The sequence below is a fragment of the Physella acuta genome, unplaced genomic scaffold, assembly GCF_028476545.2.
Source record: "Physella acuta isolate Inbredline_101_S28 unplaced genomic scaffold, ASM2847654v3 ptg000483l, whole genome shotgun sequence".
Taxonomy (NCBI): Eukaryota; Metazoa; Mollusca; class Gastropoda; family Physidae; genus Physella; species Physella acuta.
This window is the reverse complement of record NW_026732002.1, coordinates 30,171-91,118: the sequence shown is the minus strand read 5'-3', so window position 1 is coordinate 91,118 and position 60,948 is coordinate 30,171. Positions and strand designations below refer to the sequence as shown.

General features: G+C 41.1%; 1 protein-coding gene and 2 long non-coding RNA genes across 3 annotated transcripts; 2 read left to right on the top strand and 1 right to left on the bottom strand.

Annotated features, from left to right (window-relative positions):
* The first annotated feature begins 1,450 nt into the window (after positions 1–1,450).
* LOC131944139 (uncharacterized) lies at positions 1,451–2,429 on the top strand. Its single transcript, XR_009386994.1, has 2 exons — positions 1,451–1,611; positions 1,910–2,429. It is a non-coding gene; the product is annotated as an uncharacterized LOC131944139 (long non-coding RNA).
* Positions 2,430–30,483: 28,054 nt separating this feature from the next.
* LOC131944138 (uncharacterized) lies at positions 30,484–32,337 on the top strand. Its single transcript, XR_009386993.1, has 2 exons — positions 30,484–30,722; positions 31,429–32,337. It is a non-coding gene; the product is annotated as an uncharacterized LOC131944138 (long non-coding RNA).
* A 2,867-nt stretch (positions 32,338–35,204) lies between these two features.
* LOC131944154 (small ribosomal subunit protein eS10) lies at positions 35,205–41,063 on the bottom strand. Its single transcript, XM_059304675.1, has 7 exons — positions 41,040–41,063; positions 40,348–40,393; positions 37,970–38,117; positions 37,580–37,754; positions 35,585–35,647; positions 35,445–35,497; positions 35,205–35,331 (listed from the first exon to the last, which is right to left on the bottom strand). The coding sequence occupies exons 3-7, from the start codon at positions 38,108–38,110 to the stop codon at positions 35,275–35,277; spliced, it is 489 nt and encodes a 162-aa protein (XP_059160658.1). The 5' UTR covers positions 38,111–38,117; positions 40,348–40,393; positions 41,040–41,063; the 3' UTR covers positions 35,205–35,274.
* Between the last annotated feature and the right edge of the window lie 19,885 nt (positions 41,064–60,948).

Genomic DNA, 60,948 nt, shown 5'->3' with positions numbered 1-60,948 from the left:
CAAGGTTAGTTCCCTAGCGAAGAAAGACAAGGTTAGTTCCCCTAGTGAATAGAGACAAGGTTAGTTCCCCTAGTGAATAGAGACAAGGTTAGTTCCCTAGTGAAGAGAGACAAGGTTAGTTCCCCTAGTGAAGAGAGACAAGGTTAGTTCCCCTAGTCAAGAGAGACAAGGTTAGTTCACCTAGTGAATAGAGACAAGGTTAGTTCCCCTAGTGAAGAGAGACAAGGTTAGTTCCCCTAGTGAAGAGAGACAAGATAAGTTCCCTAGTGAAGAGAGACAAGGTTAGTTCTCCTAGTGAAGAGAGACAAGGTTAGTTCCCCTAGTGAAGAGAGACAAGGTTAGTTCCCCTAGTGAAGAGAGACAAGGTTAGTTCCCCTAGTGAAGAGAGACAAGGTTAGTTCCCCTAGTGAAGAGAGACAAGGTTAGTTCCCCTAGTGAAGAGAGACAAGGTTAGTTCCCCTAGTGAAGAGAGACAAGGTTAGTTCCCTAGTGAAGAGAGACAAGGTTAGTTCCCCTAGTGAAGAGAGACAAGGTTAGTTCCCTAGTGAAGAGAAACATGGTAAGTTCCCCTAGAGAGACAAGGTTAGTTCCCCTAGTGAAGAGAGACAAGGTTAGTTCCCTAGTGAAGAGAGACAAGGTTAGTTCCCTAGTGAATAGAGACAAGGTTAGTTCCCCTAGTGAAGAGAGACAAGGTTAGTTCACCTAGTGAATAGAGACAAGGTTAGTTCCCCTAGTGAAGAGAGACAAGGTTAGTTCCCCTAGTGAAGAGAGACAAGATTAGTTCCCTAGTGAAGAGAGACAAGGTTAGTTCTCCTAGTGAAGAGAGGCAAGGTTAGTTCCCCTAGTGAAGAGAGACAAGGTTAGTTCCCCTAGTGAAGAGAGACAAGGTTAGTTCCCCTAGTGAAGAGAGACAAGGTTAGTTCCCCTAGTGAAGAGAGACAAGGTTAGTTCCCCTAGTGAAGAGAGACAAGGTTAGTTCCCCTAGTGAAGAGAGACAAGGTTAGTTCCCTAGTGAAGAGAGACAAGGTTAGTTCCCCTAGTGAAGAGAGACAAAGTTAGTTCCCTAGTGAAGAGAGACAAGGTTAGTTCCCCTAGTGAAGAGAGACAAGGTTAGTTCCCCTAGTGAAGAGAGACAAGGTTAGTTCCCCTAGTGAAGAGAGACAAGGTTAGTTCCCCTAGTGAAGAGAGACAAGGTTAGTTCCCCTACGAAGTCGCCTGGGCATAGTGCTGACTACACTATCCCTTCATATGCCGAGATCACTGGAACAGATGAACTCTACTTCACCTGCCCCATTTGTCTTGGGAACGAATGCGAAAAGATGATGATAGTGATACTGATAGACTGTAAATGTTTTTCACAAATAATCAGCAAAACAACAACCAAGCGGATTTTCCCAGAAACATTACGAGCTTTTTCGGGAAAACCAGGATTCGATAAATAATATTATTCGTTTAAAAGTAGCCTAAGCTTATTTTTATTCACGTGGACTGCCCACGTAATAAATGATGTAGGCATAGACTATATAAGCACAACGTAGTGTCGGTTTTTAAACTATTTCTTGTTAGAACTTTAATAAACTATCGTTTGCAGGTTGCAGCCTTCAAGTTGAGGTAAGTAAATAGCAGTCATACCTTAGTGACATAAGTTATTGTCTGCACGGTATAACCGTAGCCTATTATATAGAACTGACCGTACTGAACTCAATATACCGGTCCGACAGGCCTAATAACTCTTAAAACGCCTGATAGAAATAATTTAAAAACTCTAAAGTTTAATAACACAATAACAATAATGAAGTTGACAAGGCGAGTCACTTTTATACTAAAGAGATTTTCAATGCACCTTAATATCAGCACCTTCTAAATAATATTAAATAACGACAAAGTGTTGGTAACCTATTATTTACAGATAACCAAGATGGCCACATTAAAAGAACGGTGGATGGAGTTTGTAAGAAAACAATCTGAGAAGACTGCCAGAGATCCAAACTCCAAGGCAAAGGTCATGGCGGGTGTGGTCATCTTACTATTGATCTGGACACAGATACCTAAAGCCCAAGGCTCTGCCATCGCATGTGGACCTTGTGTAACCTGGGCGGCCCAATGGTGTACAGGACTTATTGCAGCAGGGGGAGCCTGTGCCCCAGTAGCATTTATTCCCCCAGCTCTCTGTGCCTGTCTCTTGGCTTCTGGAGGACTGATATGTGCTGGAGCAGCAACAACTTGCGCAGTTGTCTGCCTTATTCCTACACCATAAACAATACACATTTTGAAATCATTATAAAAGTACCATTTTTTATGGCTCTGCACCAAATGTTGCACTGACCATTATCTTGAATTTTTACTTCTTTTCATAAGCTAGTAACATATGTTTAAAGAGAGCCACGCTGTTGTTGTGAGGCTAGTAGAAATAAAAATGTTAAACATGATTGTTTTCTTTAACGTTATTGGCATACACCAATGTATATCTTACCGTTATTGGCATACACCAATGTATATCTTGCCGTTATTGGCATACACCAATGTATATCTTACCGTTATTGGCATACACCAATGTATATCTTACCGTTATTGGCATACACCAATGTATATCTTACCGTTATTGGCATACACCAATGTATATCTTACCGTTATTGGCATACACCAATGTATATCTTGCCGTTATTGGCATACACCAATGTATATCTTGCCGTTATTGGCATACACCAATGTATATCTTACCTTTATTGGCATACACAAATGTATATCTTGCCGTTATTGGCATACACCAATGTATATCTTACCGTTATTGGCATACACCAATGTATATCTTGCCGTTATTGGCATACACCAATGTATATCTTGCCGTTATTGGCATACACCAATGTATATCTTACCGTTATTGGCATACACCAATGTATATCTTACCGTTTAAATAATATTTTCAAGAATAGTTAGGTGCAAATTAAATAATGTAGGTGCAAGAGATATTGAATGTAAGTATGACATGTATAAAAGATTGTGAGGTTTGACGTAGAATGTGTTGCTGTGGGGTGCTAGTAAGTTACTTTTGATCTTTTGATGTTCCCCACAGTAAATATGGCGTACTCACCAAGATCAAAATATGCTCCCACTGTGTGTGATGACCTACAAGATCAAAATGTGCCCCACAGTAATTGTGTGATGACCTACAAGATCAAAATAAGCCCCACAGTAATTGTGTGATGACCTACAAGATCAAAATATGCCCCACAGTAATTGTGTAATGACCTACAAGATCAAAATATGCCCCCACAGCAATTAAGTGATGACCTACAAGATCAAAATATGCCCCCACAGTAATTATGTGATGACCTACAAGATCAAAATATGCCCCCACAGTAATTGTGTGATGACCTACAAGATCAAAATATGCCCCCACAGAGTGTGATGACCTACAAGATCAAAATATGCCCCCACAGTAATTGTGTGGTGACCTACAATCTCAAAATATGCCCCCACAGTAATTATGTGATGACCTACAAGATCAAAATATACCCCATAGTGTATGATGACCTACTAGATCAAAATATGCCGCCACAGTAATTATGTGATGACCTACAAGATCAAAATATGCCCCCACAGTAATTGTGTGGTGACCTACAATCTCAAAATATGCCCCCACAGTAATTATGTGATGACCTACAAGATCAAAATATACCCCATAGTGTATGATGACCTACTAGATCAAAATATGCCGCCACAGTAATTATGTGATGACCTACAAGATCAAAATATGCCCCCACAGTAATTGTGTGATGACCTACAAGATCAAAATATGCCCCCACAGTAATTATGTGATGACCTACAAGATCAAAATATACCCCATAGTGTATGATGACCTACAAGATCAAAATATGCCCCCACAGTAATTATGTGATGACCTACAAGATCAAAATATGCCCCCACAGTAATTGAGTGATGACCTACAAGATCAACATATGCCCCCACAGTAATTATGTGATGACCTACAAGATCGAAATATACCCCATAGTGTATGATGACCTATAAGATCAAAATATGCCCCCACAGTAATTATGTGATGACCTACAAGATCAAAATATGCCCCCACAGTAATTATGTGATGACCTACAAGATCAAAATATGCCCCACAGTAATTGTGTGATGACCTACAAGATCAAAATATGCCCCCATAGTGTGTGATGACCTACAAGATCAAAATATGCCCCACGGTAATTGTGTAATGACCTACAAGATCAAAATATGCCCCACAGTAATTGTGTAATGACCTACAAGATCAAAATATACCCCATAGTGTATAATGACCTACCAGATCAAAATATGCCCCACAGTAATTGTGTGATGACCTACAAGATCAAAATATGCCCCCACAGTAATTGTGTGATGACCTTCATGATCAAAATATGCCCCCACAATAAATGTGTGATGACCCACAAGAACAAAAAATGCCCCCACAGTAATTGTGTGATGATCTACAAGATCAAAATATGCCCTCACAGTAATTATGTGATGACCTACAAGATCAAAATATGCCCCCACAGTGTGTGATGACCTACGAGATCAAAATATGCCCCCACAATAAATGTGTGATGACCTACTATATCAAAATATGCCCCCACAGTGTGTGGTGCTACAAGATCAAAATATGCCCCCACAGTAATTATGTGATGACCTACAAGATCAAAATATGCCCCCACAGTGTGTGGTGCCTACAAGATCAAAATATGCCCCCACAGTAATTATGTGATGACCTACAAGATCAAAATATGCCCCCACAATAAATGTGTGATGACCCACAAGAACAAAAAATGCCCCCACAGTAATTGTGTGATGATCTACAAGATCAAAATATGCCCCCAAAGTAATTATGTGATGACCTACAAGATCAAAATATGCCCCCACAGTGTGTGATGACCTACAAGATCAAAATATGCCCCCACAGTAATTGTGTGATGACCTACAAGATCAAAATATGCCCCCACAGTGTGTGGTGCCTACAAGATCAAAATATGCCCCCACAGTAATTATGTGATGACCTACAAGATCAAAATATGCCCCCACAGTAATTGTGTGATGACCTACAAGATCAAAATATGCCCCCACAGTAATTGTGTGATGACCTACAAGATCAAAATATGCCCCCACAATAAATGTGTGATGGCCCACAAGAACAAAAAATGCCCCCACAGTAATTGTGTGATGATCTACAAGATCAAAATATGCCCCCACAGTAATTATGTGATGACCTACAAGATCAAAATATGCCCCCACAGTGTGTGATGACCTACAAGATCAAAATATGCCCCCACAGTAATTGTGTGATGACCTACAAGATCAAAATATGCCCCCACAGTGTGTGGTGCCTACAAGATCAAAATATGCCCCCACAGTAATTATGTGATGACCTACAAGATCAAAATATGCCCCCACAATAATTGTGTGATGACCTACAAGATCAAAATATGCCCCACAGTAATTGTGTGATGACCTACAAGATCAAAATATGCCCCCATAGTGTGTGATGACCTACAAGATCAAAATATGCCTTACAGTAATTGTGTGATGACCTACAAGATCAAAATATGCCCCACAGTAATTGTGTAATGACCTACAAGATCAAAATATGCCCCACAGTAATTGTGTAATGACCTACAAGATCAAAATATGCCCCCACAGTAATTAAGTGATGACCGACAAGATCAAAATATGCCCCCACAGTAATTATGTGATGACCTACAAGATCAAAATATACCCCATAGTGTATGATGACCTACAAGATCAAAATATGCCCCCACAGTAATTGTGTGATGACCTACAAGATCAAAATATGCCCCCACAGTGTGTGATGACCTACAAGATCAAAATATGCCCCCCCACAGTAATTGTGTGGTGACCTACAAGATCAAAATATGCCCCCACAGTAATTATGTGATGACCTACAAGATCAAAATATACCCCATAGTGTATGATGACCTACAAGATCAAAATATGCCCCCACAGTAATTGTGTGATGACCTACAAGATCAAAATATGCCACCACAGTAATTATGTGATGACCTACAAGATCAAAATATACCCCATAGTGTATGATGACCTACAAGATCAAAATATGCCCCCACAGTAATTATGTGATGACCTACAAGATCAAAATATGCCCCCACAGTAATTGTGTGATGACCTACAAGATCAAAATATGCCCCCACAGTGTGTGGTGCCTACAAGATCAAAATATGCCCCCACAGTAACTGAGTGATGACCTACAAGACAAAAAAATGACTCCCGCAACAAATGTGATGTGAGCTAACCCAAAGGAAGAGATACGACTCTTTGAACTATTCACGCATTTACAATTTATTTGTAGCACTGTTTGAACAATGCAAAGGCTACGAGTATGACAACATAAAACTAAACGCTCGGCTGATTAAGAAAGAAATAAAGTGTTATAATCAAATGATTTAAATGTCTTGCTCTTTGTGCCCAATATAAGAACCGCTGAAACCAGAGTATTGCTAGTGGTCTATATTTAGACACGACCTCCATCTATGTCAGTAGAGTTGTTTACTATGCAATCTGCAATACGTATGGAAAAACCGAAAGTCTGTTGAAAATATTTAATGGGATATTTTAAGAAATATTTTTGGTTAAAACCAGCAGTAAAGGTGCTACTGGTGCGGAATGGAAATTTGCATGAGCCCACTTCGTGCTCATTTATGCATAGGTGAATAATGATCTCGCTGACTGTTTTCGGACTAGGCTATCAACGAAACTCTAGGTTTAATTATAGTGTGCGTGTGTTTGAGTGAGTGTGTGTACGGCAAATAATAGTGTGAGAATCCTATCACACTGTAATAGATTGACGATAGAAGCATGTGATTGTATATAAAACGTTTATTGGCCTTAACTACATGATGGAACGAGAGAGGGCGGAAGTGACGAGAGACAAACATATAAGGGACATCACTCAAGATAACAGTATAAATATAATACTAATACAAGAAGAGTGAGTTCCCTTGACTTCACACGTCTCACTATATTACATCCCTTTACCCTTAGTAAACACAACACATCTCTCAATAGAACAATTGACAGTATCCTAAAATCACCAAATATATTGTAACATGAACATTATGGTAGATTACATCCTTACAAACAATGCACAATATGCCACAACATAATTAAAATACAAAACAATGATGTCAAAGTCCTTTTGACCTTTAAGATCATAGGTCTAACTTATTTGGGACTTTGATTGTCCTGCTTGACCTTCTCAGTGGCTTTTGATTTGGTGACTCAAGATTCTGACCATATGGATTCTCTATCTCAGGAGGTCTAGGATCTAAATCATTAATTCCATAATTTACATTTTCTGACTCTAGACAACTTGGTTCACTCATATCAACAGAACTTGGTTGTGGAACAAACTGAGTTGGTGTGAACTGATCAGATTTGGTGGGATTGATAGATTCACACTTATTATCTGCACAAGTTATTTTTAACTGGTCTGCATGTCTACGGACAATAAGCCCATCATTTGTTTTTACTTTATAAGACACAGGTCCTGTACATTGAACAATTTGACCTGGTATCAATTTTTCCCTTCTCCCATAATTTCTCAGATACACATTATCATTAACTGCAAATTCTCTTTCAATGGATGATTTGTCATGATTTACTTTTTGTGTATGTTGATGTTGGGAAACAGACCTTTGAACAGTTGGATGTAGTAGGTCAAGATGAGTTTTAATTTTCCTACCACATAGCAATTCGCATGGTGCAACACCTGTTGTTATATGAGGAGTTGTGCGGTATTTGGCTAAGAACCTGTTTACTCTTTCTCTGAGAGAACATTTGTTACCGGTACTCATTTTTACCATAGCGGTTTTGAATATTCCTACTGCTCTTTCAGCCAAACCATTCCCAGCAGGATGATAGGGTGATGTGGTTATATGCTCAATACCATTTGCTACACAAAACAGTTTAAACTCATGAGCAGTGAAACTAGGCCCATTATCTGAAACAATTTGATCAGGTAATCCATGGGTTGAAAATATTTCCTTAAGTTCTATAATGGTATCATTTGCAGTGATTGTGTTCATGATTTTAACTTCTAACCACTTAGAATGTGAATCAATAACAATTAAGAACATTTTGTTCATGAAGGGTCCTGCGAAATCTATATGTATACGTTTCCATGGTTCGATTGGCCAATCCCAGTTTTGCAAAGGTGCTGTAGCTGGTTGCTTTGAATGTTGTGCACAGCTTGAACAAAGCTTTACATATTTTTCAATATCAGCATCCATATGTGGCCACCAGAACCACGAGCGTGCAAGACTCTTCATTTTGGAAGAACTCTGTTTTTCTTATTTTATATGGCTTTAAGTCCTCATTCACTGACTCTTCAGGCCAACCATTCTTACAGTACTCATATACTTTTATTAAGCACTCATCTTTTTGTGTTTCTCTTTTAATATCATTCACATTTATATTGGAGTTATCCATGATAGTGAAAAGAACAAATACTTCTTCTGGTACATAACTAAGGCTTTGGTTTTTTTAAAGTAATCGACTAAGACTATCTGCACTATTCTCAGATCCAGGTTTGTATTTCAATTCATAATTGTATGCAGTTAGTGTGATAGCCCATCTTTGAATTCTTGGTGAGGCATGCTCAGGTAGGGGTTTGTTTTCTCCAAACAAGCCCAGCAATGGCTTATGATCTGTAAAGATGGTGAACTCTTTACCAAACAGAAACTTGTGAAATTTCTTAACACCAAAAATGATGCCTAAGCCTTCCCTATCTAACTGAGAATAATTTTTCTCAGCCTGGTTCAAAGATCTACTGGCAAAAGCAATGGGTCTGTCACCCTTTTCATCCATGTGGGACAAGACTGCTCCTACACCATCTGGTGAAGCATCACATGTCAAAATAAGTCTTTTCCCTGGGTCATAGTGAGTTAGTAAGGTGTCAGAAGACAAAGCTTCTTTTGCTGTATTAAAAGCAGCATCTTGTTGTTTACCCCAGTGCCAAGTTGCATTTTTCTGCAGCAGCCTGTACAGTGGTGATAATTTACCAGACAGATTCCCTATGAACTTTGCATAGTAATTTATCAAGCCCAAAAAAGCTCTTAGTTGTTGGGTATTTTCAGGTTTGGGTGCTTCTTTAATGGCTTTTGTTTTCTCAGGTTGAGGTCTGAGACCTTGCTTGCTTAATATATAACCAAGAAAACTAATTTCTGTCAGCATGAATTGACATTTATCTTTGTTTATCTTTAAACCTTTTTCACCAACTATTTTCAAGACTTTATCAAGTGTTTTAAGATGTTCAGTGTCATTCTTACCAGTTATGTACACATTGTCAAAGTAAACACAAACATTTGGAATATCCTTAAAAATACTGTCCATGACAGCTTGGAAAATTCCAGGGCTGGATGATATGCCAAAACATAGTCTTTCATATTGGTAGAGTCCTTTATGGGTGTTTATTGTCGTATAGACTTTTGAATCTGGATGCAGTTCTAGTTGAGTGTAAGCATGACTAAAGTCTAATTCAGTGAATTTGTCTCCTCCTGCCAAATTCAAAGAAATTTCCTCAATGTTAGGAATAGGGTACCTATTTAGCTCTATTTGCTTATTCAGTGTGGCTTTATAGTCTCCACAAATTCTTACAGAACCATCCTTCTTTAACACTGGCACAATGGGCGTTGCCCAATTGGAATAGTCTACCTTCTTTATGATGCCATTAGATTCCAATCTACTTAGCTCATTTTCAATTTTATCCTTCATTGCATAAGGTGGAACTCTAGCTTTGCAGTATCTTGGATTTGTGTCTTTAATGCTTATCTTCACTGTCCTATCATTTAGTAATCCTGAATTACCAAAAACACTTTCATTTTCAGATATAACTTTATCTATTGAAGTAAAACTAGATTCTCTTGCTTTGATCACTGAAAATATACTTTCCCAATTTAACTTAAGATCAACTAACCAGTTCCTACCTAGTAATGGTGGTCCATTTCCTTCAACCACAAGAAGAGGAAGTTTAACACTTTGACCATTATAACTTACATGAACCATACACTCTCCTATCACCGGAACATTGTCACCAGTGTATGTTGTTAGACACTTGTGACATGGCTGTAGAGGCACTGATCCTCCTGTGACAGCGTCAAAATCTTTCTTTGTTATGACTGTTAGAGATGCTCCAGTGTCAAGTTGGAAGCTGATGCTCTTGCCGTTGATATTAACTAGTACATTGATGGGAGCATGACTTATTGATTTCACAGAGAACAGGTTGAAATCCGGCTGCGAATCAGTTTGAGCATTTTCACGGGTAGAGTGGTTCATTGGTTGGGTTAGGTAGTCTTGGTGAGAGTTAACATAGTGCTGCCTTTGGTTGCGGTACTGTCTTGACTGGCTAGATTTAGCAACAGACGAAGACTTTGCAAAGCAGGCCTTAGCAATGTGACCTTGCTTACTGCACTTATAACAAGTTGCAGACTTGAACTTGCATCGATGAGATGCATGGGGACCTTTGCATCGATGACATTTTTGATAATTATTACTAGATTTAGATCTAGGATTTGAACGTGCAGGCTGTTTAGCATAAGTTGGAATGCTCTGATGGGGTTGGTGTTTGTTGACTAACCTGCTGTTTACTGCATGGATCTCTGAAGGTGTTAGAGATCTCGCCGCATCGGATGACTGCTGGAATGAAGTTGCTAGTTGTATTGCTTTTTCTAATGTTAGATCTGACTCGAGCAGCAACTTTCTTTGAACATCAGGGCTGTTTACACCTGTCACAAATTTTCACATAGTCTGTCAGACAGCGTGTCTCCGAATTCACAAAATTCACTTAAATGACGTAAAGCAGCAACATATTCTGATATTTACTCGTTTGGTTGACGAGTCCTACCGTCAAATCTAGCTCTACATAGAAACTTTGATGGTACAGGCGCATGGTGGTCTGTTAGCAGTTTCCTCAGCTCGTTAAAGCTCTTGGTAGTTAGACTAGCTGGTGCGCATAAGTCCTTTAATAGCCTAAATTGTTGAGGCCCTATGACTGTTAACAAAACAGCTCTCTTTTTGGCTTCTATCATCACGTCGTTAGCTTCAAGGTAAAAGCTTAACCTATCTAGATAATCATGAATGGTTTCATCATTCGAATCAAATTCTTTTATTTGGCCATACAGCGCCATTATTCTAGAAATACTTAGCCAATATGCTCTAGCAAGCTCCTTTTTAAGTAAGCATATGCTCTTTCTAGTGGATTATTTATCCTCGTCGCCAGATGTAATAGATTGACGATAGAAGCATGTGATTGTATATAAAACGTTTATTGGCCTTAACTACATGATGGAACGAGAGAGGGCGGAAGTGACGAGAGACAAACATATAAGGGACATCACTCAAGATAACAGTATAAATATAATACTAATACAAGAAGAGTGAGTTCCCTTGACTTCACAAGTCTCACTATATTACACACACTTTCTCCTAACACCTGGTTACGCCTCTGGTGAGTAGGGCCTAGGCCTAGAGTTTCTTCATGGAAACCAAAAGTGAAACTAAAACTAATTGTGACAAGTTTACGTGGCATTGTATGCTTATTTGCCCCCCCCCCCCCAAATAAACAATGGCCGAATAAATCTATCACAACGGCAAACACAGAAAAAATATTACAGGGGGGGGGGTGTTCCCAGTTAGCATTTCTATCAATACATACCAAGAAATAATCCTTGTAGCTATGGCTAGTACAAGGCGTAGTTCGTACTGTTCCAAGTTTCACTTCATACGTAAATCCAATCAACCCGCATTTAGAATCTATATTGTGGCGATCAGAAATTATGGTTTAACATTCATGAGAAAAATTAGATTTGGAAGAAAGCAAAACTTTTTTTACGCTCTCTTCGGGTGAAATAATATTTTTGTAAGCGCTTACTTGGTCACAAAGTGACAATATCTGCGTGTCGTTCTTGACATGTGTTACCCACTAGATTTAATCCCTATTATATTTTTAAAATATCTACTTAATTTGGGTCATACAACCAAAGAAGGGTTAAAAACAAAATAAACACAAATTTATCAAATGTGGGGGATATAAAAATTTCTCAAGATTTACAATCTGCGCATTATTTTGTATCGTGTTGAATCTATCAGTTCATAGCACAGTCAACGCTTCCTATATTTGGTTACAAGAGACATAACATAATAAATTATTTCAGCTCAAGTAGGCTCCCTTACTTAACAAAGGTGTGGTTACACGTTCGTAAATCAACCAGCTTGGTAGGGTGGTTACAATAGGCTACATGTATGTTGTAGAGTGGTTACAGCAGGCTACATGTATGTTGTAGAGTGGTTACATCAGGCTACATGTATGTTGGTAGAGTGGTTACAGCAGGCTACATGTATGTTGGTAGAGTGGTTACAGCAGGCTACATGTATGTTGGTAGGGTGGTTACATCAGGCTATATGTATGTTGGTAGGGTGGTTACATCAGGCTACATGTATGTTGGTAGGATGGTTACATCAGGCAGGCTACATGTATGTTGGTAGGGTGGTTACATCAGGCTACATGTATGTTGGTAGGGTGGTTACAACAGGCTACATGTATGTTGGTAGGGTGGTTACAACAGGCTACGTGTATGTTGGTAGGGTGGTTACATCAGGCTACATGTATGTTGGTAGGGTGGTTACAACAGGCTACGTGTATGTTGGTAGGGTGGTTACATCAGGCTACGTGTATGTTGGTAGAGTGGTTACATCAGGCTACATGTATGTTGGTAGGGGGGTTACAACAGGCTACGTGTATGTTGGTAGAGTGGTTACATCAGGCTACATGTATGTTGGTAGGGTGGTTACATCAGGCTACGTGTATGTTGGTAGAGTGGTTACATCAGGCTACATGTATGTTGGTAGGGTGGTTACATCAGGCTACATGTATGTTGGTAGAGTGGTTACATCAGGCTACGTGTATGTTGGTAGAGTGGTTACATCAGGCTACATGTATGTTGGTAGGGTGGTTACAACAGGCTACGTGTATGTTGGTAGAGTGGTTACATCAGGCTACATGTATGTTGGTAGAGTGGTTACATCAGGCAGGCTACATGTATGTTGGTAGAGTGGTTACATCAGGCTACATGTATGTTGGTAGGGTGGTTACAGCAGGCAGGCTATATGTATGTTGGTAGGGTGGTTACAGCAGGCAGGCTATATGTATGTTGGTAGGGTGGTTACAGCAGGCAGGCTATATGTATGTTGGTAGAGTGGTTACATCAGGCTACGTGTATGTTGGTAGGGTGGTTACATCAGGCTACATGTATGTTGGTAGGGTGGTTACAGCAGGCTACATGTATGTTGGTAGGGTGGTTACATCAGGCTACATGTATGTTGGTAGGGTGGTTACAGCAGGCTACATGTATGTTGGTAGGGTGGTTACATCGGGCTACATGTATGTTGGTAGAGTGGTTACATCAGGCTACATGTATGTTGGTAGGGTGGTTACATCAGGCTACATGTATGTTGGTAGAGTGGTTACAGCAGGCTATATGTATGTTGGTAGGGTGGTTACATCAGGCTACATGTATGTTGGTAGGGTGGTTACATCAGGCAGGCTACGTGTATGTTGGTAGAGTGGTTACATCAGGCAGGCTACATGTATGTTGGTAGAGTGGTTACATCAGGCTACATGTATGTTGGTAGAGTGGTTACATCAGGCTACATGTATGTTGGTAGGGTGGTTACATCAGGCTACGTGTATGTTGGTAGAGTGGTTACATCAGGCTACATGTATGTTGGTAGAGTGGTTACAACAGGCTACATGTATGTTGGTAGAGTGGTTACATCAGGCTACATGTATGTTGGTAGAGTGGTTACATCAGGCTACATGTATGTTGGTAGGGTGGTTACATCAGGCAGGCTACATGTATGTTGGTAGGGTGGTTACATCAGGCTACGTGTATGTTGGTAGAGTGGTTACATCAGGCTACATGTATGTTGGTAGGGTGGTTACATCAGGCTACATGTATGTTGGTAGGGTGGTTACAGCAGGCAGGCTATATGTATGTTGGTAGGGTGGTTACATCAGGCTACATGTATGTTGGTAGAGTGGTTACATCAGGCTACATGTATGTTGGTAGGGTGGTTACATCAGGCTACATGTATGTTGGTAGGGTGGTTACAGCAGGCAGGCTACATGTATGTTGGTAGGGTGGTTACATCAGGCTACATGTATGTTGGTAGGGTGGTTACATCAGGCTATATGTATGTTGGTAGAGTGGTTACATCAGGCAGGCTACGTGTATGTTGGTAGGGTGGTTACATCAGGCAGGCTATATGTATGTTGGTAGAGTGATTACATCAGGCTACATGTATGTTGGTAGAGTGGTTACATCAGGCAGGCTATATGTAAGTTGGTAGAGTGATTACATCAGGCTACATGTATGTTGGTAGGGTGGTTACATCAGGCTACATGTATGTTGGTAGAGTGGTTACATCAGGCTATATGTATGTTGGTAGGGTGGTTACATCAGGCTACATGTATGTTGGTAGAGTGGTTACATCAGGCTACATGTATGTTGGTAGAGTGGTTACATCAGGCTACATGTATGTTGGTAGGGTGGTTACATCAGGCTACATGTATGTTGGTAGAGTGGTTACATCAGGCTACATGTATGTTGGTAGGGTGGTTACATCAGGCAGGCTACATGTATGTTGGTAGAGTGGTTACATCAGGCTACATGTATGTTGGTAGGGTGGTTACATCAGGCAGGCTACATGTATGTTGGTAGAGTGGTTACATCAGGCTACATGTATGTTGGTAGGGTGGTTACATCAGGCAGGCTACATGTATGTTGGTAGGGTGGTTACATCAGGCTACATGTATGTTGGTAAAGTGGTTACATCAGGCTATATGTATGTTGGTAGAGTGGTTACATCAGGCTACATGTATGTTGGTAGAGTGGTTACATCAGGCTACATGTATGTTGGTAGGGTGGTTACATCAGGCTACGTGTATGTTGGTAGGGTGGTTACATCAGGCAGGCTACATGTATGTTGGTAGGGTGGTTACATCAGGCTACGTGTATGTTGGTAGAGTGGTTACATCAGGCTACATGTATGTTGGTAGAGTGGTTACATCAGACTATATGTATGTTGGTAGGGTGGTTACATCAGGCTACATGTATGTTGGTAGAGTGGTTACAACAGGCTACATGTATGTTGGTAGAGTGGTTACATCAGGCTACATGTATGCTGGTAGAGTGGTTACAGCAGGCAGGCTATATGTATGTTGGTAGGGTGGTTACATCAGGCTACATGTATGTTGGTAGAGTGGTTACATCAGGCTACATGTATGTTGGTAGAGTGGTTACAGCAGGCAGGCTATATGTATGTTGGTAGGGTGGTTACAACAGGCTACATGTATGTTGGTAGAGTGGTTACATCAGGCTACATGTATGTTGGTAGGGTGGTTACAGCAGGCAGGCTACATGTATGTTGGTAGGGTGGTTACATCAGGCTACATGTATGTTGGTAGGGTGGTTACAGCAGGCAGGCTACATGTATGTTGGTAGGGTGGTTACATCAGGCTACATGTATGTTGGTAGAGTGGTTACATCAGGCTACATGTATGTTGGTAGGGTGGTTACATCAGGCAGGCTACATGTATGTTGGTAGAGAGGTTACATCAGGCAGGCTACATGTATGTTGGTAGAGTGGTTACAGCAGGCTACATGTATGTTGGTAGGGTGGTTACATCAGGCTACATGTATGTTGGTAGGGTGGTTACATCAGGCAGGCTACATGTATGTTGGTAGGGTGGTTACATCAGGCTACATGTATGTTGGTAGAGTGGTTACATCAGGCTACATGTATGTTGGTAGGGTGGTTACATCAGGCAGGCTACATGTATGTTGGTAGAGAGGTTACATCAGGCAGGCTACATGTATGTTGGTAGGGTGGTTACAGCAGGCTACATGTATGTTGGTAGGGTGGTTACATCAGGCTACATGTATGTTGGTAGAGTGGTTACATCAGGCTACATGTATGTTGGTAGGGTGGTTACATCAGGCTACATGTATGTTGGTAGGGTGGTTACAGTAGGCTACATGTATGTTGGTAGGGTGGTTACATCAGGCTACATGTATGTTGGTAGAGTGGTTACATCAGGCTACATGTATGTTGGTAGAGTGGTTACATCAGGCAGGCTACATGTATGTTGGTAGGGTGGTTACATCAGGCTACATGTATGTTGGTAGGGTGGTTACATCAGGCTACATGTATGTTGGTAGAGTGGTTACATCAGGCTACATGTATGTTGGTAGAGTGGTTACATCAGGCAGGCTACATGTATGTTGGTAGGGTGGTTACATCAGGCTACATGTATGTTGGTAGGGTGGTTACATCAGGCTACATGTATGTTGGTAGGGTGGTTACAGCAGGCTACATGTATGTTGGTAGGGTGGTTACATCAGGCTACATGTATGTTGGTAGGGTGGTTACATCAGGCTACATGTATGTTGGTAGAGTGGTTACAACAGGCTACATGTATGTTGGTAGGGTGGTTACATCAGGCTACATGTATGTTGGTAGGGTGGTTACATCAGGCTACATGTATGTTGGTAGGGTGGTTACAACAGGCTACGTGTATGTTGGTAGAGTGGTTACAGTAGGCAGGCTATATGTATGTTGGTAGAGTGGTTACATCAGGCTACACGTATGTTGGTAGAGTGGTTACATCAGGCAGGCTACATGTATGTTGGTAGGGTGGTTACAGCAGGCTACATGTATGTTGGTAGAGTGGTTACATCAGGCTACATGTATGTTGGTAGAGTGGTTACATCAGGCTACATGTATGTTGGTAGGGTGGTTACATCAGGCTACATGTATGTTGGTAGAGTGGTTACAGTAGGCTGTATGTATGTTGGTAGAGTGGTTACATCAGGCTACATGTATGTTGGTAGAGTGGTTACATCAGGCTACATGTATGTTGGTAGGGTGGTTACATCAGGCAGGCTACGTGTATGTTGGTAGAGTGGTTACATCAGGCTACATGTATGTTGGTAGGGTGGTTACATCAGGCTACATGTATGTTGGTAGGGTGGTTACATCAGGCTACATGTATGTTGGTAGGGTGGTTACATCAGGCTACATGTATGTTGGTAGGGTGGTTACATCAGGCAGGCTACGTGTATGTTGGTAGAGTGGTTACATCAGGCTACATGTATGTTGGTAGGGTGGTTACAACAGGCTACATGTATGTTGGTAGAGTGGTTACATCAGGCAGGCTACATGTATGTTGGTAGGGTGGTTACATCAGGCTACATGTATGTTGGTAGGGTGGTTACATCAGGCTACATGTATGTTGGTAGGGTGGTTACATCAGGCTACATGTATGTTGGTAGAGTGGTTACATCAGGCAGGCTACATGTATGTTGGTAGAGTGGTTACATCAGGCTACATGTATGTTGGTAGGGTGGTTACATCAGGCAGGCTACATGTATGTTGGTAGAGTGGTTACATCAGGCTACATGTATGTTGGTAGAGTGGTTACAGCAGGCTACGTGTATGTTGGTAGAGTGGTTACATCAGGCTACATGTATGTTGGTAGAGTGGTTACATCAGGCTACATGTATGTTGGTAGGGTGGTTACATCAGGCAGGCTACGTGTATGTTGGTAGGGTGGTTACATCAACATCAGGCTACATGTATGTTGGTAGGGTGGTTACATCAGGCTACATGTATGTTGGTAGAGTGGTTACATCAGGCTACATGTATGTTGGTAGAGTGGTTACATCAGGCTACATGTATGTTGGTAGGGTGGTTACATCAGGCTACATGTATGTTGGTAGAGTGGTTACATCAGGCTACATGTATGTTGGTAGGGTGGTTACATCAGGCAGGCTACGTGTATGTTGGTAGAGTGGTTACATCAGGCTACATGTATGTTGGTAGGGTGGTTACATCAACATCAGGCTACATGTATGTTGGTAGGGTGGTTACATCAGGCTACATGTATGTTGGTAGAGTGGTTACATCAGGCTACATGTATGTTGGTAGGGTGGTTACATCAGGCAGGCTACGTGTATGTTGGTAGAGTGGTTACATCAGGCTACATGTATGTTGGTAGGGTGGTTACATCAGGCAGGCTACGTGTATGTTGGTAGAGTGGTTACATCAGGCTACATGTATGTTGGTAGGGTGGTTACATCAGGCAGGCTACGTGTATGTTGGTAGAGTGGTTACATCAGGCTACATGTATGTTGGTAGGGTGGTTACATCAGGCTACATGTATGTTGGTAGGGTGGTTACAACAGGCTACGTGTATGTTGGTAGAGTGGTTACAGTAGGCAGGCTATATGTATGTTGGTAGAGTGGTTACATCAGGCTACACGTATGTTGGTAGAGTGGTTACATCAGGCAGGCTACATGTATGTTGGTAGGGTGGTTACAGCAGGCTACATGTATGTTGGTAGAGTGGTTACATCAGGCTACATGTATGTTGGTAGAGTGGTTACATCAGGCTACATGTATGTTGGTAGGGTGGTTACATCAGGCTACATGTATGTTGGTAGAGTGGTTACAGTAGGCTGTATGTATGTTGGTAGAGTGGTTACATCAGGCTACATGTATGTTGGTAGAGTGGTTACATCAGGCTACATGTATGTTGGTAGGGTGGTTACATCAGGCAGGCTACGTGTATGTTGGTAGAGTGGTTACATCAGGCTACATGTATGTTGGTAGGGTGGTTACATCAGGCTACATGTATGTTGGTAGAGTGGTTACAGCAGGCAGGCTATATGTATGTTGGTAGGGTGGTTACAACAGGCTACATGTATGTTGGTAGAGTGGTTACATCAGGCTACATGTATGTTGGTAGGGTGGTTACAGCAGGCAGGCTACATGTATGTTGGTAGGGTGGTTACATCAGGCTACATGTATGTTGGTAGGGTGGTTACAGCAGGCAGGCTACATGTATGTTGGTAGGGTGGTTACATCAGGCTACATGTATGTTGGTAGAGTGGTTACATCAGGCTACATGTATGTTGGTAGGGTGGTTACATCAGGCAGGCTACATGTATGTTGGTAGAGAGGTTACATCAGGCAGGCTACATGTATGTTGGTAGAGTGGTTACAGCAGGCTACATGTATGTTGGTAGGGTGGTTACATCAGGCTACATGTATGTTGGTAGGGTGGTTACATCAGGCAGGCTACATGTATGTTGGTAGGGTGGTTACATCAGGCTACGTGTATGTTGGTAGGGTGGTTACATCAGGCTACATGTATGTTGGTAGAGTGGTTACATCAGGCTACATGTATGTTGGTAGGGTGGTTACATCAGGCTACATGTATGTTGGTAGGGTGGTTACAGTAGGCTACATGTATGTTGGTAGGGTGGTTACATCAGGCTACATGTATGTTGGTAGAGTGGTTACATCAGGCTACATGTATGTTGGTAGAGTGGTTACATCAGGCAGGCTACATGTATGTTGGTAGGGTGGTTACATCAGGCTACATGTATGTTGGTAGGGTGGTTACATCAGGCTACATGTATGTTGGTAGAGTGGTTACATCAGGCTACATGTATGTTGGTAGAGTGGTTACATCAGGCAGGCTACATGTATGTTGGTAGGGTGGTTACATCAGGCTACATGTATGTTGGTAGGGTGGTTACATCAGGCTACATGTATGTTGGTAGGGTGGTTACAGCAGGCTACATGTATGTTGGTAGGGTGGTTACATCAGGCTACATGTATGTTGGTAGGGTGGTTACATCAGGCTACATGTATGTTGGTAGAGTGGTTACAACAGGCTACATGTATGTTGGTAGGGTGGTTACATCAGGCTACATGTATGTTGGTAGGGTGGTTACATCAGGCTACATGTATGTTGGTAGGGTGGTTACAACAGGCTACGTGTATGTTGGTAGAGTGGTTACAGTAGGCAGGCTATATGTATGTTGGTAGAGTGGTTACATCAGGCTACACGTATGTTGGTAGAGTGGTTACATCAGGCAGGCTACATGTATGTTGGTAGGGTGGTTACAGCAGGCTACATGTATGTTGGTAGAGTGGTTACATCAGGCTACATGTATGTTGGTAGAGTGGTTACATCAGGCTACATGTATGTTGGTAGGGTGGTTACATCAGGCTACATGTATGTTGGTAGAGTGGTTACAGTAGGCTGTATGTATGTTGGTAGAGTGGTTACATCAGGTTACATGTATGTTGGTAGAGTGGTTACATCAGGCTACATGTATGTTGGTAGGGTGGTTACATCAGGCAGGCTACGTGTATGTTGGTAGAGTGGTTACATCAGGCTACATGTATGTTGGTAGGGTGGTTACATCAGGCTACATGTATGTTGGTAGGGTGGTTACATCAGGCTACATGTATGTTGGTAGAGTGGTTACATCAGGCAGGCTACATGTATGTTAGTAGAGTGGTTACATCAGGCTACATGTATGTTGGTAGGGTGGTTACATCAGGCAGGCTACATGTATGTTGGTAGAGTGGTTACATCAGGCTACATGTATGTTGGTAGAGTGGTTACAGCAGGCTACGTGTATGTTGGTAGAGTGGTTACATCAGGCTACATGTATGTTGGTAGAGTGGTTACATCAGGCTACATGTATGTTGGTAGGGTGGTTACATCAGGCAGGCTACGTGTATGTTGGTAGGGTGGTTACATCAACATCAGGCTACATGTATGTTGGTAGGGTGGTTACATCAGGCTACATGTATGTTGGTAGAGTGGTTACATCAGGCTACATGTATGTTGGTAGAGTGGTTACATCAGGCTACATGTATGTTGGTAGGGTGGTTACATCAGGCTACATGTATGTTGGTAGAGTGGTTACATCAGGCTACATGTATGTTGGTAGGGTGGTTACATCAGGCAGGCTACGTGTATGTTGGTAGAGTGGTTACATCAGGCTACATGTATGTTGGTAGGGTGGTTACATCAACATCAGGCTACATGTATGTTGGTAGGGTGGTTACATCAGGCTACATGTATGTTGGTAGAGTGGTTACATCAGGCTACATGTATGTTGGTAGGGTGGTTACATCAGGCAGGCTACGTGTATGTTGGTAGAGTGGTTACATCAGGCTACATGTATGTTGGTAGGGTGGTTACATCAGGCAGGCTACGTGTATGTTGGTAGAGTGGTTACATCAGGCTACATGTATGTTGGTAGGGTGGTTACATCAGGCAGGCTACGTGTATGTTGGTAGAGTGGTTACATCAGGCTACATGTATGTTGGTAGGGTGGTTACATCAGGCTACATGTATGTTGGTAGGGTGGTTACAACAGGCTACGTGTATGTTGGTAGAGTGGTTACAGTAGGCAGGCTATATGTATGTTGGTAGAGTGGTTACATCAGGCTACACGTATGTTGGTAGAGTGGTTACATCAGGCAGGCTACATGTATGTTGGTAGGGTGGTTACAGCAGGCTACATGTATGTTGGTAGAGTGGTTACATCAGGCTACATGTATGTTGGTAGAGTGGTTACATCAGGCTACATGTATGTTGGTAGGGTGGTTACATCAGGCTACATGTATGTTGGTAGAGTGGTTACAGTAGGCTGTATGTATGTTGGTAGAGTGGTTACATCAGGCTACATGTATGTTGGTAGAGTGGTTACATCAGGCTACATGTATGTTGGTAGGGTGGTTACATCAGGCAGGCTACGTGTATGTTGGTAGAGTGGTTACATCAGGCTACATGTATGTTGGTAGGGTGGTTACATCAGGCTACATGTATGTTGGTAGGGTGGTTACATCAGGCTACATGTATGTTGGTAGAGTGGTTACATCAGGCAGGCTACATGTATGTTGGTAGAGTGGTTACATCAGGCTACATGTATGTTGGTAGGGTGGTTACATCAGGCAGGCTACATGTATGTTGGTAGAGTGGTTACATCAGGCTACATGTATGTTGGTAGAGTGGTTACAGCAGGCTACGTGTATGTTGGTAGAGTGGTTACATCAGGCTACATGTATGTTGGTAGAGTGGTTACATCAGGCTACATGTATGTTGGTAGGGTGGTTACATCAGGCAGGCTACGTGTATGTTGGTAGGGTGGTTACATCAACATCAGGCTACATGTATGTTGGTAGGGTGGTTACATCAGGCTACATGTATGTTGGTAGAGTGGTTACATCAGGCTACATGTATGTTGGTAGAGTGGTTACATCAGGCTACATGTATGTTGGTAGGGTGGTTACATCAGGCTACATGTATGTTGGTAGAGTGGTTACATCAGGCTACATGTATGTTGGTAGGGTGGTTACATCAGGCAGGCTACGTGTATGTTGGTAGAGTGGTTACATCAGGCTACATGTATGTTGGTAGGGTGGTTACATCAACATCAGGCTACATGTATGTTGGTAGGGTGGTTACATCAGGCTACATGTATGTTGGTAGAGTGGTTACATCAGGCTACATGTATGTTGGTAGGGTGGTTACATCAGGCAGGCTACGTGTATGTTGGTAGAGTGGTTACATCAGGCTACATGTATGTTGGTAGGGTGGTTACATCAGGCAGGCTACGTGTATGTTGGTAGAGTGGTTACATCAGGCTACATGTATGTTGGTAGGGTGGTTACATCAGGCAGGCTACGTGTATGTTGGTAGAGTGGTTACATCAGGCTACATGTATGTTGGTAGAGTGGTTACATCAGGCTACATGTATGTTGGTAGGGTGGTTACATCAGGCTACATGTATGTTGGTAGGGTGGTTACATCAGGCTACATGTATGTTGGTAGGGTGGTTACATCAGGCTACATGTATGTTGGTAGGGTGGTTACATCAGGCTACGTGTATGTTGGTAGGGTGGTTACATCAGGCAGGCTACATGTATGTTGGTAGAGTGGTTACATCAGGCTACATGTATGTTGGTAGGGTGGTTACATCAGGCTACATGTATGTTGGTAGGGTGGTTACATCAGGCTACGTGTATGTTGGTAGAGTGGTTACATCAGGCTACATGTATGTTGGTAGAGTGGTTACATCAGGCTACATGTATGTTGGTAGAGTGGTTACATCAGGCTACATGTATGTTGGTAGGGTGGTTACATCAGGCAGGCTACGTGTATGTTGGTAGAGTGGTTACATCAGGCTACATGTATGTTGGTAGGGTGGTTACATCAACATCAGGCTACATGTATGTTGGTAGGGTGGTTACATCAGGCTACATGTATGTTGGTAGAGTGGTTACATCAGGCTACATGTATGTTGGTAGGGTGGTTACATCAGGCAGGCTACGTGTATGTTGGTAGAGTGGTTACATCAGGCTACATGTATGTTGGTAGGGTGGTTACATCAGGCAGGCTACGTGTATGTTGGTAGAGTGGTTACATCAGGCTACATGTATGTTGGTAGGGTGGTTACAGAAGGCTGGCTACGTGTATGTTGGTAGAGTGGTTACATCAGGCAGGCTACATGTATGTTGGTAGAGTGTTTACATCAGGCTACATGTATGTTGGTAGGGTGGTTACATCAGGCTACATGTATGTTGGTAGGGTGGTTACATCAGGCTACATGTATGTTGGTAGGGTGGTTACATCAGGCTACATGTATGTTGGTAGGGTGGTTACATCAGGCTACATGTATGTTGGTAGGGTGGTTACAGCAGGCTACATGTATGTTGGTAGAGTGGTTACAACAGGCTACATGTATGTTGGTAGAGTGGTTACATCAGACTACATGTATGTTGGTAGGGTGGTTACAGTAGGCTACATGTATGTTGGTAGAGTGGTTACAGTAGGCTACATGTATGTTGGTAGAGTGGTTACATCAGGCTACATGTATGTTGGTAGGGTGGTTACATCAGGCTACATGTATGTTGGTAGGGTGGTTACAGCAGGCAGGCTATATGTATGTTGGTAGGGTGGTTACATCAGGCTACATGTATGTTGGTAGAGTGGTTACATCAGGCTACATGTATGTTGGTAGAGTGGTTACATCAGACTATATGTATGTTGGTAGGGTGGTTACATCAGGCTACATGTATGTTGGTAGAGTGGTTACATCAGGCTACATGTATGTTGGTAGAGTGGTTACATCAGACTATATGTATGTTGGTAGGGTGGTTACATCAGGCTACATGTATGTTGGTAGGGTGGTTACAGCAGGCAGGCTATATGTATGTTGGTAGAGTGGTTACATCAGGCTACATGTATGTTGGTAGAGTGGTTACAGCAGGCTACGTGTATGTTGGTAGAGTGGTTACATCAGGCTACATGTATGTTGGTAGGGTGGTTACAACAGGCTACGTGTATGTTGGTAGAGTGGTTACATCAGGCTACATGTATGTTGGTAGGGTGGTTACATCAGGCAGGCTACGTGTATGTTGGTAGAGTGGTTACATCAGGCTACATGTATGTTGGTAGGGTGGTTACATCAGGCAGGCTACGTGTATGTTGGTAGAGTGGTTACATCAGGCTACATGTATGTTGGTAGGGTGGTTACATCAGGCTACATGTATGTTGGTAGGGTGGTTACATCAGGCAGGCTACATGTATGTTGGTAGAGTGGTTACATCAGGCTACATGTATGTTGGTAGGGTGGTTACATCAGGCTACATGTATGTTGGTAGGGTGGTTACATCAGACTATATGTATGTTGGTAGGGTGGTTACATCAGGCAGGCTACATGTATGTTGGTAGGGTGGTTACATCAGGCTACATGTATGTTGGTAGAGTGGTTACATCAGGCTACATGTATGTTGGTAGAGTGGTTACATCAGGCTACATGTATGTTGGTAGAGTGGTTACATCAGGCTACATGTATGTTGGTAGGGTGGTTACATCAGACTATATGTATGTTGGTAGGGTGGTTACATCAGGCAGGCTATGTGTATGTTGGTAGAGTGGTTACATCAGGCTACATGTATGTTGGTAGGGTGGTTACATCAGGCTACATGTATGTTGGTAGAGTGGTTACATCAGGCTACATGTATGTTGGTAGAGTGGTTACATCAGGCTACATGTATGTTGGTAGAGTGGTTACATCAGGCTACGTGTATGTTGGTAGAGTGGTTACATCAGGCTACATGTATGTTGGTAGGGTGGTTACATCAGGCTACATGTATGTTGGTAGGGTGGTTACATCAGGCTACATGTATGTTGGTAGAGTGGTTACATCAGGCTATATGTATGTTGGTAGGGTGGTTACAGCAGGCAGGCTACATGTATGTTGGTAGAGTGGTTACATCAGGCTACATGTATGTTGGTAGAGTGGTTACATCAGGCTACATGTATGTTGGTAGAGTGGTTACATCAGGCAGGCTACATGTATGTTGGTAGAGTGGTTACATCAGGCTACATGTATGTTGGTAGAGTGGTTACATCAGGCTACATGTATGTTGGTAGAGTGGTTACATCAGGCTACGTGTATGTTGGTAGAGTGGTTACATCAGGCTACATGTATGTTGGTAGAGTGGTTACATCAGGCTACATGTATGTTGGTAGAGTGGTTACAGCAGGCTACCTGTATGTTGGTAGAGTGGTTACATCAGGCTACATGTATGTTGGTAGAGTGGTTACAGCAGGCAGGCTATATGTATGTTGGTAGAGTGGTTACAACAGGCTACATGTATGTTGGTAGAGTGGTTACATCAGGCTACATGTATGTTGGTAGGGTGGTTACATCAGGCTACATGTATGTTGGTAGAGTGGTTACATCAGGCTACATGTATGTTGGTAGAGTGGTTACATCAGGCTACATGTATGTTGGTAGGGTGGTTACATCAGGCTACATGTATGTTGGTAGAGTGGTTACATCAGGCTACATGTATGTTGGTAGGGTGGTTACATCAGGCAGGCTACGTGTATGTTGGTAGAGTGGTTACATCAGGCTACATGTATGTTGGTAGGGTGGTTACATCAACATCAGGCTACATGTATGTTGGTAGGGTGGTTACATCAGGCTACATGTATGTTGGTAGAGTGGTTACATCAGGCTACATGTATGTTGGTAGGGTGGTTACATCAGGCAGGCTACGTGTATGTTGGTAGAGTGGTTACATCAGGCTACATGTATGTTGGTAGGGTGGTTACATCAGGCAGGCTACGTGTATGTTGGTAGAGTGGTTACATCAGGCTACATGTATGTTGGTAGGGTGGTTACATCAGGCAGGCTACGTGTATGTTGGTAGAGTGGTTACATCAGGCTACATGTATGTTGGTAGAGTGGTTACATCAGGCTACATGTATGTTGGTAGGGTGGTTACATCAGGCTACATGTATGTTGGTAGGGTGGTTACATCAGGCTACATGTATGTTGGTAGGGTGGTTACATCAGGCTACATGTATGTTGGTAGGGTGGTTACATCAGGCTACGTGTATGTTGGTAGGGTGGTTACATCAGGCAGGCTACATGTATGTTGGTAGAGTGGTTACATCAGGCTACATGTATGTTGGTAGGGTGGTTACATCAGGCTACATGTATGTTGGTAGGGTGGTTACATCAGGCTACGTGTATGTTGGTAGAGTGGTTACATCAGGCTACATGTATGTTGGTAGAGTGGTTACATCAGGCTACATGTATGTTGGTAGAGTGGTTACATCAGGCTACATGTATGTTGGTAGGGTGGTTACATCAGGCAGGCTACGTGTATGTTGGTAGAGTGGTTACATCAGGCTACATGTATGTTGGTAGGGTGGTTACATCAACATCAGGCTACATGTATGTTGGTAGGGTGGTTACATCAGGCTACATGTATGTTGGTAGAGTGGTTACATCAGGCTACATGTATGTTGGTAGGGTGGTTACATCAGGCAGGCTACGTGTATGTTGGTAGAGTGGTTACATCAGGCTACATGTATGTTGGTAGGGTGGTTACATCAGGCAGGCTACGTGTATGTTGGTAGAGTGGTTACATCAGGCTACATGTATGTTGGTAGGGTGGTTACAGAAGGCTGGCTACGTGTATGTTGGTAGAGTGGTTACATCAGGCAGGCTACATGTATGTTGGTAGAGTGTTTACATCAGGCTACATGTATGTTGGTAGGGTGGTTACATCAGGCTACATGTATGTTGGTAGGGTGGTTACATCAGGCTACATGTATGTTGGTAGGGTGGTTACATCAGGCTACATGTATGTTGGTAGGGTGGTTACATCAGGCTACATGTATGTTGGTAGGGTGGTTACAGCAGGCTACATGTATGTTGGTAGAGTGGTTACAACAGGCTACATGTATGTTGGTAGAGTGGTTACATCAGACTACATGTATGTTGGTAGGGTGGTTACAGTAGGCTACATGTATGTTGGTAGAGTGGTTACAGTAGGCTACATGTATGTTGGTAGAGTGGTTACATCAGGCTACATGTATGTTGGTAGGGTGGTTACATCAGGCTACATGTATGTTGGTAGGGTGGTTACAGCAGGCAGGCTATATGTATGTTGGTAGGGTGGTTACATCAGGCTACATGTATGTTGGTAGAGTGGTTACATCAGGCTACATGTATGTTGGTAGAGTGGTTACATCAGACTATATGTATGTTGGTAGGGTGGTTACATCAGGCTACATGTATGTTGGTAGAGTGGTTACATCAGGCTACATGTATGTTGGTAGAGTGGTTACATCAGACTATATGTATGTTGGTAGGGTGGTTACATCAGGCTACATGTATGTTGGTAGGGTGGTTACAGCAGGCAGGCTATATGTATGTTGGTAGAGTGGTTACATCAGGCTACATGTATGTTGGTAGAGTGGTTACAGCAGGCTACGTGTATGTTGGTAGAGTGGTTACATCAGGCTACATGTATGTTGGTAGGGTGGTTACAACAGGCTACGTGTATGTTGGTAGAGTGGTTACATCAGGCTACATGTATGTTGGTAGGGTGGTTACATCAGGCAGGCTACGTGTATGTTGGTAGAGTGGTTACATCAGGCTACATGTATGTTGGTAGGGTGGTTACATCAGGCAGGCTACGTGTATGTTGGTAGAGTGGTTACATCAGGCTACATGTATGTTGGTAGGGTGGTTACATCAGGCTACATGTATGTTGGTAGGGTGGTTACATCAGGCAGGCTACATGTATGTTGGTAGAGTGGTTACATCAGGCTACATGTATGTTGGTAGGGTGGTTACATCAGGCTACATGTATGTTGGTAGGGTGGTTACATCAGACTATATGTATGTTGGTAGGGTGGTTACATCAGGCAGGCTACATGTATGTTGGTAGGGTGGTTACATCAGGCTACATGTATGTTGGTAGAGTGGTTACATCAGGCTACATGTATGTTGGTAGAGTGGTTACATCAGGCTACATGTATGTTGGTAGAGTGGTTACATCAGGCTACATGTATGTTGGTAGGGTGGTTACATCAGACTATATGTATGTTGGTAGGGTGGTTACATCAGGCAGGCTATGTGTATGTTGGTAGAGTGGTTACATCAGGCTACATGTATGTTGGTAGGGTGGTTACATCAGGCTACATGTATGTTGGTAGAGTGGTTACATCAGGCTACATGTATGTTGGTAGAGTGGTTACATCAGGCTACATGTATGTTGGTAGAGTGGTTACATCAGGCTACGTGTATGTTGGTAGAGTGGTTACATCAGGCTACATGTATGTTGGTAGGGTGGTTACATCAGGCTACATGTATGTTGGTAGGGTGGTTACATCAGGCTACATGTATGTTGGTAGAGTGGTTACATCAGGCTATATGTATGTTGGTAGGGTGGTTACAGCAGGCAGGCTACATGTATGTTGGTAGAGTGGTTACATCAGGCTACATGTATGTTGGTAGAGTGGTTACATCAGGCTACATGTATGTTGGTAGAGTGGTTACATCAGGCAGGCTACATGTATGTTGGTAGAGTGGTTACATCAGGCTACATGTATGTTGGTAGAGTGGTTACATCAGGCTACATGTATGTTGGTAGGGTGGTTACATCAGGCTACGTGTATGTTGGTAGAGTGGTTACATCAGGCTACATGTATGTTGGTAGAGTGGTTACATCAGGCTACATGTATGTTGGTAGAGTGGTTACAGCAGGCTACCTGTATGTTGGTAGAGTGGTTACATCAGGCTACATGTATGTTGGTAGAGTGGTTACAGCAGGCAGGCTATATGTATGTTGGTAGAGTGGTTACAACAGGCTACATGTATGTTGGTAGAGTGGTTACATCAGGCTACATGTATGTTGGTAGGGTGGTTACATCAGGCTACATGTATGTTGGTAGAGTGGTTACATCAGGCTACATGTATGTTGGTAGAGTGGTTACATCAGGCAGGCTACATGTATGTTGGTAGAGTGGTTACATCAGGCTACATGTATGTTGGTAGAGTGGTTACATCAGGCTACATGTATGTTGGTAGAGTGGTTACATCAGGCTACGTGTATGTTGGTAGAGTGGTTACATCAGGCTACATGTATGTTGGTAGAGTGGTTACATCAGGCTACATGTATGTTGGTAGAGTGGTTACAGCAGGCTACCTGTATGTTGGTAGAGTGGTTACATCAGGCTACATGTATGTTGGTAGAGTGGTTACAGCAGGCAGGCTATATGTATGTTGGTAGAGTGGTTACAACAGGCTACATGTATGTTGGTAGAGTGGTTACATCAGGCTACATGTATGTTGGTAGGGTGGTTACATCAGGCTACATGTATGTTGGTAGAGTGGTTACATCAGGCTACATGTATGTTGGTAGAGTGGTTACATCAGGCTACATGTATGTTGGTAGGGTGGTTACAGCAGGCTACTTGTATGTTGGTAGGGTGGTTACAACAGGCTACATGTATGTTGGTAGGGTGGTTACATCAGGCTACATGTATGTTGGTAGGGTGGTTACATCAGGCTACATGTATGTTGGTAGAGTGGTTACATCAGGCAGGCTACATGTATGTTGGTAGAGTGGTTACAACAGGCTACATGTATGTTGGTAGAGTGGTTACATCAGGCTACATGTATGTTGGTAGGGTGGTTACAGCAGGCTACTTGTATGTCATCACATTATTTTATCACAACTATCATCACGTTATTTTATCACTTATCATCACATTATTTTGTCACACCTATCATCACTTTATTTTGTCTTACTATCATTACCTTATTTTGAGATGAACTTATACGATTACTATGGAAACGGGTTACGAGTTAAATATAAAATTAACCAACTAATCCCATGTTGCTTAACCCGTAAATCGATGAGAGGTCAAAGAAAATGTACAGTCTTTGGTATTGTAATAAATACATGCAAAGAGGCCACTAGTACTTGTATAAGAAGTATTCCCAGTGCTATGGCATGGAAGTGAGTCGACATTACCTATGCTTCTTTAGATCTACCCTTGACCTACTTTCTATTCACCGCAGACTGATAAACTACAAGTGCAACATAATTTTCTGGTAAAAGTAAAGATTATTCTAAGACAAAAGATGAGACCACCTCATCTAGCGGGCTTTCCCCTAAATATGACCAGCTTTACGGGAAAACCCGAGCCGGCAATAAATGACGAAAACGTGGCCAGCCCACGCCACTGTGGGTGTATAAATACACAACGCAGCATCCAAAAGCAGCCAAATACATTTTCGCCGTGTCCAGCACCTGTATAGCTTTCGCGTGATAATAGGCTACAGACCAGCACTCATCATACAGGCAGGCACCTGACGTGTGGCAGACTACAGGCAGGCACCTTACGACGTGTGGCAGACTACAGGCAGGCACCTGACGACGTGTGGTAGACTACAGGCCAGCAGAAGTTGGTGAGTACTACAGGTCCAGTTTTGATAAGTACATCTATAGATCTAATTTGAATATAAAAGTTCATTTTTTCATATTCTAAAATTGGAAGATGACGCCCATTAGTTTTGTGTACTTTCCGTAGTTTAAACATGTTTCATGTGACGTAATTGTTTATTGCGTTCTTGGCACAACCATAAACACTTTTCTGGTGGCATAAAAATGTTTCTACATTCGAATATGCCTCAATTTTCATTTCCCCTCTTTAAATAAAATTTAGTTTATACATTAAAAACATCTAACATATTTTCAACTAAAGTCCGTTTCTTTAAGTTCTCCATATATCGCTGAACATACTGATCACATATCCTCAAAAATGGTGCGGACAGAGAGAAGTGCGCACATGAGTTTTTATATAGGCCCTATTAGGATGTCCAGCTCCAAGTTTTAAAACTAAGTTCAACATTTACATTCCTCACTTGGATTTTAAAAAATTGACCACAACTATTGTAATCAGACTTTTTTCTCTGATGCACTCTAGCAAAATTCAAATCTGTTGAAATAAACTAGCACTTGCATTATAGATGGCTGCTTGCGAGAGGGCCTGTAGTGTGATACACATCTCAACTGTCACATTATAACAGCTGATCCGTAAATAAATGAACAACTATTTAGAACATTGTTTCAGGGTGTTACTGTTAAATCAGTTTAACAACTGTTTATTTACAGATCACCAAGATGGCCACATTAAAAGAACGGTGGATGGAGTTTGTAAGAAAACAATCTGAGAAGACTGCCAGAGATCCAAACTCCAAGGCAAAGGTCATGGCGGGTGTGGTCATCTTACTATTGATCTGGACACAGATACCTAAAGCCCAAGGCTCTGCCATCGCCTGTGGACCTTGTGTAACCTGGGCGGCCCAATGGTGTGCAGGCTTTATAACAGCAGGGGGAGCGTGTGCCACAGTAGCATTTGTTCCCCCAGCTCTCTGTGCCTGTCTCTTGGCAGCGGGAGGGTGGATCTGTGTTGGAGCAGCAACAACGTGTGCCGTTGTCTGCCTTGCTCCTACACCATAAACAATACACAATTTGACATCATTATAAAAGTACCATTTTTAGCGCAATTTCCATACGGACAATGGCGATTATTAACTCGTCATTTCTGGATGTACGGATGAATGAATGGATGTGTTGTCTGCAGCTTTAAGTGGTATCTCCTCCTCATCGAAGCAATATCGAGGACTAGTTCCAAAGCAAAAATGTTAAGCCAGTTCCAAGGATGATTGTGGGCCAAAAAAATTCCTGGAATTCCTTCCTGGATTTCCCGGAAAAGCCAAAAAACCTCGAACAAATGCAGTTTTTCGCCCATATCTCGGCAACCAGACCACTTAGCGACTTGAAACATTTACCATAATTTCTGCCATAATTTAGAACAATATTGCCGAAGAAAGTTTTCAAAAATATCCTTTCGTTCGGTCACATAAAATTAATTAAGAAATTTTAAACTGAGCATCGTGTAGGCCTAGGATGATATTTTTATTTGTGCTTAGTTTCTTAGAACTTTTAACTAGTATCATATGTTTAAATAGAGCCACGCTGTTGTTGTGACGCTAGTAGAAATAAAAATGTTAAACATGATTGTTTTCTTTAGCGTTATTGGCATACACCAATGTATATCTTACCGTTATTGGCATACACCAATGTATATCTTACCGTTATTGGCATACACCAATGTATATCTTACCGTTATTGGCATACACCAATGTATATCTTACCGTTATTGGCATACACCAATGTATATCGTACCGTTATTGGCATACACCAATGTATATCTTACCGTTATAAATAATATTTTCAAGAATAGTTAGGTGCAAATTAAATAATGTAGGTGCAAGAGATATTGAATGTAAGTATGACATGTATAAAAGATTGTGAGGTTTGACGTAGAATGTGTTGCTGTGGGGTGCTAGTAAGTTAGTTTTGATCTTTTGATGTACCCCACAATAAATGTGTCGTACTCACCAAGATCAAAATATGCACCCACATTGTGTGGTAACCTACAAGATCAAAATGTGCTCCCACAGTAAATGAGTGATGACCTACAAGATCAAAATATGCCCCCACAGTAACTGAGTGATGACCTACAAGACAAAAAATGACTCCCACAACAAATGAGATGTGAGCTAACCCTAAGGAAGAGATACGACTCTTTGACCTATTCACGCATTTACAATTAATTTGTAGCACTGTTTGAACAAAGCAAAGGCTACGAGTATGACAACTTAAAAACTTAACGCTAGGTAGATTAAGAAAGAAATAAAGTGTTATAGTTATAATCAAACGATTTAAATGTCTTGCTCTTTGTGCCCAATAGAAGAACCGCTGTAACCAGAGTATAGCTAGTGGTCTATATTTAGACACGACCTCCATCTATGTCAGTAGAGTTGTTTACTATGCAATCTGCAATACGTATGGAAACACGAAAGTCTGTTGAAAATATTTAATGGGGGGATCTTTTAAGAAATATTCTAGGTTCAGACCAGCAGAAAAGGTGCTACTGGACAGGGGAGGGGGAAGGTGAGAGAACTCGAAAGTTGCATGAGCCCACTTCGTGATGTTAGTATTGTTTCAAAGATCATGGCGGGTGTGGTCATCTTACTATTGATCTGGACACAGATACCTAAATCCCAAGGCTCGTTTATAGCATGCGGACCTTGTGTAGCCTGGGCGGCCAAGTTTTGTACAGGACTTATTGCAGCAGGGGGAGCCTGTGCCGCAGTAGCAGCTTTTCCACCAGCCCTCTGTGCCTGTCTCTTGGCTTCTGGAGGGGCAGTCTGTGCTGGAGCAGCAATAACATGTGCAGTTGTCTGCTGTGTCCCCACACCATAAACATCCCACTTCAGCTTAATACTGAGTTGAAGTAGTCAACCTAGTAACTTAACATCTCACTATGACTTCAGTTAAAGGGCAGCCATGTTTTAACTACCTATGCAATATTTTAATCAAAAAGCCATTACCAGCATGTTAAATTTCTGAGCAGAGTTGTATATATAAAATGTCAATAAAACAAGTGCCCAGGAAAAGTACTGATTTGTTAACACATGTAAAATTAAAATATATAGTTAATTATAATTACTAACATTAAATTGACATTTATTTTAGGCAATTGAGCTATATTTATATTGAACTTTCTCTAGCCAAATTGACAGAAAATCACTTTTCAAGTTTGCCTTCTCCAATCTACCTAAAATTATCATAATCAAAATAATTGGTTAAAATGATGTAACTATTTTGTTTCCAACATTGGACTTATGTAATCTGTTCATGATCTAATTGCTTATGTTTTCAATAAATAATAAAACTATTATTAATATGGTAGTGCATAATAGTGAGTTAATTACTTATTAAAGAATAATAATGTAATGTACTAATTTAGGTCTGCTCTAGTTGAGTAGACTAATATAGGCCACTAGTACAGAAAAAATTGGAGCCAAAAAAAAAAAAAAAAGATGAATTCAGCAGGCTGTAACCACATCATTCACTGTTTATGATTATATAGCTGAGAAACGGGTCTGCAATAAAACAAAATTGCCGGTATCCCCCCCCCTTCAAGACACTGAGGCCATAATAGTCTAGACTTCAGTGAGCCTATTTAATAAGCCATAGCATGAATTGTGATTTGACTTATACCCCACCCCCCCTCCTTACCCAGCAGTACCATTTACGTACTTGGGGTCGCGGTGAGTTCATACAAGTGACCGTAGTTACAAGGAGGGGCGGGGTAGTCTAGCTTTAATGGTCAGCATTTGCAAAGATTTCAAAAACAGTTTAACGGAAGGTGGTTTAAAATTAAAGGGGCATCCATTTATGACGTCCACAAGTTACACTTAACATCAAAGTGATTACATTCTAAAACAAGTATTAAACTCGTATCCTGCCTGTAGAAAGTTAAATTAAGGCAACTGTGCTGGTATACCACTCACGCACCTCCCCCTAATTTTGTGTTATGACTGCCTGCAACTAAACTTTAACAATGAAAAATAGCGGTTAAAATCGGGAGCCTAACAATTATGAGGGCTATCATTCTCTCATTAAATGATCATTTTAAATACTCTTTAACAGATTCATGCGGTCAGTGGCGCCACAAAATATCCCCCCCCCCCCAATGACATAACTGAGCATGTTTTTTTTTCTGAACCAGCGAAAAACACATAGTAGACCCGCACAAGGGAATAAAAATGGAGTCAATTCCCTTAAAAATATCATTTTTTAAAGTTTGCAAATATGGACTTAGAAGTTTTGTTTCTAAAACTAGCGATTTTCCAGACTTTGTAAAGTCTGAAATTCACTAAATTCAAGACTTTTTCCAGACTGCGTATGAACCCTGACTAAGAAATTTGCAGGCCACTTACTGAGAAAGATACTGAAATAAAAACAAACTAATAGCCAAGAACACCCATAAATTCTATCATTATACTTGCCAGATTTAAACCAAAAGCACAGTAAAAGAAAAAAAGAAGGAAGTAGAGTGACATTGATTTATTCAATGAAATGGCCATACAAGATATTAACACACTACTGCCCACCAGATGCACCACCAAAACCACCACGTCCTCTTCCAAATCCTCCTCTCTGAAAAGATAATAAAGGAGAGAATTTAAACTCCATAGCCAAACAGCCACTTATATCTGCGTTTTAGGAAACAAAATCAGCCAACAGCTAAAAAAGCGAAAGATAATACTTACAAACTCAAACTTTTCAGATCCAGCGCCAACTTCTGACTTCTTATCTGTTCCAGCTAGAAAAAAAATAATTCCAACACTGAACATGAACAGCCCTAACCAAAAAAAAAAAAATCGATAAATACACTAAAACAAAGTCTGACCTGGTCCAGCTTTACGGTATTCCTGACGATCAGTAGCACCGCCACCACGTGGGCCTTCGGATGCTGAAATAAGAAAAAAGGTTAAAGGAAACATTAAACACAGTAGATTTAGGGTTAATCAAGATGATACCCATAAATCCATTCGAGGGGGATTCAATGAAGATGAACACCATAAATCTAACTACTGCCTGTCATGACATTGGGTGGGGAGGAAATGTAACAGAAGATTAGTTTGAAAATAAATGCAAGAAAATACAACTAAATATAAATTGAAGTTTTAAACTGAGACCGGGAACAGAAAAGCACCACAAGAACCCCTAACTAATTTACTACTGATAACAAATCTGATCATAACACAAGGCTACAGTTTAATCAGAAAGGTATAGTCGTAAGTCTGAAACCAGAAAGGAATAATCTTAAAATTACAGGAAAAACATTCATGCTACAATGACAAAAAGATGTGAAAAATAACAAAAACAACAACCTAAAACAAATGTCAAGAACAAGACATGGTGGTTGAATATGCACCAGCCAAAAACTAAGAGAAGTTGAAGTAGCTGTTATTTGTCTAGTAATCCTTTATACAAGCCATTCGAAAAGAATAGATGACCTAAATGATTAACTCTTTAAGCCTGTAAGTATTTACACGTTTTTTCTCTCTCAGGTTAATTTTATAATGTGGTGACGTAAACGGTCAGACGCGGCAGCTGAACAGCATTCTGCAGTGTTATAAAAAAAAAAAAATTACGTCCTGAAAGGTGTTCTACAACAACAAAAAAAAAAAAAAAAAAAAGAATTATGGCAGCTCTAGCGTTATCATGACCTAGATTTATGATTAAAATCTTGGACTAAGAAAAAGTGTAGTTTCAGTCTTAAAGAGTTAAACAATGTCATAAGAAAAAAAAGCAAGATTTTAACCACCTGAACTTGCAGAAAATGTGCAAGAATAAATCAAAGTGAACTGCAGTGAGACCAGTAATATTAAGCCAAAGTCAAGCTTAACTTAATCAGTGGTCAGTTAACTTTTAGAAAGCGGAATTACACTTAACTACCATCAATCAAAGACATAACAGCCTTACTAAGAAAAATCCTAAACTAACGGCGACATTTCTTCTCACAGTACCAGGTGTGTAACACATCTCAATTTTCTAAATAACTGTAACATGCACGGTTGAAAAATTATTAGGAACAAATTTCACGAACTGTCATAATGCCCGACCAAACGCAGTTAACCCACTTCCTTTGGTGTTGCTGCGGCATCCAAAATCATGATGAAAAATGCAAATGAATTATACATTGATTAATGGAAAAAAGAGAAGTTTCCTTCCTGTATTAAGAATGGGGTCACCTACTGTCTGTGCTTCTATTACAATAGCCAAAGTCCACACTTACAAAACAATTAGCACCTGACACAGCAAGGCGTTGGGGACGCAAAGAAAAACAATCGATTCACCATGTTACACCAGCGCAATCACTAAATCACCTTTTTGTTCGTTGAAAAATAAGACAGTCGGAAAAGCTGCACTTCCTAAATTCAATGCCAGAACTTTAGTTAAGACCAGACCAAAACATAGTTTTATTTCTAAATATACAACTAAATACCACTCTTTCCAGACTGTGTAAGAGCTCTGACTATTGAGTGGGAAACACAAAAAAAAAAAAAAAAAAAAAAAAAAAAAAAAAAAAAAAAAAAAAAAAAAAAAAAAAAAATCCATGGTTCTACATATGTAAAATAGTTATAGACAAATGAATCACACCATAGAACGAATACTGCAATCCATTTTTAATTTAAAACACTTTAAAAACGTACGTTTTTTTCTATATAAAAAAAAAAAAAGCAATAGGACCCTATCTAAAATGTATCAAGTTTTGCTTTTAATTACTTGTTAACAATAAAACTCAAAACTAAACAGGGCACTCTTACCCTTTAAGATTTAAGTTATAAAGAGTGGGGAGCTTTTAAATTCAACAGGTGAACAACAAGAATCAACCAACCTTTAGGTCTGGGCCTAGGTGCCTCTGGGCGCTGTTGTCTCTTTAATGTGGCAGGAACAATTTCAGCAGGTAAGTGCAAGAAGTCCCTTAGGTACTGAATACCTTCATTTGTCAAATACCAGTAGTAATGACGCCATGCGAACTGTTCACGAACAAATCCTTTAGACTTGAGACTCTGTAATATTAAAAAAAATATAGACCCTAATACAGAAATATTAGTCATGTTACACACACAGAGTAAGGCATACTACTTTAGCATTTGTTAGCTCCATGAATAAATATTAAGACAGAGAAATTTGTGCAACTGGCCACATCAAGAGATCAATTTGTTGAAGGGTTGGTAGTTTCAACATTTGATTAACATACCTATACAAGAAATAAAAATCTTACTGTTAGTGCTTTCATCACATGCAAATTTGGAACTTCAATTTCTGGATGCTTAGCAGCAAAGGGGTCTTTCTTTGCAACAAGAACACCTTCTTTGAAGAGGTATTCATAGATGGCGACCTTGTTCTTTTTTGGAATAAGCATTTTGATGCTGTAAAATAAAAGACACAAACGTCACATAACTGTATGATTAAAACCTAGGATTTTAAATATTTAAGCCAACTTAAATTAAATGGGTAGGCCTAGGGTTAGTATCAGAAAATTATACCCAAGCAGCGGCCACCCCTATTCACCTCTCAGGTTGCTTTATTAGCCTTATCTATTGTATGTACAGTGTCCCGCACATATTGTAAAAGGTATTTATTAGTATTTCTCGCTAACTTGGAGGTGTGGTCGGTTGCTAACAACAATATGGCGCCCGGACCGGACGCTTGACTTCCGACGATTTTTCAGCCAAATTCTAGAGACCTTCTACTAATTAGTTTTTAAAATGTTTACCACTCGCAAAATGGCGGGACTTTCACGTTATAACAACAAGCTATAGGTGGCAGGGCTATATATGCCAGAAAAGCATTTTAATATTTGCGTTAGAGAATGAAGGCTAAATTTAAAAGTTGGTTTCTTCAAAAATACTAGAACTTTTTAAATATAGATTTCCATATTACAAAATTGATTTCCATAGTAAAGCATTATTAGTTTTATCAGTCTATGAAAAAATAAATATCATCAACCGTTTTTTATAAGACCAGCCACAAAAATGACAACCAAATTTTTTTTTGAAAAATAAACCACGTGACCACTATTTGGAGATCACTAGTGAGGAACTCTTGTGCATGGCCACTTAAAAAGTCTAACCTGATTTGTGGTTTTCTTTACCTTCAAGGGTTAGAAGAGTTGTCACGGAGAGATGTGTTGGACATGGCAAGTGATTGACAATAAATATTAAATTAAGTAATTTAGTTTAAAACGAACTAAAAACTCCAAAGTTAGTGTCTAATGGATTAAATATGGATGTCTATTATTCAGTGGACATGTTTAAATTGATAATTGCGTAAATTCTAGATTTAGTGAGAAAAACTAGTATTTATAGTTAATCTAGTTTTAAAAAGCATTGACTGGTTGGTTTTATTTGTCTCATCCGGGACCTAGAGGAGCTTACACTTTTCGGACACACATAGCGAAAAAACGCAACGTAAAAATTCCATGCGGTCTCATTAAGTAACCGCTTAACATAGAAAACAAAAAAAAGTATCATATCTATCCGCAACCATTCTACTTTAATAATGTGTGTGTCATTTTGTATTCATACGCATAGAACTTAAGCTATTCTTGTTATAGTGACTGGGGGGTCTTAACGTGTGTTCGAACACATGTAATACAGTTTTACATGTGTTCGGACACTTTTACCCGTCATCGGGCACTTTTTGTTCATTTAGAATAATTTAAAGTCAATTTAATGAATAAAAACATATATTATATGCATGTATATTGTGTTATTGATTGTTTGTGAGGTAATTTTAATAGTATAAAACCTTTTTCCCACACTCCCAAAGTTCATCCCATTCAGCCATTGCGGCTCGCGCAGTACGCTGCTAAGCCAGCCAGGTCACATGATTCCCCCTCCTCTTTCGCATTCCACAGCCTTCTTGACCTTATTTTGACCCTTTCCTTTCAATAACCAGCCCCTTTTATGCTCTAAATTCTTATTTAGTAATATTTTTGTGTTGCTGTCCGCTCCCATGTAAGGCCAAATAAGTTAGCGAACACCCCTTTTTTATTGTTCAAGCACAAAAAAACCCATTAACCTTGACATTTACGATGTTCCATACATATATAGAAGCTATTTATAGTGTAACCTTTTAGCTAAGCATTGATTGGTTCAAGTTTTGCCCCTAAGTCCAACCCTAGGTCACTTCATCCGGCTGGTGTAAAAATAGAAATGTGCGTACCATGCAACGTTAAAAAATTTCTAAAAATAATTCTTGAGAAAGGAAACGGAAGTACTTGACACGGAAGTGTTCATAAATGAACAGTTTACGTGCAGGCGCCGTGGTTTCGCGTGAGACATGCTAATTAAAGTTTCTATGAGCCAAAAAACCGACGAAGTGTTCGCTCCTACGTAATTTTTGGTGTGTGTCCGAAAAGTGTAAACTCCTAGAGTGCTTTTCATAGGGGAACTACGACGTAGTATCTCAAAAACTAGTCTTCTAGAACAGGGGTCTCCAAACTACGGCCCTCGGGCCGGATGCGGCCCGTGAGGTCCTCTCATCCGGCCCTCGGAGATCTTTTTGACCACCGAAAAAAAGTGTTTGTTGTAGGTGGCTGAAGAAAAATGCCACCCCAATGAGATGCCTGGAAGAAACTCTGGCCCCCGAACTTACATTTTGATAGTTAATGCGGCCCTCGGGCTGAAAAGTTTGGAGACCCCTGTTCTAGAAGGAGAAAAAAGAATTTAACCTGGATATATTTAGAAATGGACATGTGTACAGCAGATATCGGTAGTTTCGTATAAAATATCCACGAAGTGATTAACAGGGAATGGTTGCACCATTGTTTTAACCGCGCTTGGAACTTCACTCTAGACACAAATATCAAGCATTAAAACTCTGCCTGAATTTCTACAACGCGAGCGAGCCGTCACTGAGCACAGCCTATGGCCTATGAGTGACAATGTTTGGAATGCATTTCTCGCTCACATGAGATGAAATTTAATCCAACGACGGTTTTTAAAATAAAAACAAATGGATATTTCGCTCAAAGTACATGTTTGGTGATAATACTTGACTCGCAATATAGATCTATAGCCTAAATCTAGAAGCTATTCATGAGATTCTAGGTCTCTAGATCTACTTTTAACGAGCAGTGCATAAACAAACAAAATTGAAAATAATAACTGAAATACGTTTGAGGTTAACTAGAAATATCTAAACGGTTAGAAAGACTAAAACTAGTTTTCGACCTTCCAAACAATTTGGACTATCTACCTGACGTTTAAAAAAATAAAACAACAGCTTATTTATATTCTATAACGACGATTGAAGTAGATTTTAATAACTAATTCAGGAATACATACCCTTTCGCTTTGGCGATAAACTAAGAAAAGGAAAACCGGAAATGTATTTTCATTGAAGAGCTATTTCGGTACTTTAAAAAAAATATGATAGTAGATACGAAATAATAAAAAGTACTAAAAGGCATAGGCCTTAAGAAACCTTAACATTTCGACTAAACTTGTAAAAAACGTATTTTACAGAAGTATTTTGTTAGTATATTCTATTTATTAAGAATAATGCTGCGATATAATAATTTTTAAAGAAACTGTACTTCTACTTAATTAGCTTATGTACTTCAGATGATTTTTTAAATCGAAAATTTGTACAGCTTACACTCCTACAGCGATTGGAAAGGCTGAACAATATTGATTTATTCTAAAAATAATTTTTATAATTTATTTAGACCTATGTGCCATGTAAAAAAAAATATCCTCTAAATAATTAAAAATTGTGACTCTAAGCTCTAGTTATTCTTCAAGCTAGACACTCACTACCCTCATCATTGTATGATTCAATCCGCACCAACCTAACGCAAAGGCCTAATTAATATGTAAACAAGATAATGGAGGATTCGTTGGAGGCGTCCATGAGTTGGAATTTGTAGAAAAGGGAAAGAAATTTGATTTATTTGAAAAGTGAAATAATACAACAATACTAAGGGAGCTAACAAACTTTATTGCACTCAATCCTTCTTTTTCAATTACCGGCCTTAGGCTTTAGCAGCGACCATTAGCCTAGCTAGGTCTCAATCGGAGTAGGCTAAATGCAACAGCTGATTTAGTTCTTTGGTTCGGTGTTTAATTGTAAACAAACCAATTAAGCCTGAATGAGTAGTGTAAAATTAAACTGTTTGCAAACTTAAATTTCTCTTTCGATGGAGATCCCAATACAATGCGTGTTTGTCCAATGACGTTTGTTGGTTTGCTGTGTCCAACCATCCCCGGATGCCGTTTGACCATGAACTCAAGTGATAGGTTATCAGGTGTAGTGACGTCACGTGTAGTGACGTGTGGTCTGGGTAAACGGAAAAAAAGTCACAGGAAAAAAAAAAAACAGAAAAAAAGTCACAGTTTTTGCTAGGAAAAAAAGTCACAGAAAAAAAGTCACAGTGGAAAAATTTTATCGGAAAAAAAGTCACAGAAATAAAGTCACAGAAAAAAAGTCACAAAAATCTTTTTAGAAATATTTTTATTAATTTGTTAAGAATTGTAAAATTTTGTATGTTTATTGTTGTGGGTTGTATTTTTTGATAGCATAAATTATTTATAGACGTTAAAAGCATTATGATTTATAACAATTGTAAGTAAAAATACTCTAAGATAATTTACACAACAATCTCAACTTTTGTTACGTATTTAGTTAAATACGCGGTAGAAAAGTTAATTATAAAAGAAATTTAGGCAAATTTTGCCGTAGGCTATTCCCTGGTCGGCCTCTCCTCAGTAGGCATTGTCCGAACATATTTTGTGTTGTTGACGTTACGCGTCAATGACAGCCTTTGAACCTCGTCGGCTTTCTGTTTTGATCCTAAGTTTTGTTATGTAATGAGCGTGATAAATGTGGGCAGTAAAGGTGGTTGAACTAAACATAACTATTGTTGCCATGAGTTGAGGGCAGCAAGTCAGGTGAACTTACCATTTCACGGTAATTTAATATTGGTATTTAAAAAAAGAAACACGATGAAAACCGTGGACATTGGAGCATTCTATTCAATGCTACTAATCTTAAGTTTAACATAATTACAATCTACATACTTCATAATAAATATTTTTAGATGAATTATAAAAATTCCTATGCGTATACAGCCTACACACATTACATTACATTTAATTAATCCTAAGTTAATTTGCACTTTCTAAATATTTAATACATAAAAGTTTTAACAAATATCATGCAAATATATATTTGTGACTTTTTTTCCTGTGACTTTTTTTCCTGTGACTTTTTTTCCTGTGACTTTTTTTCTGTGTTTTTTTTTTCCTGTTTTTTTTTCCTGTGACTTTTTTTCCTGTGTTTTTTTTTCCTGTGTTTTTTTTCCTGTGTTTTTTTTCCTGTGTTTTTTTTTCCTGTGTTTTTTTTTTTCCTACAATCGTGGTCTGCAGTGACCAGGACAAGTGTAGGACAACTTCTGGTAAAATGGTTGCTTTTACTGTCAATAGATGGTACTATAGATTGTAAATGTGGTTCAATTGAAGTCGTATAACTTGAAAAAAGTTGCATTAGAACCTCATATAGTTAAAACGTTGAGAGAATGTATCGAACCAGAATCTAACACTTTTAATACATTTTTTTTTCTAGATTATTTTCTGCTAGATATGTTTCCCGTCCCCCCCCCCCCCCCGTATGTTGCCATGTGTTTCCCAATATGTTCCCCCATGTTTCCCGATATGTTGCCTGTGTTCCACCATATATTAGATATGTTCCCCTTATGTCGCCTGTGTCCCCCATATGTTCCACCATTTGTTGTTTGTGTTCCCCCATATTTTGCCTGTGTTCCCCATATGTTCCCCATATATTTCCTGTGTTCCCCATATGTTCCCCCATATGTTGCCTATTGCCTATGTTCCCCCATATGTTGCCTATTGCCTATGTTCCCCCATATGTTGCCTATTGCCTAGTTTCCCCCATATGTCGCTTGTATTTCCCCATATGTTCCCCATATGTTGCCTATTGCCTATGTTCCCCATATATTTCCTATGTTCCCCATGTTCCCCCATATGTTGTCTATTGCCTATGTTCCCCCATATGTTGCCTATTGCCTATGTTCCCCCATATGTCGCTTGTATTTCCCCATATGTTCCCCATATGTTGCCTATTGCCTATGTTCCCCCATATATTTCCTATGTTCCCTAATATGTTGATTGGTTTCCCCTACTGTTGACATTTTGTGTATGTTGCCTTATATTATATTTTATCGCACCAATTCCCTTCCCCCTCCCAACCTTTAGATTATTCTAGAACGTATTGATTTTCCCCTAACAATCGCTGGCCAATTTTCTGGTTACTGCGGGTTAACACCGATCATCTTGTTTAAAAGTGTGAAATGTTTTTTTAAAGAAATCGATAGTTTAAAAACCCCGGATAAGCTGTGGTACTCAGTCGCGACGTGAAACAAGCCTAGTCTCGCAGCGCCCGCGAGAACTGCGCGAGATTTCTGAACCTCTACGTCTGGCGGAAGTTTTGAGTGGGTGGGCAGGTCAGTCGGGAGCGACATTTCTTCATAGAGCACGCGCAGTCATAATTGGTTGGATTATCCCGTGTTTTAGTACTCACGGTAAGTGACGTCTTGTGTCGTTGTTACTTAGCCTAGTGGTTGGATACTGCCTAGGTATTGTTTCTTTTCTTACACCATGGGAGTAGAACTTTTAAGAACAATTTTTAAAATCTTACCTATGCCTAGTTTTAACCATGACCTAGGACATGGTTAAACGTGACATATGACTGAACCCACTGGCCTAACCAGTTGACACGTACCGCTTAATTGTGTTGGAGGCGTGGTCGAGTCGGCAAAAAGCTCATGGTTAATAAATTCAAAAAAGTCTCGAGTTCAAACCTACTGGCAGATAAGGCTCGATCCCCTTCAACACTAATAATTAAGAACGAAGAAGAAGTAGAAGATCCACCTATCTGATCCACCTCTATGATCCACCTATATGATCCACCTATATGATCCACCTATATGATCCACATATATGATCCACCTATATGATCCACCGATATGATCCACCTATATGATCCACCGATATAATCCACCTATATGATCCACCTATATGATCCACATAATATGGCCCACCTATATGATCCACCTATATAATCCACCTATATGATCCACCTATATAATCCACCTATATGATCCACATATATGATCCACCGATATGATCCACCGATTTGATCCACCTATATAATCCACATATATAATCCACATATATAATCCACCTAATGATCCACCTACACCCCGGCCACACTCCCTAGTTCAAATGTGTTCTTGTTTTTCTTTTACATAAGATCTTTCTCAAACGTGTCTCATCTTTCTCAAACGTGTCTCATCTTTCTCAAACGTGTCTCATCTTTCTCAAACGTGTCTCATCTTTCTCAAATGTGTCTCAACTTTCTCAAATGTGTCTCATCTTTCTCAAATGTGTCTCAACTTTCTCAAATGTGTCTCTAATTTCTCAAATGTGTCTCAATTTTCTCAAATGGGTCTCATCTTCCTCAAATGGGTCTCATCTTCCTCAAATGTGTCTCTACTTTCTCAAATGTGTCTCAACTTTCTCAAATAGAAGGGTATTTGAAATGTGTTTTCCTACCCGTTAAACGAATACAATAATTTAAAAAAATAGCATTTTGAGCATTGATTGCTGAAATTGATTAGCCGAGTGGGCCAATTCAACAGGCTACATCAAATTCTTTCATCCGTTTATACCCCCCCCCCACCCCCTCCCCCCATACCGAGCTGCCCGTTACCCGTCCTACAGGCCCAGCCATCCTTACTCAACTCCCCGTGGGGCAGGGAGCGGTGACCTTGACATATCGACAGCGTCACAAGTGCTCCACCTCCCGTGAGCGTTGAATAGCCCTCACCCCGACATCATCACGTGCTCACCCCGACATCATCACGTGACGACCGACTCAAGATCCGCTAATCAATGCTGGTGGGCAATTAGAAAACTGGAATTACTCAAGTGCTGGGGGGAGACTCAGAACCGAAACAATTATTTCTCGACATCGGCTATTTAGATTTTCATTTTCACACTATTGTATATTATAAAGTACAGTCGTATTTCGACATACGAGTGCCCCGACATACGAGATTTTGTAGAAAAGAGCTGTCGAGTCAGCTAAAATTTGCTTTGACATACGAGTAAAATTTGTTATACAAGTAAACGGATTAGCGGGTTTAACAATACGTAGAAAAAGAAAACACTGCGAAAAAAGTTGTAATTGATTGAGCATCAAAGCTATATACGACACTTACCTAATTTCCGAAATATTCCGAAAAAGGGGACAAATAGAATGTATGTATATATATATATATATATATATATATATATATATATATATATATATATATATATATATATATATATATATATATATATATATATATATATATATATATATATATATATATATATATATGTATATATATATGAAGAGTTTATTTTCAAAATGCAATATATCCAAAATTTTGGTTTTGAGAAAATCGCACTTTTCTCCTGCACAAAGCCATTGTACAATATGCTAAAACTGTTTTTCAAAAATAGAAATAAAATAAAAATTTTGCGCCGTGAAGATTAAAATTAAGTTTTCCTAATAGTAACTGAGTAGCTTTACAATATGGGCACGTTATCTCATTTTTTTCAAAAATGGCGCTTACCGCGTTTTGAAAATAAACTCTTCATATATATATATATATATATATATATATATATATATATATATATATATATATATATATATATATATATATATATATATATATATTATACTAGACTATCATGGCGAAACAATGCGAGATTAACCGCCTTTACAAGATCCAATGAATATTTTATACAAACATGAAACTGTACCTAACAGCCGGCACGCGATATTTTCAAACACCACATGCAAACTTTGTTACCAGGAGACTCGCGACTCTGTGTCAATCAGGCCAATGCAGATGCGTAGCGAGGGGGTGGAGCGGGGGGGGGGGGGGGGTACATATGTCCCCGGGCGCCGACCGTAGGAGGCTCCAAAATGGATTGGAAAACAACATTAAAAGCTGATTTTAGCTGCAGTTTAGCATTGTAAATATGAAAAATATAGGGGGGGGGCGCCAAATTGAAAGTTTGTCCCCGGGAAGAGTCGCTACGCCTCTGGGCCAATATCTGTTTGTTCCCTTGTTACTTGAATGTCTGTTTGTTCCCTTGTTACTTGAATGTCTGTTTGTTCCCTTGTTACTTGAATGTCTGTTTGTTCCCTTGTTACTTGAATGTCTGTCAGTTCCCTTGTTTGTTACTTGAATGTCTGTTTGTTCCCTTGTTACTTGAATGTCTGTCAGTTCCCTTAATACTTGAATGTCTGTTTGTTCCCTTGTTACTTGAATGTCTGCCTGTTCCCTTGTTACTTGAATGTCTGCCTGTTCCCTTGTTACTTGAATGTCTGTTTGTTCCCTTGTTACTTGAATGTCTGTTTGTTCCCTTGTTACTTGAATGTCTGTTTGTTCCCTTGTTACTTGAATGTCTTCTTTTATTTACTTTGACCGAGTTATCCCTTCATTATTCAGATCTCATTTCAGCGAGGGACTATTTTTTCCCGCGGCGAGAGGCGCATCACTGTGTTATTACAACTCGCCCGGCGCTGAGTTGACAGAAATTAAACCGCGGGAGACTGACCGACTGTGGGGATTGTTCCGTCTTTACGAGTTAACTCAGTGGGTTTTTTCATTGTCTCAATATCCGGAAATAAAAAACGTTTGTTATTGACTTCTAAAAATAGTCGGAAGATACAATCGTATTTCAGTTTAACAAAAGTTGAAAAGATGATAATGTGAATAAATGATTTGTGGCGTCATGTGGCGCTTACTGCCGTGAGTCAAGTCTCACTGTGGGAGGCTTACTGTCGTGAGTCAAGTCTCACTGTGGGAGGCTTTCAGGGCTGGGGTTTTTATTGAGAGTCGGCGTCAGGGACATTCTAGTCGACTCTTTTCTGGCTTTGGTGGCATGTACTGTCTGCTGTGGACACAGAAGGTGTAGGGAATGATGGATGGTGTAGGGAATGATGGATATGATATGGACACAGAGGGATGGTGTAGAGAATGATGGATGAGATATGTATACCGAGGGATGGTGTAGGGAATGATGGATGAGATATGTATACCGAGGGATGGTGTAGAGAATGATGGATGAGATATGTATACCGAGGGATGGTGTAGAGAATGATGGATGAGATATGTATACCGAGGGATGGTGTAGAGAATGATGGATGAGATATGTATACCGAGGGATGGTGTAGAGAATGATGGATGAGATATGGACACAGAGGGATGGTGTAGAGAATGATGGATATGATATGGACACAGAGGGATGGTGTAGAGAATGATGGATGAGATATGGACACAGAGGGATGGTGTAGAGAATGATGGATGAGATATGTATACCGAGGGACGGTGTAGAGAATGATGGATATACATGATAGTGTACGGGTTAAAACACATTGATACTCAGATATTATGGGAGACAACTCTGACAAAATACAGCAATACTGTTATGATGGGAGACAATTCTTACAAAATAGAGTGCTAATGAACTGATGGGACGCAACCACGGCTTTATGCATTATTTCACTATAGAAAAAGCACTGGCTAACCACACACAGCTGTAACGAATTAGGTCATGTTCCACCACGGATAAACATCACTCAGCGATTTGATTGGCGTGGAATAGATTGTCGTTAAAAAACATGTATGATAATTTTTTTTTAAGTCGACATTATGGTCGGAAAACAGATTGGCCCTGAGTGTTTAGACGTATCTTTAATACATTTCTAGAGTAGCCACTATACTTACCTAATGTAGCCACTATACTGACCTAGTGTAGCCACTATACTGACCTAGTGTAGCCACTATACTGACCTAGTGTAGCCACTATACTGACCTAAGATAGCCACTATACTGACCTAGTGTTGCCACTATACAGACCTAGGGTAGCCACTGTTATGACCTAGTGTAGCCACTATACTGACCTAGTGTAGCCACTTCGTCAGACCAACCATCACTGGCCGTCACCCCAACCCGGCCTTAGCCCTACCCTGAGGCCTGCCATCACCCCCACCCCTACCCTGACACCAGCCATCACCCCACCCCTACCCTGAGGCCAGCCATCACCCCACCCTTAGCCCTACCCTGAGGCCAGCCATCACCCCCACCCTGAGGCCAACCATCACCCCCACCCTTAGCCCTACCCTGAGGCCTGCCATCACCCCCACCCCCACCCTGAGGCCAGCCATCACCCCACCCCTACCCTGAGGCCAGCCATCACCCCCACCCTCAGCCCTACCCTGAGGCCAGCCATCACCCCACCCCTACCCTGAGGCCAGCCATCACCCCACCCTTAGCCCTACCCTGAGGCCAGCCATCACCCCACCCCTACCCTGAGGCCAGCCATCACCCCACCCTTAGCCCTACCCTGAGGCCAGCCATCACCCCCACCCTTAGCCCTACCCTGAGGCCAGCCATCACCCCCACCCTTAGCCCTACCCTGAGGCCAGCCATCACCTCACCCTTAGCCCTACCCTGAGGCCAGCCATCACCTCACCCTTAGCCCTACCCTGAGGCCAGCCATCACCCCCACCCTTAGCCCTACCCTGAGGCCAGCCATCACCCCCACCCTTAGCCCTACCCTGAGGCCAGCCATCACCCCACCCCTACCCTGAGGCCAGCCATCACCCCCACCCTTAGCCCTACCCTGAGGCCAGCCATCACCCCCACCCTGAGGCCAGCCATCACCTCACCCTTAGCCCTACCCTGAGACCAGCCATCACCCCCACCCTGAGGCCAGCCATCACCTCACCCTTTGCCCTACCCTGAGGCCAGCCATCACCCCACCCTTAGCCCTACCCTGAGGCCAGCCATCACCTCACCCTTAGCCCTACCCTGAGGCCAGCCATCACCTCACCCTTAGCCCTACCCTGAGGCCAGCCATCACCTCACCCTTAGCCCTACCCTGAGGCCAGCCATCACCCCACCCTTAGCCCTACCCTGAGACCAGCCATCACCCCCACCCTGAGGCCAGCCATCACCCCCACCCCTACCCTGAGACCTGCCATCACCCCACCCCTACCCTGAGGCCAGCCATCACCCCACCCTTTGCCAGCCATCACTACCTCCCGTGGGTCGGCCCTAATGAGCCAGCTATCACTGCTGTGCGATTACCTAATTTACTCAAGAGTTACTCCGCTTGGCCCAAGTTACTTCCCCTTGTAGTCAACAGCGTAGCGATCAATATCGGTCAACCAAACCACGTTTCCTATTGGTCCAACGCTGGTCAGGTGACCAGACCACCCCGTTTGATACTGGCCGAGGAGTGGTCACATGATCCAGCAAGGCCACAACACGACGTTTCCAAGCTCCCACTGTTCTCCACGTAACGCGGACACCATGTTCGGACATAATTTATCCCCGACTGGACCTTGCTGGACACGACCGACGAATGGAGCCAGTCAAGCATTAGCGATGTTACGTGTCAGGGGCTAATCAAACGGTCTCTGTCGTCTGCTGGCCCGGCCGCATGCCTCAAGGCCGCTTGGTTAGGTATTTGGATGCCAAATCATTTGGTTGTGTGGATGTGTGGTTGTGGTTGTATGGATGTGTGGCTGTGGTTGTACGGATGTCAGCCTGGGTGGCTGTGGTTGTACGGATGTGTGGCTGTGGTTGTACGGATGTCAGCTTGTGTGGCTGTGGTTGTACGGATGTCAGCTTGTGTGGCTGTGGTTGTACGGATGTCAGCTTGTGTGGCTGTGGTTGTACGGATGTCAGCTTGTGTGGCTGTGGTTGTACGGGTGTAGGGATATGTGGAAATATTATGTGTGGGGTTGTCTGTGTGTGTGTTCATTACTGTGTGGTTATACCACATGTTAATGTGGGTATTTTCTGTATGGGACAGTTCCCATCTGTCTATAGAAGGACCCAGTTTCTCATCAAATGTGGCTGTGCAGACATATGAATTCGTATGTGTGATCAAAGTTCAGTGTGGGAGAAGTTTCGATAATTAAGGCAATTATCAAAACACACAAGTTTTATTTATAGAACCCGTTCAACCATCATGCATTATCTAAACAAAGAGAGGAAGCAGTGGGTATATGGACGATTGTAGGAACAAAAAGTCACAGGAAAAATACACAGAAAAAAAAAGTCACAGGAAAAAAAACACAGAAAAAAGTCACAGGAAAAAAAGTCACAGGAAAAAAGAACAGAAAAAAAAGTCACAGGAAAAAAAAACACAAGTAAAAAAACAAAAAAAGAAAAGTCACAAAAAAACAAAACAAAAAACAACAGAAAAATAGTCAAAGGAAAAAAGTCACAGGAAAAAAGTCACAGGAAAAAAGTCACAAATGTACATTTGCATGGAATTTGTTGATACTATTGTGTATTATCAGAGTTTCTTCCAGGCACCTCTTCGCAAAACGCCACACAATATGGATGGACAATATGGATGGACAATATGGATGGACAATATGGATGGACAATATGGATGGACAATATGGATGGACAATATGGATGGACAATATGGATGGACAATATGGATGGACAATATGGATGGACAAGGCCGACTGAGGAGATGCCGACCAAGATGAGGCATACGGAAAAACATATGCAAACACAATGAGGAGCCTAAATTTATTTTAAAATAATTTTCCACCGTGTATTAAGCTAACAAAAGTTGAGGTTGCATGTGCATTGTCTGACTGTATTTTAGCTTATTACTAGCCGTCCCGGCCAGGCCCTGCTCTGGCTTTTGTGAAAAACCTTTCTGTTAAAGACCATTACCTGTGTGTTTAGTAATCATCATAAACCCGGCATTGCCCACCCAAACCACAACAAACCAAAACAACAAAACGCAAACATAACGCTAACACAATTACAAATACAAACGAAAACAAAAACTTACAACAAACCAACCACAACCACAAACACCAATACGAACACAAAGAAAAAAGCAAACGAAAACAAACCAAATCCAAACGCAAAACCAACCACAAACACAAACCCAAAGAAAAAAACACAAACGAAAAAGCAAACGAAAACAAACCAAATCAAAACGCAAAACCAACCACAAACCCAAAGAAAAAAACACAAAAGAAAAAACAAACCAAATCCAAACGCAAAACCAACCTCAAACACAAATACAAACACAAACCCAAAGAAAATAAAACACAAACGAAAACGGAAAAAGAAAGAACAAAAACGAACCAAATCAAAACGCAACCACTAACGCAAACCCACCCTAAACAAAAAGAAAACACTAACGCGAATATAAACGCAAAGTGCTCACGGGGCTGAATCGCCTGTTTCAACTTAATAAACGACTATAGTACACCAACTTATTCATAGTCTTTTGCACTCACTTTAATGAACGTAGGCGCGAAACCGAACACGGGAGGCCCGGGACCCCAAAAAGCACCCTGTCTGGGCGCCAGAGGACGCACCATGACGTCACCGCCTGATTGAACTTAGTAAACGACTATAGTGCATAACTTATTCATAGTCTTTTGAACTCACGCGAACGTAGATACCATAGCGTACACCGGAAGGCCCGGGGCGCCAAATAGCACCCTGTCGGGGTGCCGGAGGACGCCCGGATTTGATTCACTTAAAGACTATAGTAACCTTTCTTATCCATAGTCTATCGCACTGTTCAAAACAAAATTATGCAGCATAGCGCTCACATGATAGCCCAGGGTGCCAAATCGAACCGTGCAGGGGCGCCGGCGGACGCGCCTGTTTCAATTTAGTGAACAAAAATAATAATACTCCAAGCTTATCCGTAAATGGAAAGAAATAAACATATAGGATTTGTAGGACCTGGCTTATTAAATGTTGTTGATTTTAAAAAAAAATAAAAAATTATTGAACAGTATGTTCAGTGTATAGAATAAATAAAAGGCCGTGTTAAAAATACCTAACGACATTGCACTTAATCAATCCCCGCTAATTATGTAATTTTTTTTTTCTTAACCACCAAAAACAAAGTAATAAAATGTTAATTCTCTCTTCTTAAGGATTTATTTTTCATTAAAGGGAAGTAACTTTGCAGTCAATACATTTCCGACACAATTTTAGAAATTTTATAAACGTCGATACACTTTTTAAAAATTTTATGTCGCGTTCATAATTGAAAATTATTCTTCTAAGTAAATAGAATGAAAATTGTTTTTAAAGACTTTCAATGGTAATTTTTCGACTCGTAAATTTAGACTTTGAGCACGATAAAAAATCTAACACTTAAATCCGTAGAATTGTCAACGACAAACTTTTTATTTGCCACACGTTACAGAACTGAGCTTTATATATTAGACTAGCCGTCCCGGCCAGGCCCTGCTCTGGCTTCTGTGAAAAACCTTCCTGTTATAGACCATTACCTGTGTGTTTAGTAATCATCATAAACCCGGCATTGCCCACCCAAACCACAACCAACCAAAACCAAAACAACAAAACGCAAACATAACGCTAACACAATTACAAATACAAACGAAAACAAAAACCTAACAACAAACCCAACCACAACCACAAACACCAATACAAACACAAAGAAAAAACAAACAAAAAAGCAAACGAAAACAAAAACCTAACAACAAACCCAACCACAAACACCAATACCAACAAAAAAAAACAACGAAAAAGCAAACGAAAACAAACCAAATTCAAACGCAAAACCAACCAAAAACACAAATACAAACCCACAAAAAAAAACACAAACAAAAACGAAAAAAGAAAGAACAAAAACGAACCAAATCAAAACGCAACCACTAACGCAAACCCACCTAAACACAAAGAAAACACTAACGCGAACATAAACGCTAGGGGCGGAATCACCTGTTTTAGCTTAATGAACGACTATAGTACCCCAACTTATTCATAGTCTTTTGCACTCACTTAAACGAACGCGCCTGTTTCAATTTGATGAACAATTTTAATACTCCAAGCTTATCCGTAAAATACCTACAACATTTGCACTTGATCAATCCCCGCTAATTATGTAATTATTTTTTTTTCCCAACACCAAAACAAAGTAATTAAAAAGTAAATACTTTTCACACAAAATGCAATAAAGGGAAGTAATTGTGTTTTTCCTAATTTATCAAAGGGAAGTAAGTGCTATAGGATTAAATAAAGACATAATTAGAATTTTTGTAAAAGATGATATTTTTTTTAAAACTTGTGTTTAATGAACATGCCGACAATTATTACTATAATTTGAAAAATGAAAATTATTTCCCAACACTTTCAATAGTAATTTTTTAGCTCATAAATTTAGACAAATGCGCACGATAATTTTTCTAACACTTAAAATCGTACAATTCCAACGACATACAAATGCATTACATACAGAACTGAGCTTTATATATTAGATTGTTAAAAGCCATAATGCTTTTAAAGTTTACATTCTCCCAAAGAAATTACATCGCACATTACTAAACACCCACATTTTACAATTATCAACAATTAAATTAAAATATTACGTAGAATATTTTTTGTGACTTTTTTCCTTTGACAACCCGTGTTGAATCACTCAGACAACCCATGTTGAATCACTCAGACAACCCGTGTTGGATCACTCAAAGACAACCCGTGTTAAATCACTCAGACAACCCGTGTTGAATCACTCAGACAACCCGTGTTGAATCACTCAGACAACCCGTGTTGGATCACTCAAAGAAAACCCGTGTTTAATCACTCAGACAACCCATGTTGAATCACTCAGACAACCCGTGTTGAACCACTCAGACAACCCATGTTGAATCACTCAGACAGCCCGTGTTGGATCAATGAGAAACCCATGTACCAGCTCACAAGTTCATGCAACATTTCCCCAACATCCCGAGAAAGTGGAATATAAAGCAGCCAACAATATGCGCCTAGCCTCGCTATCAAAGGGCCTTTGTACGTCAAGCCAGGAGATGAGCGATGCCGTCTCAAGCAGTGCCAGATATCCTGTTTATATGCTAATGTGTGCTGACATACGTCTGGTGTTAGATCACAACAGCTGCTGACCACTCATCCAACATCTTTTGGATCACGTGACATTGTCGCTCCTCCCCCCCCCCATCCATCACGGCAACATCGACATTTTCCTAATGAACATGTGCTCTACGTCACAGAGATTTGAGGTTATGTCACTAGTTTATAAAATAACACAAAAAGAGGATTTTTTTTTAAAGGAAATGAGATTTTTTTTTCAGTGATAACATCTGCGCATGCGCAACAGTTTCTAATCAGCACCAGTACATGTTTCTAGTAGGTTGTAGTCAGCGCCATTACATGTTTCTAGTAGGTTGCAACCTGCTGGCGGGTTTGTGTCGGCTGCAAAGTTGATGACATCATTGATGTTGGACGACAGTTTTACAGTAAACAGTTTTTACACTAAAAAAAAATCAAGTTTGAAATGCCATCCATCGAAGTACAAAAACCTTTCTATTATAAAAAGAAAGCTTTTTCCAGGCTAACGATTACTTTGATAATTGAACATGGTATCAAATAAAGGGGAAGCCAGATCACTTTTTTCGTGTTGATTTAGAAAATGATGAAGTTTAGAATCCCACTAGACTAGCCAGACGTGGGCTGGTGCTAGACACAGGTCAAAGCCAATCGTTTAGGGCAAGTGTCCATACACTTGGTTTGTGTGAGCAATCTGTGTCAGACATAATTTTTTTGTTAACTTTTCACATTTGGGTATTTGTTTTACCACATTTTTTAAAAGCACAATGTATCATATTGGACACGCCACATTTTATTTATTTACTCGCACGCTAGGCCAAAAGATAAACAAAAAATAATCACAGTGTATGACGTCATTATGGGCGGCTCCTACGTGCATTACGACTTTATTTATCTCGGCGACCTTAGCCAGATAATTAGATAATTACAAGTACATAAAAAGGACAGTATAGTGTAGACTATTATGTCCAGCAAACAATCGCAATATACGTGAAAGACGTGACACTACGGGATGTTTGGTGTATAGGAGATGTCCAGTCGTCCAGTTGTTCAGTCGTCCAGTTGACATGATCACATATAGCGGCCGGAGTTTCATTCACTCGACCAAAGTATCCACTTGTTATGTTTTTTTTTAAAAGCTTGATATATTTTTAAAATTCTTCTTCTTCATTTTTATACTTAATTGTAATATTTAACGGGATTTTTAATTGTCGATTAGACATTATTGAAATCGATTTTTTAAAAGGATTTCAATTGTCCGCTAGCTAAAGCTACAAAAGAACAGTTCAAAATCAACGCTAATGCATTCACACAGTTTTCTAAGTATATTTTACCCAATCAGTTCAACCCAGCTAGACTTTCTCTAACAGAGACCCTAGAGACTAGAGACTGTAGCAAGCGACTGTAACTAGGGGCTGAAGCTAGGGACTGTAGGTAAGGGTTGTAGCTAGGGACTAGCAAGGGACTGTAGCTAAGGACTAGCAAGGGACTGTAGCTAGGGACTAGCAAGGGACTGTAGCTAGGGACTAGCAAGGGACTGTAGGTAGGAACTAGCGAGGTACTGTAGCTAAAGACTAGCTAGGGATTGTAACAAGGGACTGTAAGAAGGGACTGTAAGAAGGGACTGTAGCGAGGGACTGTAATAGCAATATTTCCTGTAGCGACAGCTAACCAGATCGATAACATTAGGCAGGGGAGGTGGGGCTAATGTGGTGGCTCAATGGGAGGTGGGGCAAATGTGGTGGCAATAGGCATGGGAGGTGGGGCAAATGTGGTGGCTCAATGGGAGGTGGGGCAAATGTGGTGGCTCAATGGGAGGTGGGGCTAATGTGGTGGCAATAGGCAGGGGAGGTGGGGCTAATGTGGTGGCTCAATGGGAGGTGGGGCTAATGTGGTGGCTCAATGGGTGGTGGGGCAAATGTGGTGGCTCAATGGGTGGTGGGGCAAATGTGGTGGCTCAATGGGAGGTGGGGCAAACGTGGTGGCTCAATGGGAGGTGGGGCAAATGTGGTGGCTCAATGGGAGGTGGGGCAAATGTGGTGGCTCAATGGGAGGTGGGGCTAATGTGGTGGCTCAATGGGAGGTGGGGCTAATGTGGTGGCAATAGGCAGGGGAGGTGGGGCAAATGTGGTGGCTCAATGGGAGGTGGGGCTAATGTGGTGGCAATAGGCAGGGGAGGTGGGGCTAATGGGGTGGCAATAGGCAGGGGAGGTGGGGCTAATGGGGTGGCTCAATGGGTGGTGGGGCAAATGTGGTGGCTCAATGGGAGGTGGGGCTAATGTGGTGGCTGGCTCAATGGGAGGTGGGGCTAATGTGGTGGCTCAATGGGAGGTGGGGCTAATGTGGTGGCTCAATGGGAGGTGGGGCTAATGTGGTGGCTCAATGGGAGGTGGGGCTAATGTGGTGGCTCAATCGGAGGTGGGGCTAATGTGGTGGCTCAATGGGAGGTGGGGCTAATGTGGTGGCTCAATGGGAGGTGGGGCTAATGTGGTGGCTCAATGGGAGGTGGGGCTAATGTGGTGGCAATAGGCAGGGGAGGTGGGGCAAATGTGGTGGCTCAATGGGAGGTGGGGCTAATGTGGTGGCAATAGGCAGGGGAGGTGGGGCTAATGTGGTGGCTCAATGGGTGGTGGGGCAAATGTGGTGGCTCAATGGGAGGTGGGGCTAATGTGGTGGCAATAGGCAGGGGAGGTGGGGCTAATGTGGTGGCTCAATGGGAGGTGGGGCAAATGTGGTGGCAATAGGCAGGGGAGGTGGGGCAAATGTGGTGGCTCAATGGGTGGTGGGGCAAATGTGGTGGCTCAATGGGAGGTGGGGCAAATGTGGTGGCTCAATGGGAGGTGGGGCAAATGTGGTGGCAATAGGCAGGGGAGGTGGGGCAAATGTGGTGGCTCAATGGAAGGTGGGGCAAATGGGTTGGCTCAATGGGAGGTGGGGCAAATGGGGTGGCTCAATGGGAGGTGGGGCAAATGTGGTGGCTCAATGGGGGGGGGGCAAATGTGTTGGCTTAATATAGACTGAATGATATAGGCTGGATACATTCAAAACCCCAAAATTCACACAGATTACATAAATCACACAATTCACACGGATTACATGCATCACCCAATTCACACAGATTACATGCATCACACAATTCACACGGATTACATAAATCACCAAATTCACACAGATTACATTAATCACCAAATGCACACAGATTACATGCATCACACCATTCACACGGATTACATAAATCACCCAATTCATACAGATTACATTAATCACACAATTCACACAGATTATATAAATCACCCAATTCACACAGATTACATTAATCACACAATTCACACAGATTATATAAATCACCCAATTCACACAGATTACATTAATGCCACACATTACACTGGAGCTAACATAGACAGCCACGAAAAAAATGTTTAATCGAAACAATCAATACCTATTATCATGTGAGAATCATAAATCTATTCTTGTTCTAGGTTTCTTATTCCCCATCTCCTACAAACATAAATCAACTTTTGAAGGTTTCTTATTCGCACCCCCCCCCCCCAACCTCCACTCCCCCCCCCTCCCAAGCCGCCTTTTCTCCCCAGTGTAAGCTAACTTTGATTCGATATGTGACGCAAGGGTTCTCTTTTGCTATGCGGATGGCAGTGTTTCTTGATATTTAGGGGGGGGGGGGGGGGGGCGGACACAAAAAAATTTTACGGGGGGGGGGGGGGGGGGCGGACACTGGTAAAAGTATATGTTTTCTATATAAATTACATTTCGTTCGGGGGCGGTAGACTTTCTTCGGGGTGAGTGGTGCGCCCTGAGTGCGTAGATTGTGCATAGATTGTGTGTAGATTGTGCGTAGATTTGCGTAGATTGTGTGTAAATTGTGTAAATTCTTATGTAGATTGTGTGTACATTTGGCGTAGATTCTGTGTAGATTATTTGTAGATGTAAATGTATGTGAACGGAAGTCTCATAAATAAAGTCACAGAAAAAATGTCATAAATGTATTAAGAAATATTTGGATTTACTTGTCGATAATTGTAAAGTGTTGGGTGTGTATAAATATGGGTGGTGCTTTTTATTTATATACTGTAAACATTATGGATTTTAATAATAATCCGACTTTGGTCTTCACAATAAGTGTAAATACCATAAGATGTTTTACACAGAAGGCTCAGATTTTTCTACCGTTTTTTGAATAATTAGTAGAAAAATTAATTATAAAAGAAATTATTGCACATCTATGTGCATTGCGTAGTATTTTTGCCGTAGGTCTTTCCTCTGTTAACGTTGTTCGTCCGTGTATTGTTGACGTCTTGCTTCAACGACAGCCTTTGTACCGTGTCGGCTTTTCCTCTTGATCCTATTCTGTGTACTGTAATGAGGGCTATAAATGTAAGCAGCTAAATTGGCTAAAATTGGGGAAAAAGCTAGCTTGTAACATGCATTTTGTGGGCATGGTGTTCTAAAAGTATTATACAAGGATATATGTATTTTACAAGATGACTGTGGGGACAGTTGATAACTACTGCACTTAGCGGGAAGATAGACCAGCCCGAGTAGAGCTAGGCCACAACCCACTGGGCATTCAAAGAAAGCCATTATCTGAGTTGGCCTAATGTTTTAGGGTGTTGGTTTATCTGAGTTGGCCTAATGTTTTAGGGTGTTGCATTATCTGAGTTGGCCTGATGTTTTAGGGTGTTGCATTATCTGAGTTGGCCTGATGTTTTAGGGTGTTGCATTATCTGAGTTGGCCTGATGTTTTAGGGTGTTGCATTATCTGAGTTGGCCTGATGTTTTAGGGTGTTGCATTATCTGAGTTGGCCTGATGTTTTAGGGTGTTGGTTCATCTGAGTGGGCCTGATGTTTTAGGGTGTTGCATTATCTGAGTTGGCCTGATGTTTTAGGGTGTTGCATTATCTGAGTTGGCCTGATGTTTTAGGGTGTTGCATTATCTGAGTTGGCCTGATGTTTTAGGGTGTTGCATTATCTGAGTTGGCCTCATGTTTTAGGGTGTTGGTTTAAAGACGACGTTTGTTTTTCTGGACAGCACTCAAGGGAACCCGATCTTTAAAAATAAATCTGTTGTAAATGGGTATTTGTTAAAACATCGTAAATAAACGGGTACCTGTATATACTGGGCCAGTGTTTCTTTTAGATATTTTTCTCACAGGGAATGCACGAATAACAAATAAAAGTCCCGTTTCCATCATTAAATCTAGTCTTAAATCCTGTCATCCGGCCCCCGGAGATCTTTTTAACCATAGAAAAAAATCTTTGTTAGAGGTGACTGAGGAACTTTGCCCAGAAAATTCAAAACAATTTGAAAATATAGCTTTGGGTGTAAATACCGTTGTCCACCGTGTTGCAGACATTGATCAGCGATAATATTGGCATAGGGGGGGGGGGGGGGGGGCTCTGCCACCCCGAAGAGATGCCTGAAAAAACTCTGGCCCTCGAACTGAATTTTGATAGTTAGTGCGGCCCTCGGGCTGAAAAGTTTGGAGATCCCTGTCATAAACTGTCCTGGTTTTTAAAATGAAGTTTCGGAGTTCTAGAAACAGTGCCCATTCAAAATAGACCATGTTTAACTTAGCTATCGCATGATAGTAGGAAATTCTGGCATGGTGCCCAGCGAGTTTGATTGACAGTTGTATTCAATGAACGATTTTGACCCCGCCCATTATTTACCTGACTGGTATGTTCCAGATTGCATTAGGCCGGTTAGACGATTCATCAGCCTCAGGGGGAGGCATGAAAAATTCATCTCAATCAAATCCAGGCTGTGATCAGCGATAATATTGGCATAGGGGCAGTTGAACCAATGAAACGTCAGCTCCCGGCTCATTGTGTACGCGCTGCGTTCATGGGATCTCATACTTTTGTCATGGGATCTCAAACTTTGGTCATGGGATCTCATACTTTGGTCATGGGATCTCAAAGTTTGGTCATGTGATTTCAAACGTTGGGCATGTGATTTCAATTTTTGGGTTGGGATCTCAAAATTTTGTCATGGGATCCCAAACTATGGTCATGTGATCAAAATGTCATTCATGAAATCATAAACTCGTAGTTTGCTGAATTTGGTCATGACCCTAAGAACCCAAAATTGATTCAAAATTTAGCCAAAATTTTCCCTAATTTTCCCCACATTTACTCAGGTATCTTCGTCTTTCATAATGCAGGGCGTGGCTATGAAGTTTTGCTTTGTGTGTTTAGTCATGTCTAGTACAGCCCCC

Bases quoted from the DNA above. Each gene is read 5' to 3' on its own strand.
- LOC131944154 (XM_059304675.1), bottom strand. From the start codon at position 38,110: ATGCTTATTCCAAAAAAGAACAAGGTCGCCATCTATGAATACCTCTTC. The intron at 35,648-37,579 runs GTTGGTTGATTC...TTCTTATTTCAG, and splicing joins ACCTAGGCCCAGACCTAAAG to CATCCGAAGGCCCACGTGGT. The intron at 35,332-35,444 runs GTAAGTATTATC...TTATCTTTTCAG, and splicing joins GATCTGAAAAGTTTGAGTTT to AGAGGAGGATTTGGAAGAGG.